The following is a 72089-nucleotide window of genomic DNA, read 5'->3' on the forward strand; positions in this document are numbered from 1 at the left end:
TGTCTCTTTGGTATGTGTCAAAGCCTATGGAGTTAGAATATAACTCAGGAAATATGGTAGGTATTTCTTCTGCTCAGAGGTCTCACAAACCTATTGAACAGTTAAGCCAGAATGCTAAAAGTTTCTTGTAGAATGAGGCCTCAGTTATGTTTCACCATTTGCAAAGTGATTATGTAATATTCTGGGGGAGAAAGAGCCAGAACTTGATATTCTCTTCCTGATCTCCTTTGGAAAAGTGAAAATAAGAACGTGCGAGTGGTGGAAAGATCATGTGTATGGCAGAAGACATCCTGCTGGTGCTCAAAACACTTCTCAGGTTTTCCTCTGTTTTAGTCAAGAACTCTGATCAGACATATCCTCCCACAGATAACTATAAATCCTGGGCAAAAAAATAAAAATAAATGAAAGTACTGAAGAAAAATCAAACCAAGGCAGGTATGAAGGAAAAAGTTAATAATTCGGATTTTAAAAATGGTACAGGACAAGTGTTTTCTTTATTATGGCTTTGAGCTTGAAGGTATGTTCCGTTTTATACTATTCCAGGCAGTAGATACTACAGTAGAAAAACCTACCATCTTTATTTCTGGTTTTAAAAAATCAGAACACAAAGTTCAGACAACCATGTCCGGCTGGAAAGTGAGACAGAAAATCCTGGAAAACAGAAAATGGGGAGCCTTACATTTTGTGTACAAACTCTACCAACATCTGCAGATGGTCACTTCTGAACCACACAAGCATAGGGCAGACTCCAAAACAACCATCAAAAACTAAAAGAACTAAGCTAAGATTAGAGTTGCTTCCAATCACAGAGAAAACAGAGGTTGCAGTATGAATTCATCCATATTAACGGTCTGCTGTGATAGAGTGGAGGGGAGAGAAATAAAAGACATCAGCAAAATGATACAGCAGACAGCTCCAAGATCCTGCCACTCCAAAAAAAAAAAAAAAAGAGGGCCGGGCGCAGTGGCTCATGCCTGTAATCCCAGCACTTTGGAAGACTGAGGCGGGTGGATCACGAGGTCAAAAGATCGAGACCATCCTGGTCAACATGGTGAAACCCCATCTCTACTCAAAATACAAAAAAAAAAAATTAGCTGGGCATGGTGGCGCGTGCCTGTAATCCCAGTTACTCGGGAGGCTGAGGCAGGAGAATTGCCTGAAACCAGGAGGCAGAGGTTGCAGCGAGCCGAGATCGTGCCATTACACTCCAGCCTGGATAACAAGAGCAAAACTCCGTCTCAAAAAAAAAAAAAAAGAAGAAGCAGAAACAGAACAAACTGCCAGACCTCTATAAACAAAGGTTTATAGCAAACAGGTGGATGTTGTATCAAGACAAAGTAACTTTGATTTGTTCATAACTCCACTTTTTATTTTCTATAGGATTTAAAAGACGAAGGCATAAAAATGATTACATATCCATGTTATAATATTTAAAATGTAACTTATGACAATTATAGTACATGTGGCAGGGAAATAAATATATTGGAAAAGAGTCTTTGTGTTATTAAAGCTAAGTTTTATCAATTTGAGTTAGACCAAGCTTGTCCAACCTTCCTTACTTTGTTGTTGTTTTGTTCTGGGCTTTTAACAGCCTAAAGCCATGATTTTTACTTTCTGTCTCTAGTGGTAAGCAGATAAGAGAAATAAGAAAGGGGCTTTACTGATCCAACCAGAAATAGAAACTAAGAGCCCATGACTGTATTATATATGTTATTCCTTAATACATGAATTTTGGGGGAAACAAAATTCAGACCATAATAAAAGGAGATAAAGACACACAGACATGCGCACACACACACACACACAAGAAAAGAAGAAAGTAACATAGGAAATAAGGTATAAAAAAGGTTATAAGATCTACAGAAAACAAATAGCAAAATGTCCAAAATAAATCCTTTTTTATAAAAGATTACTTTAAAGGTAATTGGATTAGACTATCCAGAAAAAGGCAGAGATTGCCAGAATAAATTTTTAAAAAATTATTTCTCTGTCTTCTGTGTACAAGAGACTCCCTTCAGAACCAAGATAGATGAATAAAGCAGATATTTAATGCAAAAAGTACAAAAAGTAAATGAGATGACGAGTGAATAAACAGACTGCAATATACACATACAATGAACTGTTATTTTGCAGTAAAATGAACCACTGACGCATGCTACAGTAGAGATAACCCCAAAACATTGTGCCATGTGAAAGAAGCCAGACATAAAATATCACAGTTTGTTTGAGTCCATTAATCTGTAATAGTCAAAGTAAATAAATCTATAGAGACAGAATGCAAATTGGTTTTGCCAGGTGCTGAAAAAAGTGAGGGAGTGAGGTAAAAATGCTCAGTGAGGAACAGCTTTTACTTTGGAGTGTTTTTGAATCAGATGCAGGTGGTGGTGGCACAACACTGTGAATGCATTAAATACCCCTGAATTGTTCACTTTAAAATGCTTAAAATTATGTTATGTAAACTTTACCTCAATAAACCACTTTTAAAAATAAGACCAGTCTGGTATGTTGGTAAGAATAAAATGGTAAATAAAGCAAAAATATTTAGAAAAATACCCTGGGATCCAAAATTTATGATTCATATTATCCAGGATGCAAGCTAAATCACTCTACATGGAAGGAACAGAAAAAAATATGACCAATTCCCAATAGAAAAGATCATAATAAGGACAAACCCTAGATGGTACAGATGTTGCCATAAGCAAACAAGGCACTTATTTTAACTATGCTTTGACTGCATAAAGAAAATATGTCATACTGAATGAAGTGATAGGAAATTCCACACAAATAACAATTTCAAAGGAATGAGTAGAAAAATCAGAACAAAAATATAAAACATCAATTTTAAAAAGGATTGGATGGGATAACAGCATAATGGAGATCACAATAAAGGGTCACTGGATTTAAAGATATATCAATAAAAATTACCCAACCAACATTCGTGTACATGTGTCCTTATAGTAGAACGATTTATAGTCTTTTGGATATATACCCAGTAATGGGATTGCTGGGTCAAAGATGAATCTGGAAAACATCATCCTCAGCAAACTGACACAAGAACAGAAAATGAAACACCGCATATTCTCACTCATAGGTGGGTGATGAAAAATGAGAACACATGGACACAGAAAGGGGAGTACTAAACACTGGGGTCTATTGGGGGGGAAAGGGGAGGGCCAGTGGGAGGGGGAGGTGGGGAGGGATAGCCTGGGGAGAAATGCCAAATGTGGGTGAAGGGGAGAAGAAAAGCAAAGCACACTGCCATGTGTGTACCTACGCAACTGTCTTGCATGCTCTGCTCATGTACCCCAAAACCTATAATCCAATAAAAAATTAAAAAAAAAAAAAAATTACCCAACCAGAAAAACACTTTTAAAAGATTAAATAAAATATCCCTAAGAATCTGTGGGTAAATTCAAAGAGTCTTATATGTATATGTTCAAAGACATAGAAGAGGAGGAGAAAGAGAATGCGACAGAAAATATTTGAAAAAAGGATGGTGTAATATTTCTTTTACCATGCACAAATATTAATTTGAGATCAATCATAGAACAAAATTTTATGTTTTTAAAAGAAAACATTAAAAAATTTTTGATGAGATAAGCCAAGGGTTACAGAGAGGACACCAAAACTAAGGAAAATAATTAGATTTATTCAAAATTGAAGCCTTCTGATCCTCATTTTAAAAATGGACAGGCAAGCAACAGACTAGAAGAAAATATTCACAAAACATATGTAGGATGCAGATATTCATGATATATAAATGATGTATGCAATTCAATAATAAAGAGACAAGCAAATCATCACACATGTGGAAAATTTTGAATATACTCCTCACAAAAGAAGGCTTAGAATTAATCGTTAAACACATAAAAAGTGCTTAACATTATTAGCCATCAGAAAAATGTAAATTAAGTTCACAATGTCATATCTCCACATAACCACCAGAATGACCGAAATTAAAAGAAAATACATAAAAATGTTTTAAAACAAGACTGATAACACCAAATGCTGTCAAGGAAATGAAGATATAAAAACCTGTGCTCACAGAAATAATTGTTCAAAGCAGCTTTATATACCACCATGTAAAATTGGACACTCCACAGGTGCCTATTAATTAGAACATAGATAACCAACTGTGGTGTGTTTCCACAATAGAATATGACAGGAAATAATAAAGAAACAGTTTTCCACTCAACACTATAAATGAACCTCAAAAACATGTGAAGTGCAAATATGCATTGGATAATTCACTTTATGAAAAGTTCTAAAATAGGCAAAATTAATCTATAGTGGAAGAAAAACCATAAATTATTTGTCTCTTAGGTGCAATGTCAGGGACTCAGAAAGTGTATAAGAGAATTTCTGGGGCAAAAATAATGCTTTATATCTCAATCAGGGTTTGATTTACAATGATACTTGCATTTATCAAAACTTATTTAATATAGCAAAACTAATTTCATACCCTCAAGAGTCCTGTACTTCATTACATATAAATTTTACAACACCAACGATTTATATATATATATAAATGTATTATATATATATATAAAAATGTATTAATGTGTAGTTAATAATACATTTGTTGAAGTATTTAGGGGAATTATACCTATTGCATTTGCTTTGAAATTCATCAAATAAATGAGATGAATTAATGAATGGTTAAAAATACAGAAAAACTGATAAAGAAATGTTAATGGGCTTGGGGACTCAAGATGGCGCTGTGAGAACAACCCAGGCTTGGAGCTCTTCTCGTTGAATCTGCAAACGGTGAGTCAGTGCTGCATTTCCAGACTGATCTTTGTTGCCCACAGAACGGGGAAACTCCCAAGTATAAAAAAGACACAGGACGCCAGGCAGTAGGTCTGCCTGGCGAAGCCGGCAGCCGGGGCGGCGGCGGCCGGCCCTACCCAGCAATCCCCACAGGGCACGCTTGTCCGGGTGCCCTGTTGAACCGGCAACCTGAGACTTGAGAGGGCTGGACTTGAGACTGAATGAGACTTGGACAGTAGCCCAGCCCAGGGGATTGCAGGAATTGGGATACCCAGTGGGACGAACAAAACCGCGATTTCAAACTATCCCGGGCAGACGGTCCGAGACGCTCTGTAGGGGAGGGGCGTCCACCACTACCGAGGCAACCCGCCCCAACTGAGATACACGCCCACTGCTGACGCAGCCAGCCATTGCCGAGGCAACCCGCCCCAACGGAGATACACGCCCACTGCTGACGCAGCCTGCCGTTGCTGAGGCAACACGCTACAACAAAGAGACTCCGCCGCAGGGCGTGGCGGAGACCACAGCAGAGCCGGCAGGAACAGCAGGAATCACACAACAGCAGGGCCGAGCCTCGGCAGCCAACCAGTGGCTAGTCTGCCTTCTAGCTGGGCAGGACACCTGATCAGACATCCAAAAATAAAGCCCAAACCCCTCAACACAGAGCATTTGAGAAAAAAAAAAAGGGGGGGGGGTTTTAATGAGCTCAGTTGCAGCAGAATCAAACATAGCAGCCTAACAGCCCTGAATGAACAACAGAGTGCACAGCTCAGCAATTAAACCCCTATAAAGTACAAACTGTCTCCTCAAGCAGCTCCCTGACCCCTCTATATCCAAAAGACTGACATTAGGCAGGCATCATCCTGGGACAAAGAGAGCAGAAAAAAAAACTGATAGCATCCCTCGCTGTGCCACAGCTACTAGAGGTGCACCCCAGACAAGCAGGGTCTGGAGCGGACCACAGCAGTCGTACAGCGAAGGGGCTAGACTGGTAGAAGGAAAACAAAGCAACAGAAATACTTCATCATCAACATTCTGGGTGTCCACTCAGAGACCCAAACAAAAAGTCAGCAAATACGCAGACGACCAGCGGACAAATCCACAAAGATGGGAAGAAACCAGTGCAAAAAGGAGGAAAACACCCGAAACCAGAACACCTCGCCTCCTAGAAAGGACCAAAACTCCTCACCAGCAAGGGAGCAAAGCTGGACGGAGAATGACTGTGACGAAATGACGGAATTAGACTTCAGAAGATGGATAATGAGAAACTTTTGTGAGCTAAAAGATCATGTATTAAATCATTGCAAAGAAACTAAGAACCTTGAAAAAAGATTTGAAAAAAAATTCGAGGAAATGATAACAAGAATGGATACCTTAGAGAGGAATATGAATGAATTAAAGGAGCTGAAAAACACAATACGAGAACTTCGCGAAGCAAACACAAGTTTCAATAGCCGAATTGACCAAGCAGAAGAAAGAATATCTGAAGTCGAAGACCAACTCAATGAAATAAAACGAGAAACCAAGATCAGAGAAAAAAGCGCAAAAAGGAATGAACAAAGTCTCCAAGAAATGTGGGACTATGTGAAAAGACCTAACCTACGTTTGATAGGTGTACCAGAAGGGGATGAAGAGAATGAATCCAAGCTGGAAAATACTTTTCAGGACATCATCCAGGAAAATTTCCCCCACCTAGCAAGACAAGCCAACACTCAATTGCAGGAAATACAGAGAACACCACAAAGATTTTCCGCAAGAAGAGCAACCCCAAGGCACATAATCGTCAGATTCAACAGGGTTGAAATAAGGGAGAGAATACTAAGGGCAGCCAGAGAGAAAGGTCAGGTCACCCACAAAGGGAAGCCCATCAGACTCACAGCAGATCTCTCGGCAGAAACACTACAAGCCAGAAGAGAGTGGGGGCCAATATTCAACATTCTTAAAGAAAAGAACTTTCAACCCAGAATTTCATATCCAGCCAAACTGAGCTTCAGAAGTGAAGGAAGAATAAAATCCTTTGCGAACAAGCAAGTACTCAGAGATTTTGTCACCACCAGGCCTGCTTTACAAGAGCTCCTAAAAGAGGCACTACACATAGAAAGGATCAACCAGTACCAGCCATTCCAAAATCACACTGAATGCTAAAGAGCTTCAACATCATCCTCAGCAAACTGACACAAGAACAGAAAATGAAACACCGCATATTCTCACTCATAGGGGGGTGATGAAAAATGAGAACACATGGACACAGAAAGGGGAGTACTAAACACTGGGGTCTATTGGGGGGAAAAGGGGAGGGCCAGTGGGAGGGGAAGGTGGGGAGGGATAGCCTGGGGAGAAATGCCAAATGTGGGTGAAGGGGAGAAGAAAAGCAAAGCACACTGCCATGTGTGTACCTACGCAACTGTCTTGCATGCTCTGCTCATGTACCCCAAAACCTATAATCCAATAAAAAATTAAAAAAAAAAAAAAAAAAAAAAAAAAAAAAAAAAACCTCTTAGTGTAGGCAATGATGCTTTATGCTATTGAGACCTCAAGACAAAGGTTAAAGTAACTCACTCAATTGTTTGATGAACTAGATGTGTTCCCATATGACTTGTAGGTTTCTTCTTACAAAACATGTTTACAACACCGTCTGTCACACTGCAGTTCTTCTAATAGAAAAGGTAAGTACTGGGCTCTATACCTGGGTGATGAAATAATGCAAACAACAAACCCCCATGACACTAGTTCACCTATCTAGCAAACCTTCACCTGTACCCCCGAACCTAAAATAAAGGTAAAAACAAAAAAGATAAAAAAAAAAAAAAACATAATGAAGAATCTACAACAACTAACAGGCAAAACAGCCACTTAGCATCAAAATGGCAGTATCAAATTCACACATAACAATATTAACCCAAAATGTAAATGGACTAAATGCACCAATCAAAAGACACAGACTGGCAAATTGGATAAAAATCCAAAACCCATCAGCGTGCTGTATACAGGAAACCCATCTCACATTCAAGGATACACAAAGGCTCAAAATAAAGGGATGGAGGAAGATTTACCAAGCTAATGGAAAGCAAAAAAAAAGCAGGAGTTGCAATTCTCATCTCTGATAAAATAGACTTTAAAGTAACAAAGATCAAAAGAGACAAAGAAGGCCATTACATAATGGTAAAAGGATCGATACAACAAGAAGAGCTAACGATCCTAAACATATATGGACCCAACACAGGAGCACCCAGATACATAAGGCAAGTTCTTAATGACTTACAAAAGGACTTAGACTCCCACACAATAATAGTGGGAGACTTTAACACTCCACTGTCAATACTAGACAGATCAACCAGACAGAAAATCAACAAGGATACCCAGGGCTTGAACTCAGACCTGGAGCAAGCAAACCTGGTGGACATTTACAGAACTCTCCACCCCAAATCCACAGAATACACATTCTTCTCAGCACCACATCACACCTACTCTAAAATTGATCACATAATTGGAAGTAAAGCACTGCTCAACAAATGCAAAACAACAGAAATCATAACAAACAGCCTCTCAGACCATAGTGCAATCAAGTTAGAACTCAGAATTCAGAAACCGACCCAGAAACACACAGCTTCATGGAAACTGAACAACTGGCTCTTGAATGTTGACTGGGTAAACAACGAAATGAAAGCAGAAATAAAGAAGTTTTTTGAAACCAATGAGAACGAAGACACAACGTGCCAGAACCTCTGGGACACATTTAAAGCAGTCTCTAGAGGAAAGTATATAGCAATAAGTGCCCATATGAGGAGAATGGAGAGATCCAAAATTGACACCCTATCATCAAAATTGAAAGAGCTAGAGGAGCAAGATCAAAAAAACTCAAAACCCAGCAGAAGACAAGAAATTACTAAGATCAGAGCTGAGCTGAAGGAGATTGAGACACGAAAAACCCTTCAAAAAATCAATAAATCCAAGAGCTGGTTTTTTGAAAAGATCAACAAAATAGACAGACCACTAGCCAGATTGATTAAAAAGAAAAGAGAGAACAACCAAATAGATGCAATAAAAAATGATAAAGGGGAAATCACCACAGATTCCACAGAAATTCAAACCATCATCAGAGAATATTACAAACAACTCTATGCACATAAACTAGTAAACCTGGAAGAAATGGATAAATTCCTGGACTCCTGTGTCCTCCCAAGCCTAAACCAGGAGGAAGCTGAAACTATGAATAGACCAATAACAAGGTCTGAAGTTGAGGCAGCAATTAAGAGCCTACCACACAAAAAACGCCCAGGTCCAGACGGGTTCACAGCCGAATTCTACCAGACACACAGAGAGGAGCTGGTACCATTCCTTCTAAAACTATTTCAAACAATCCAAAAAGAGGGAATCCTTCCCAAATCATTTTATGAGACCAACATCATCCTGATACCAAAACCCGGCAGAGACCCAATGAGAAAAGAAAAATTCAGGCCAATATCCATGATGAACATAGATGCAAAAATCTTCAATAAAATATTGGCAAGCCGATTGCAACAGCAAATCAAAAAACTTACTCATCATGATCAAGTAGGATTCATCCCGGGAATGCAAGGCTGGTTCAACATACGCAAGTCTATCAACGTAATACACCACATAAACAGAACCAAAACCAAAAACCACATGATTATCTCAATTGACGCAGAGAAGGCATTTGACAAAATTTAACAGCCCTTTATGCTAAAAACCCTCAATAAACTCGGTATCGATGGAACGTATCTCAAAGTAATAAAAGCTATTTATGACAAACCAACAGCCAATATCATACTGAATGGGCAAAAACTGGAAGCATTCCCGTTGAAATCTGGCACTAGACAAGGATGCCCTCTCTCACCACTTCTATTCAATATAGTACTGGAAGTTCTAGCCAGAGCAATCAGGCAAGAAAAAGAAATAAAGGGTATTCAAATAGGAAAGGTGGAAGCCAAATTGTCTCTATTTGCAGACGACATGATAGTATACCTAGAAGACCCCATCGCCTCAGCCCAAAAACTCCTGAAACTGATAAACAACTTCAGCAAAGTCTCAGGATATAAAATCAATGTGCAAAAATCACAAGCATTCGTCTACACCAATAACAGACTTAAAGAAAGCCAAATCAAGAGCGAACTGCCATTCGCAATTGCTACAAAAAGAATAAAATACCTTGGAATACAACTCACAAGGAACGTAAGGGACCTCTTCAAGGAGAACTACAAACCACTGCTCAACGAAATCAGAGAGGACACAAACAGATGGAGAAACATTCCATGTTCATGGTTAGGAAGAATTAATAATATAGTGAAAATGGCTATACTGCCCAAAGTAATTTACAGAATCAACGCTATCCCCATCAAGCTACCATTGACTTTCTTCACAGAACTGGAAAAAACCACCATGAACTTCATATGGAACCAAAAGAGAGCCCGCATAGCCAAGTCAATTCTAAGCAAAAAGAACACAGCGGGGGGCATCACACTACCGGATTTCAAACTATACTACAAGGCTACAGTAATCAAAACAGCATGGTACTGGTACCGAAACAGAGATATAGACCAATGGAACAAAACAGAGGCACCAGAGGCAACACAACATACATACAACTATACAATCTTTGATAAACCTGACAAAAACAAGCAATGGGGCAAGGATTCCATGTTTAACAAATGGTGTTGGGAAAACTGGCTAGCCATGTGCAGAAAGCAGGAACTGGACCCCTTCCTGACACCTTACACTAAAATTAACTCCAGATGGATTAAAGACTTAAACATAAGACCTGGCACCATAAAAACCCTAGAAGGAAATCTAGGCAAAACTATCCAGGACATAGGAGTAGGCAAGGACTTCATGACCAAAACACCAAAAGCATTGGCAACAAAAGCCAAAATAGACAAATGGGACCTAATCAAACTCCACAGCTTCTGCACGGCAAAAGAAACAGTCACTAGAGTGGATCGGCAACCAACAGAATGGGAAAAAATTTTCGCAGTCTACCCATCTGACAAAGGGCTGATATCCAGAATTTACAAAGAACTCAAACAGATTTACAGGAAAAAAACAAACAAGCCCATTCAAAAGTGGGCAAAGGATATGAACAGATACTTTACGAAAGAAGACATATATGAGGCCAACAGTCATATGAAAAAATGCTCATCGTCACTGGTCATCAGAGAGATGCAAATCAAAACCACATTGAGATACCATCTCACGCCAGTTAGAATGGCGATCATTAAAAAATCTGGAGACAACAGATGCCGGAGAGGATGTGGAGAAAAAGGAACACTTTTACACTGTTGGTGGGAGTGTAAATTAGTTCAACCATTGTGGAAGACAGTGTGGCGATTCCTCAAGGCCTTAGAAATAGAAATTCCATTTGACCCAGCAATCCCATTACTGGGTATATATCCAAAAGACTATAAATCGTTCTACTATAAGGACACATGTACACGAATGTTCATTGCAGCACTGTTTACAATAGCAAAGACCTGGAATCAACCCAAATGCCCATTGATAATAGACTGGATTGGAAAAATGTGGCACATATACACCATGGAATATTATGCAGCAATCAGAAATGATGAGTTCGTGTCGTTTGTAGGGACATGGATGAATCTAGAGAACATCATCCTCAGCAAACTGACACAAGAACAGAAAATGAAACACTGCATATTCTCACTCATAGGTGGGTGATGAAAAATGAGAACACATGGACACAGAAAGGGGAGTACTAAACACTGGGGTCTATTGGGGGGAAAAGGGGAGGGCCAGTGGGAGGGGGAGGTGGGGAGGGATAGCCTGGGGAGAAATGCCAAATGTGGGTGAAGAGGAGAAGAAAAGCAAAGCACACTGCCATGTGTGTACCTACGCAACTGTCTTGCATGCTCTGCTCATGTACCCCAAAACCTATAATCCAATAAAAAATTAAAAAAAAAAAAAAAAAAGAAATGTTAATGGTAGAATTTAGGTGGCGACTATATGGATGTTAACTTTGGTATATGTTTTAACCTTGATATTTGTTTGAATATTTTTATAGTAATATACTAGAATAATAACCAAAAGGAAAAATATCTTATGCTGATATGAAGAACTATAGCAATGTTGCACAGAATGACTCTAATACTACCAATGGAGAGAAATCATTGATTCTAAAATACACTTTATCACTGTCTCATACTCTTACAACGATGAAATTATACAACTGTATAATTTGTATATAACTGCTTGCTTTAAAAGTATGACACTTTCGTCATCATATGTCGTTTATCATAAGGACACAAGAAAATTACTTGGCATTTGTTAGGGAATTGCATTTCAATCAAAATTGATGTGCACTCAAGTGATTAATTCTAGTGTTATTGTCATTGTCAGAACATAAAGGTCTGTTCTAACATGCTCAGATTAGTGTAATAAAATTTTTACCAAAAATGTTAGTTTTCCCCCTACTAGCTCTAATTCCTAAGCTATTTCTTCTCCATCCTTCTTATGACTACATTTTTAAGTTACACTCATTGCAAAAATGAATATAAATATAGATTTTAAATAAATACTATGTACAATTTTGGGCTAGAGTAGTATCAAATTGAGTGTAAAAGCACTGTTTACTCAAGGCTAAAAATAATTTATTCAGGAGGCAAGAGAACTGTTTTATATCTGCCACTAACTGGTTGTCTGACTTTATACAAATCAATGCAATTTAAACCCATGATGACATACACATACTTAATAGCCACAATGGTCACTTTGCTTCTTCCAAATCTCAATTTTTTACTTTAGATTTTGATTAAATGATTTCTCAGATATTTGCTCATTTTGAGTCTTATTATTTTCCTTCTGTAAAACAAATACAGTTTGACTAAGTTTTTATCTAGTTGTATTCTAGGCACAGTGCTAAGTGTTCAGTGGGTAAAGGTAAATAGCATGGGATAGTCCCCTTTACAGAGTTCACAGACTAATCAATAAACAGGCATGTGATCTGTAGTCCACTGTTATATAGCCGTAAGTATCAGGGTGAACAGCCTAGAAAAGGAATACATGACCCAGTCTGGTTATAGACAGAAGTCATGGAAGTTTCTGTTTGCTCCATATCTGAGTTGAGTCTATAAGAATAAGAAAGGGTTAGCCTCCTATGAGGTGGAAAAAAAGTCTGTTGAAAAACACTGGGAACTGTTGCTAAGGACTGAGTGGGAAGCTGAGGGAGAAAAGGCTGAGAAAGAAGCAGTGAGAGGATTCTTCCACCTGTATCTCTGAAAGTGGATGACTGACACTACTCCTGTCCTGATCTACAAAGGCATAAATTGGACTATGTTAAATTTTTGTTAAAAAGTAGAGTCTAGACCTTAGTTTATGGTGTGGTTCATCCAATATAGGAACCCCTGAAGCACCCCTGAGGTTATTAGCAAAATATTTCTTTACCATTAGGTAAAGAAAGGTCAGATGCATTTATCCACAGCACCAGCAATGTATTAATAACTGACTGCCGCCAGAGGCCAGAACATCAGCAAGCTTCAATAATGAATCAAAACAACAGTAACAGAAACTGCAGCAGCTTCAATTACTCACCATATATTGAGTACCAAAGGGAAAATATGAATTGCACTAATGTTTCAAAATACAGTCATTCCTCCATACCTAGGATCACCTCAAATTCCAAAATCTGCAGATGCTCATTCTCTGATATAAAATGGCATAGTATTTGCATATAACCTATGTATATTCTTCCATATACTTTAAATCACCTTTAGAATACTTATAATACTTAATACAATGTAAATGCTATGTAAATAGTTGTTACATTATATTGTTTGGAAATTGATGAGGAAAAAAGTCTGTATGAGTTTAGTACAGACATATTTTTGTTCCAAATATTTTCAATCCCCAATTGGTTGAATTCATGGATGCAGAACCCATGGGTGAAAAGGCCTGACTATATGCTATTTAGATGAATTCTCACACTCCTATGAGATTGAAACTACATTTTTTAATATTTTCACATTACAGATAAGGACATTAAAACACAGTAAAGATAATATAACTTTTCAAAGATTTCATAATTAGTAAATGTGAGCTAAAGTTGTCTGTTTTGACTTTCAAAGTTTTTTCCACTCTGAAACTCAACATAGTCTTCCAAGCCCAGCTTGTCATCAAGATCACTGGAGAAGGGTGGAAAGAAAACCAAGTTCCCGAACCCTTGCCCAAGATTTACAAAATCAGAATTTGTGCTGTGGGTCCTTAGTATCCGAAATTTTTAAACAACTCTATAATTCTGATGATCACCCTGATTCAGAAATGACTGGTCAGTTTTAATTTAAGCTAAATGTAATCCATTAAAAAGTATGAAAGTTTTGAGTTAACATTGTATGGGGAGACTAGAGCATTTTGAAGGATGATAACTTAAGCAAAATGGCCTCCTACAATCTCAGTATGCATTTGAATCATATTTGAAGCATGCTCAAAATTTGTAGACCAAGTGATGACATTCTCAAATTATCAAAGCTTTTTTTTTTTAATGTAATGCTGATGCTGTTGTTCCATGAAGCATACTTCGAATGGCAAGGTCATAGACTCTTAACTTATTAAAGACAGGGATCTTTTCATTTCAATGACTTGAGTACATACCTAGCACAAAGCAGCAGGTGTTTTTATATATTTATTGAATAAATGACTCTCCCCCCTCCTTCAAGAAGAATTCCCTCATCTGACTAAGACCTTTTGTTTGTACTTACCCTAAAATCTCTGTGTACAGATATGCTACATCCTTTTCAGCACTTAAATAGTATATTGAAGAGGAGATTTTTTTTTTTTTTTTTTTTTTTTGAGACGGAGTTTTGCTCTTGTTACCCAGGCTGGAGTGCAATGGCGCGATCTCGGCTCACCGCAACCTCCGCCCCCTGGGTTCAGGCAATTCTCCTGCCTCAACCTCCTGAGTAGCTGGGATTACAGGCACACGCCACTGTGCCCAGCTAATTTTTTGTAATTTTAAGTAGAGACGGGGTTTCACCATGTTGACCAGGTTGGTCTCGATCTGCCGACCTCGTGATCCACCCGCCTCGGCCTCCCAAAGTGCTGGGATTACAGGCTTGAGCCACCGCGCCCGGCCGAAGTGGAGATTTTGTTTGTTTGTTCCTTCTTTCTTTTCATGGATAAGTTGCTTGAGAACAAGGTTTGTATCATTTTCTATATGTACTCTTAGTATCGAAGACAGCGTTCAGAACATAAAAGGCACTTAGGGAACATGTGTTTTTTTAAAAAAAATAAATAATTAGTAAATTGAAAACCTGCTTTTTCTCCCCCAAAGTGGCAATTGATCTCCCACTGACATGTAGTTCTCTAAATCCAAGTATGATCACAAATTCTCCGGAGAGTAGAGGAAGAGGTAAAGTGCCAATATCAAAGAAAAAAGAGAAATGGGTGTCTGCGAAGGTACACCCTGACACAGAAATTCACACACAGCTTCATCCTTAGCTCAGCCACAGGAGTGCAAAGAAGTCAGCAAATGAGGAAATGTCTCCCCAGGACCAGACTCAATACATCAGCAGTTGTCATTTTCAACTGGTGTGTTTTGTCATGGAGGGCAGCCGCTCTGCCAAGCCAGAATTTGTTTGGCCACTGTCAAGGTCAAGGTCCATTCTCAGATCTGGCACTGAGTCTAGATCCTGGCTTCTCAAAGTGGATTAGGTGGGCTCTTGGAGGTGTGCTTTGGCTGCACTCCCAATTCTCATACCTAAAGGCTGGTGTTGTCCTCTGAGGACAACTGCCTCTCAGTCCCTCTTTGGATCTGAGTCAAGCTCCCTGACCTTAGGCCTGTGCACTATTTCAGAAATTGCAATTGCCCATGTCTGCCCTGCTACAGCAATAAGCTGTGTGTCATCATCATCATAAGTATATTCTGGCAGGAAGTACATAAGTTAACCTGAGATCAACTCCCAGAATCAGAAAATGAGTTACAGCGGACAAAAACAAAAACAATGAATGAATGAATGAATGAACCTCTTTTAAAATATATGGGTAATTATATGAAATCCCATCTCTGCTTCCCTCTGTCAGTTCCTTAAAATTGCTTCAATTAATAACATTTTTATGTAAAAGAGGGGTTATATTGAAAGACAAGCTAAGTCTTTTCCAGAAAATCAACGAACTAGTCACACAACCAAGGGAAAATAACTACCTTTGCAGGCCTTCTGGCCTGTCTTAATTTCTGTTTGAACTCCCTAGACTTTCTCACCTCAAAGGAGGCATTTGAATGCAGTCATTGTTTATACAGAGAAGAAAGAAAAGGGATAGTAATATAAATTCGAAAGTTAATTTCAAAATCCAGTGTAAGAAAAGAAGAGATGGTCTGATTGGCCTGGAGAGGGGGACAGTAGTTCAGAGGTATTGTAACTTATTCTATCCCTTACTAGATTTGTGTATTTCACTGTTAAAATACACTGTCATAGTGGAATGTAGAACGACATGAGAAAGTGACCAGAGTGCTTGTGCCTTTGTGGCTTGTGGCTCTTCTATCTTGTTCTCTCCCACCCTTCTCTCTTCCTTCACTCACATGCACACATATATCTGCATCTATCCATATACACCTAGAAGTAGAAATACATCTATAGATACCTATTTATATGTGTAATATATAAATAATCTAGGTATAAAAATAGGTAGACATACAGATATAAATATACTGTAAACTAACATGGCAAATTTCTGTAAGCTGGAATAGGAGGTTCAGCAGGTGAGCAGCCCAGAGGGCTCTATCAGAAAAGCCATCTTGTCTGGCTTCTGTGATAATCTCCGTGTTAAACTGGACCGTTCCTAGTGTCTTTTATGGTAGCCCTACTTTTAAGCGGAAGGGGTAGGAATGTAAAAAGGACTCTCTAAACCTTCTTGAAATGTCTCCCTCAGGGAGCCCATCACTAGGGACGCCAGGAGCAGCTTCCAACAGGGCCCAGGAGAGGCCGCGGGAGAGGACCCCTTCCCTCTCAGAGAGACGCGTCAGGAAACAATTCCAGGCTCTGACCTGGGAAGACAAGAACAGGACACTTCTCTCTACTAGACTTCCAGCCGCTGCTTCAGAAAATAGAATACTCTGAGACCCTCCCCATTCCCCGCTTCCAACCAGAGTGATGAGAAGTTAGATGGAGAATGACCCTAAGGGATCGATGCCCAGTTTTCTGGAGGAGAAGGGAGTGGTAGGGACTTGCCTCGGGATGGGGATACCATGGCAGGCAGCGCGGACCAGAACCCAGCCTGCCCCCACTCCCCCGGCTCCTCCGGCCCCTTTTCCTTCGCATCCCGCACCCTGCTCGCGAGGGCAGCGTCCCCAGCACACGCCCCAGCACCACTTTCCTCTGACGTCCGCCTCCCAAGCTCTGACGATCGCCCCCGCCGGCCGCCCTTATAAAGGGGACTTTTCCCAATACTCGATCGATTGCCACCTCGCCCCGCGCCGTGCGCCCTCCGCCGGCGCCCACGCCTGTCAACTCTGCGCTTTCCCAGGTTCTTGGAGACGCCGAGTGAGGAGCCGCCCTGACCGACCGGACCCCCTCCGCACTGCACCTCTGACCCACCCCGCACCCTCCCTTTCTGCACCCTCGCACCCACACCCCTCAGTTCCAGGGGGCGGCGGCCCCGGGTGGAGCGCTTTCCCTTGCAGCTACCACTCCAGGTAGGAGGGGAGCGGGCATTCCTGCGCCTAGGGGGCCGCGCCCTCGGAAAGGCTGTGGGCACCGAGCCCGGGCGGTTTTGGAGGGGAGGGACGCGGCATTTTTGCCTCTCGGTGGGATGCAAGGGCGGGTTTGCTGTCTGGCGCCTTTGCTGTCAGGGTGCAAGAGGCTACAAAGTCTGGGCGCAGGAGATGGGTAGAAGGCGGCGAGGAAGGGCCGCGGGGGGCCGGGAAAGCACCTGGCTGCTGCGGAGAGGAACTTGCTTGCTCGGTTGCTCACAAAGGCAGAGAAGACCCAGCCCGCGGGCGCTTCCCTTGCCTCCTCTAAATCCCAGAGAGGCTGATTCCTTCCCCAAAAATCTCTTCACCCATCTTCCTGCATGGACAAATATCAGAGTTTTCCCCAGAAACTTGTGTTTGAGAGTTGGGGTTCATGGAACAGCCGTGGTTACGAAAGCAAAAAAATAAATAAAAGAGAACAAGAATTTCAGAAGGTGAATGCTTTTCGAACTTGACATCTGTCTTCTAAGAGTCTTGCGTTTAATAGCTTTGATCCTTCTGTTGTGTTTTTAGGCAATCATTTTTTATGCTTTTCTTGTATGTATCATTAATGGGGGGTGATGAATTGAATGAAAGATATTGGGCGAAGAATAAGATCAAGAGAGTGGATCCTTTAAACAACAAAAACCTATTTAGTTGCTACAGTAACTTGAACTACAGAAACTTGTTGAAAATGTGGAGTTTGATGTGTTTTTGAAATGGATTTTTCTAACCATTTTTTTCAGATATTTTCATTTCAGATTACTATTGAAGCCATTCTCTGAAGTTTTTTGAAAGGATAGATAAAAGAATGAATAAAAATTGATAAGTAAAAGTTCTCAGAATAGTCCTTTATGAAACAACGTGAATAGTAATTCTAGAAGAGTAACTTAGTTCCAAACCGCAAAGACAGCCCTACTCTTTGTAAATGACAATTACTGAGTTAAGATTTGCACAATGAGGTTAATTTTAAATTTAAAGCATGTATGAAACACAAAAGGATTATGATTTCATTTGTTAAACTACATTTCCACTTTTTTTTCTGTTTCTTGAAAACTCTAATGTTAACTTGTTAAATGAAGCAGGATAACATAGTGGACCCTTATTGGTAACTGTCCATTTCACATGTGGTTTCAGTGTTGTACTCTTTCTGTGAGAGTCACAGGATCTCCCATGAGCCAGCTGGTTTATTCCTGGCTGCCTACATGTGCATAGTGCTTGACTGATTTATAATACATTCCTGTATTTTCTTCAGAAGTCTTAATGAAGTAGCCAGCTGCAGAAGAATCAGGATCATTAGATAAAAATGGCTTTCCATGTGGAAGGACTGATAGCTATCATCGTGTTCTACCTTCTAATATTGCTGGTTGGAATATGGGCTGCCTGGAGGACCAAAAACAGTGGCAGTGCAGAAGAGCGCAGCGAAGCCATCATAGTTGGTGGCCGAGATATTGGTTTGTTGGTTGGTGGATTTACCATGACAGGTATGTTCAGAGGCCACCTGCTCCATGCCGTCCTTCCTTCCCTGACATCTGTGAGTGTGCAGCGTGTGGCTTCAGAATGACAAAGCAAACGTTGCTCTTTGCCCTTTGGAGATTCTTTATGTTCACTAGTTATATAATTTTAAAATAATTTTCTATTCATGTAAAACTTAAAAATAAATTGGTTTCAACTCAGTAATACTTGAACAAAAATGATTTTATTATAAATCACTGGACTGAATAGCCATGAAATAAATCTTGGCTCTCTGGGTGGCTGAGTGGGTGGAAACAGTAAAAACAAAGAGGTGGGGGAATGAGAAGCTATCCTAGTATTACAATTTATGTATCTGCAAATTAATAGGCAGCATCTCAGCATGTCCATTAATACATGCATAAAGTTGTGACTTCAAGTTTTAAATAAGTGTTAATGAATACTAACTAGTGATGTTTTTTAATCTGCATAAATTTGGGGGTGATAATATTCCCAATTGAGTGCTGCCCTGTTTTAAAACCTAATTCTTTCATTTAATAACTAATTCCTCACAGGAAGACAATCATATGTTATACTCCACAGCACTAATAAAGAGATTTCACCAACCTCGTTATAAAAGAGAAAAGCGAGGGCGTGTCCTCCTAGGAATCCCCAGGCCACCATCTGTAGCTATCTCTCATTCAAACCTTCTTTGTGTTAGCAGAAGCTAATATTCTTTCCTACTTTGCACTAAGGTGGTTCTGTTTAAAGGGTGATTTCTTTCTTTTTTATATTCTTCTTTGTCTTTGAAAATAATTTGAAAAACATCAACTTAAAATTACATGTTTAATATTTAATACAGTTGCACTAACAGCACATATTTCATTACAGAGTCTTAGTAGAGTTTTTAAACATTTGCAACATAACAGGAACTCTGAGTGTTCATTGGAAAAATATCCCATGGGAAATTATATCCAGTGATGCCCAATTTCAGTCCCAAAGTGCAATTTTAAAATGATTCACCCTGTACGTCAGATAGTTTACCAAACCAGTCTGGAAAGAGGCCATCCATGTTCTGAACACCTTGACTTTGGCCATCTGAAACCTACAGTGTTTTGGGTGAACCATCAGTTTTATCTTTCAGACATTCACATTTTATCTTTGTTTAGCTCTTTACCCACTGTACGTGGATTCATTTGATCTTTTTAACAGCACTATGATGAGGCTCTGGGGTTAAGTGAAGATCCAGGGTTACAAGGTTAACAAGGACCAGGGCTGGAGTCAGAACCACACACAGTTCTCCGGTTGGCCATGCTGGGGGCCATCCCATGCTGTGCCACATGCAGCCCTGTAACTAGTTTCACTTTCTTTCTCTTTTTTTTTTTTTTTTTTTTTGAGATGGAGTTTCGCTCTTGTTACCCAGACTGGAGTGCAATGGCAAGATCTCGGCTCACCGCAACCTCTGCCTCCTGGGTTCAAGCAATTCTCCTGCCTCAGCCACCCAAGTAGCTGGGACTACAGGCGCGCACCACCATGCCCAGCTAATTTTTGTATTTTTAGTAGAGACGGGGTTTCTCACCCTGTTGACCAGGATGGTCTCGATCTCTTGACCTCGTGATCCACCCGCCTCGGCCTCCCAAAGTGCTGGGACTATAGGCGTGAGTCACTGTGCCCGGCCTTTATTTCTTTCAAAAGGTGTACAGTTGTGTATCAAAATATGTTGTTTATGGCAAATGATTATAACCCTCTATTGCTCTTATTTAATATTCTGTTTAACATGGCCATAAAAATGATATTTTTTAATTTGTTTTTACCATTTAGAAGGGTTTTTTTTAACCTAAAACGCTATTAAAATGTATAGAAAATATTTGAATGATGCTATATTTTATAAAGGGCCATGGTCTTTCTCAGTTTACAAAGCTTTTTTTTTGTTTCTCAGAACTCAAAATAACCTTGGTCAATATCATAATTCATTTAAAATCTGAACCATACTACCTAATCTTGTTGGACTTATTGACCTGGATATATATTATAAAAAATCAAGATCAAAATATTGATTCTTTTAAAAATGAATATAGTTTAAGTGTTTGTGTTCTCACTCATGAATCTGACACAAAATATACAAACATGGAGAGCAAATGCTGTCATAGAAGAGACTAAATTCATTTAAAAAGGGGGACTTTTAAATCATAGTAAGTAACCAAGTCCTCACTTCTATATCACCATACTTGCAATAATTCAGGCACCAATTTTCTCTTTGGATAAGGGACAGTAGGCTTACACAATGAAAAATGATCACTAATGAGCTTCGTGCTTATAAGACCATCAGACCATTTACTTCATGCAGTGAAACACTGAAGTGTTAGCAATTCCAGTTACCTAGTAGAAAGGTAAAGTTTCAAGTTCTCCGCCTGTGAGAATTCATTTCTTCAGGTCATGGTGGCACACAGAATAAATTTTTTAAAAAGCCATTTTTCAAATTTCAGCAGGGCTTAGAATAAGAAAAGCAAATTATGGCATTTGTTATTAACACTGGGCATAAAAGCTACTGCAAAGGTTGGAGTGATTGCTAAATATGTATTTGTCTTCAGAATTTTGTATATAAACTTTTCATTTAAATGTACTTAAAATTCCTATGTAGGAAAATCTTTTTATGTCAACCCTAAGACTCCCTCTTCTTTGCTTTGTATTACATTAAAAGCCAGATAAATTTTGGCATAAACACAACAGAAACATAGCCTAGGTAGTTTTGTATAGATATTATTTTATTTACTTACATCATAACTGCAAGATTTTAGAAAATTTATCAGAGTTAAATTTTATTTCTAACAGGATAATGTAACCTAGGATTCAGCCTCATACCTGATAAATGACCTGCGACCCTCATAACTTTACACAAATTCTATATAAGAATTGTTTTGAATATTTTGGCCACACTGTAACCTCAAAAGGGCATACAGTGCAAAGATTATTGTTCTCTTCAACATTAGTTTTTAAGCAAGGATTTCTCTGTTTCCTCAGAGAAAATGGTACTAGCATTATATTGCCTATTTGGAGAAAATATTAATCTGTAGATCATTCTTGGCTCAAACCTGTTAAATCAAAACTTATTTTTTTTATTCTTTAACTGCCTTCCCTCAGGTATTATGCTATTAAAATTGTATTTATCTGAATAAGACATCTATAATTATTTCCTGTCAAATAGTAAATACCTTACTAAAAGATCCATATTAGAATATAGAATTGCAAGTGTGTGTGTAGTTCATGTTTTACATTCTTCTGAGTGCTAGGTAGTCTAGGCCTTAAGGTAACATTTAAACTCACTTTGGACACCTTGTAGTAGAAGTGTCATCTTGATTCTGTCTTCACTCTTAGCAGTAAATACAACTTAGTTGTGACGGAGATAAGAGTTGCAAGCTCCAATATCCCCAGAGTGTTTAAGAAAAGACTGTATTAGTGAAAAGCACATTTCCACATACATACACCCACCTACATACATGCATGTACAAACACACCACTCCTGGAGGACAGTATAAAAACATTAATACAATTAAAATGGAAGGGCCTTGATTTAAAGAAATTTTACCCGTGACCTCAGACTATATAATATATAATATCATGAAAATGTTGCATTTAGAAAACATCTAGGACAGCACTATCCAATAGAAATATAATGTGAGCCACAAGCATAATGCTAAATTTTCTACAAACCTCTAAAAACAGAAAGAAATAGGTAAAAGAACATTAATAATGTTCACTTACGTAACTCAATACGTTCAACATGTTTTCATCAATGTATGATCAATGAGAGAAAAAACACTTGAAATCTGGTGTATATTTTACACTCCTAAAACAACTCAATCCAGACTATTCACATTTCAGGTGCTCAATAACCGCTAGTAGCCACTGGGTTTGGCAGGCGGATGCAGGTATAACAGGCAAAGCAGTATCGCTCCCTCACTTTTCATTCTGTTTCAGCTACCTGGGTCGGAGGAGGGTATATCAATGGCACAGCTGAAGCAGTTTATGTACCAGATTATGGCCTAGCTTGGGCTCAAGCACCAATTGGATATTCTCTTAGTCTGATTTTAGGTAAGTGAAAGTGCAAATCTCAGTGACTCACTCTGTAAAGCATAAAGAACAAGAGTATAAACAACAAGTGGAATAACTAGTCAAACGCTGTAAATAACCATTGTAAAAAAAAAAAAAAGAAATGTCCCCAGAGATCTCTAAGGACCTGTTACCAGAAATTGGTAAGTAGCAGAACACTAACGCTTAGATTATTTGATGTCTTGATTATGGAATATATTTTTAAAATCTTTGGTTCTGTGGCTATCAGCACAGTGAATTTCTTAACAAAATCATGTATTATTTCTTTCAAAACAAGTATGAATATATCATTAATAATGAATCAACCTGACATGTACCTGTATGTCTTTTAGCAAGTCAAATGGCCAAGAGGTCAAAATTATTATATAACAGAAGGTACCTCATTTTTTGGCACTCAAAGGCTTTTATTGAATCTGCACTTATTCAAAACACCTAAATGCCATGTTGGGTGATAGAAATGCATTAGACATTTAAGTGAGCAATGTGCTGTTCATGTTTTTTAATTCACATACCTCAATATGGTCTCCTTGTCCTTTGGACACATACAATGGTAAGTGTGCTAAATAATTTATATTAGGTTGCTAGACCTCATATTTATTGTAGGTTGGTACTGTGTGCACATTATATTTCAGACTGGTTCCTTAATCCATACAGGTGTTCTGAAAAATGCATTTCCCTTGAGAAATGTCAGCATAGTAAAAGACTATTATATTAAATTTTTTTTTGTATTTTTAGTATAGATGGGTTTACTAAAAATATAAAAATTAGCCGGGCTTGGTGGCAGGTACCTGGAATCCCAGCTACTTAGAAGGCTAAGGCAGAAGAATTGCTTGAACCCAGGAAGCAGAAGTTGCAATGAACTGACATTGAGCCACTGCACTCCAGCCTGGGCAACAGAGCCAGACCCTGCCTGAAGAAGGAAAGAATTCCTTTCTCATGATGTTGCTTAACGTTGTGCATCCATCACCTACAACCCCTACCCTGACTCTTCAGCAGCCACTGATTAAGAGCAGCCTGACTCAGAAGGGAGATGTGCCAGGCCAGGCTCGCACATTCAGAGTCAGGACCAGTATTCACTGCACCGTGACCTGGATCAGAACAAATCCTGCCCTCAAGACAAGTTCTCACCCTGTCATCCAGGCTGGAGTGCAGAGGCATGATCACAGCTCACTGCAGCCTTGACCTCCCAGGCTCAGGCCATCCTCCCACCTCAGCCTCAGCCTCCCAAGTAGCTGAGACTACAGATACACGCCACCATGTCTGGATAATTTAAAAAAAATTGTGGCACTAAATTCTCACTCTATTGCCCAAGCTGGTCTTGAACTCCTGGACTCAAGCAATCCTCTTGCCTCAGACTCCTAAAGTGCTGGGATTATGGGTGTGTGCTACCACACCTGGCCAACATGGTACTTCTTAAAAGACTGGACACATTTCAAGAAACTTGAACATTTAACAGTTAATTTTCAGCCTCTCCATAAATAAATAAATAATTAATTAATTAATTAAAAAAAATTTCTCTGAAACACTTGTTTAATTTTTTAGGTGGTCTGTTCTTTGCAAAACCTATGCGTTCAAAGGGGTATGTGACCATGTTAGACCCGTTTCAGCAAATCTATGGAAAACGCATGGGTGGACTCCTGTTTATTCCTGCTCTGATGGGAGAAATGTTCTGGGCTGCAGCAATTTTCTCTGCATTGGGTAAGGACCAACTAAGTTGTTCTAGCTTCATCTCTGTAGTTAACCAAACATCAGATATACAACTTTACTTTCTTCACCCTTGGCTCCTTTTATTAAAACCATATACTGAGTTGTATTTACATGCATCAAAGCTTAATGGAAATTCTGCATTTCCATTAAGGTGGCAGAGATTAAATAAAACCTCAACTATACTTTTTATACTTAAATTGGCTCATTAGAGCAATAACCATGAATTATAATGATCAATTTGCTTTTATGAGTCATATATGATTTAGAGCAAAGCCTAATGAATTAAGCATAGCTAAAAAGAGCAATTTACTTTAAAGAAATGTTTAAAACAAGAGTTCATGAGCCAGGGGTTAGTGAGAATGCTAATATATATTTTTGGTGTTGAAGAAATTTAAATAAATGATTTATATCTTAATTTCTTCCAGTAAGTGTTCTTTCTGCAAACTGAGAACTTCTTACTTCCCATTGTTTTCCCTGTGATAACTGCCATGTTAATTGGTATAAACACAAATATAAAACTAAACTCCCAAAACAACAGTGCTGCATGCTATTCTAAAAGCACTAATATTTTTAGAAATGTTGACTCTTTAAATAAAATGTCTAATTATAAATATATATAAAACAGAGTCAGTTCCAGCAGTAAATAACATTCCCGGAGAAGGGAGATATCACCAACCCTCTACTGACAGAATAAGTAAATAACTTAAGTCTTGCAGCAAAATTACAAACTTGAAACATTTCAATAAACTGATACAAAGCTCAATGTTATGGTTTAGTAGTAGAAAAATTAAGTATGGCAAAATGTAACAAGAATTTCCCCTTCTGTTTAAATGTTTTCTTAATAACTTATATGAGAAGGCTTGCCCATGCCTGAGCATCTCCTCACCTCCAATCTAATCTTAGAGACACAGGCTTAGAGATACCACATGGGGCCAGTTGAGAACTTTGGACCTGACTGAGGCTGTTGAGGCAGCTGGGAGATGGAAGCTCCCCATAAAGGTATGCACTGCCCCCCATTCAGAACACCTAATTTCATCCTGCAGCTTATTCGGGTTTTTCTTGATTCCCAAATGTAAAACACAGTGACTATTGTGGAAAGAAGAGTATTTGATAGTTATAAAATACAGTAAGAACTCAGTGGAAAATGCTTCATGTCCCTGGTGCCAGATAATAATATTCCGCACCCTCTGCCGCTCTTATATTCTAATGAAATTATGTGTAAAACTACACCTCCCTTTCCACCTGACTCCCATTAGCTGAGTAGCAATGGGGGTTTGTTTGCCATTGTTTGTAACTCTAAAAATTTTTAATTTTAAGAACAAACTACCTGCTGAGGTATCAAAAAAAGGAGTGGGCTGAGTATGTAACAAAATATAAAACATTCACTCATTGAATAAAGATCAACTTGTATAATAGAGCCCTGAAGAAAGAGTAGAATTAATAAGCTAATGCTTTTAAAGTATTTTGGAAATATGAAATACAGTAATGAAACTGTGAACTTTGTTATAATTAGTTTTGTATATATGTGTGTCTATGTCTATGCCGGTATTACAATATACAGTCAGTTTAAGAATGGAGATGCATTCTGAGAGATGCGTCGGTAGCCAGTTTTAATGTATGAACCTCATACAGTGCACTTACATAAGCCGAGTTAGTAGCACCCACTGTACACACGGGCCACATGGTATAACCAATTGCTCTTAGGCTACAAACCTGTGCAACTTGTTACTGCACTGAATGCTATAGGCAATTGTAATGCAATAGCTATGACGTCATTAAGCAGTAAGAATTTTTCAGCATCATGATGATTTTATGAGAGTATATGCATTTGTGGTCCAGCATTGACAGTAACATTATTATGTAATGCATGACTACATATATGAAATACAGTATTTTCTGTATCCTTCTACATACTCCCATGTATACATGTATCAAACAACATAGTGTGTGTGAGTGAGTGTGTGTGTGTGTGTGTGTGAAGTAACTTACTGGGTACTATGTACATTATTTGGGTAGTGAATGCAAAGTCTAAACTACCACTATGCAGTATACCCAGGTAACATAATTGTACCTGTACTCTTTAAATTTACACAAATCAAAAGTAAAAGGTGGACTTAATTAAAATTTAGTGTTCATTACAAATAATTTTATATATTCAATAATATATAAGTTCTGTTATCACCTTACTATGAGTGTGCATAGTTCACCATTGAAACATAGGAGAATCTTAAACTGTCTTCTTGGTAGAAATTGCCATCTTACAACTTTTTTATTTTTATTTTTTATTATTATTTTTTAATTGTACTTTAGGATTTTGTATATACAACCACATTGCCATGTATATACCTATGCAGGATTGTTGCATAGTTACATACATGGCAATGTGGTTTGCTGTTTCCATCCCCCGGTGACCTACATCTGGCATTTCTCCCCATGTTATCCCTCCCCAACCTTCCCACCCCCCCACCTGTCCCTCCCTCGACCCCCCAACAAACCCCAGTGTGTGATGCTCCCATCCCTGTGTCCATGCGTTATCATTGTTCAACACTCACCTATGAGTGATAACATGTGGTGTTTGATTTTCTGTTCTTGTGTCGGTTTGCTGAGAATGATGGTTTCCAGGTTCATCCATATTCCTATGAAGAACACGAACTCGTTTTTATGGATGCATAGTATTCCGGGGCGTATATGTGCCACATTTTCCTTGTCTAGTCTATCGACGATGGGCATTTGGGTTGGTTCCAGGTCTTTGCTATTGTAAACAGTGCTGCTATGAACATACGTGTGCATGTGTCTTTACAATAGAATGATTTGTAATCCTTTGTATATATACCCAGTAATGGAATTGCTGGATCAAATGGAATTTCTATTTCTAGGTCCTTGAGGAAGCACCACACTGTCTTCCACAATGGCTGAAATAGGTTACACTCCCACCAACAGTGTAAAAGTGTTCCTATTTCTCCACATCCTCTCCAGCATCTGTTGTCTCCAGATTTTTAATGATTGCCATTTTAACTGGTGTGAGGTGGTATCTCAATGTGATTTTAATTTGCATTTCTCTAATAATCAGTGATGATGAGCAGTTTTTCATATGTTTGTTGACCTTATACATGTCTTTTTTTGAAAAGTTTCTGTTCATATCCTTCTCCCACTTTTGGATGGGTTTGTTTGTTTGTTTTTGTAAATCTGTTTTTGTTTTTTGTAGGTTCTGGATATTAGCCCTTTGTCAGATGGGTAGATTGCAAAAACTTTTTCCCATTATGTTGGTTGCCAGTTCACTCTAATGATTGTTTCTTTTGCTGTACAAAAGCTCTGGAGTTTAATTAGGTCCCATTTTGGCTTTTAATTAGGTCTATTTTGGCTTTTGTTGCCAATGCTTTTGTTGTTTTAGTCATGAAGTCCTTGCCTATGCATATGCCCTGAGTGGTTTTGCCTAGGTTTTCTTCTAGGGACATCTTACAACTTTTTAAAGAAATGTATATTTATACTTCTAACATCTCAAGTTCAGTGAATATTCATAACTTTACAGTGTTTTTATTTTATAGCTTCGTAATTAGACTAATATTTCCCAGAAATCCTCAAAGTATTACTTTGTTTTACTTACAATTGATTTAATTATTTAGAAAATATTTTAGGGAAAATTTTATCTCAATTTTAATAGTGATGATGGAGAGGTGATTGACTTATCTAGTATCTCTGAGTTACAGTTAAGCGACAGCATCTACTAGGGTCCCAAATCTTTGAGATCATAGTCAAGTAATCTTTATTTTATAATTGAACTTTGCATAATTCATTATATATATAGCTTTAAAGTGTTATTAAAGTAGAGAGAACTGCACCAAACGAAGAATTACAAAGAATTTCAAGTAAAGTTTCAATTTGAAGTAAATGATCTCAGGAAAAAAAAATAACATTTCATATATCTATTAAACAATAATTTAGTCAGTTACCTGAAGTCACTCATAAGTAATTGGTCTCTCTTCTTTGTTGTCATTTTTCAACTTCTTACTAGATTTTTCTTTTTAATAGATTTTTACTCCAGAAAATAATTTTATTTTATCACCATAGCAAAAGCACTGAAAAAGGTTTCTTGAAAAATGTTTCTTATTGATATTTTAGATCAACTATCTTATATTGATATAGTTCTTCTCCAAGGGGTTGTGTACACGATTAGCATGCTGACTGATGAAGGAGGGTAGTGTGTAAGACAGCTCAGCTAGCTGCAACTGATGATACACAAAATCACAGTATCCATTACATGTATGGATGTATGTACTTAATCATGTGACGTGTAAACTGTATAGTTTTGAGAACAATAGAGAAAGGGCTAGCAAAGCAACAAGTGAATTACAAACTGTCAGTCCAAGAATCAAAGCGGTCCAAACTGGTCATACCTCAATATGTTCAGTGGAAGTATATGGACCAAAAATCATAATAAACAATATTGTAAAGAGAAACATAAATTTTATTTCTAAGAGAAGTTTAAAATTTGATGATGAAAATTACTTAAAAATATGATATTCAAATCTAAGGCTGTTCAGTGTATTGGCATCCTAGGAGCAAGACTGGTTTGTTCTACCAATTAAATAAAGTAAGAGTGAACTTTCACAAATTCAAGAGGGAGAGATTGATTAACAACATTTATCAATTTGATAATTTGTTCCTACAAATTTTTCTCCATTCTTTGGTGCCTTTACCATTTTTGAGCTATCAAAGGCTAGGAGGGGGCAGAGTAAATACAAAATAGCAAATGAGTATTAATTGTAAAATGTGGAAATGGGTAATCATGTTTCCCAGAAAGACTTGTGTTTTTCATAGATGTGACTAGTATATTACATATACACTTATGTGCCATGTAATGATGTCTTGAACTGCATATATGACAGTGGTTCCATAAGATTATAATACCATATTTTACTGTTACCTTTTCTATATTTGGATATGATGTTTAGATATTCAAACAGTTACCATCATGTTACAGTTGCCTACAGTGTTCAGTACAGTAACAAGCTGTATGAGTTTGTAGCCTAAGAGCAATACATCATACCATGTAGGCGAGGTGTGTAGTAGGTTGTGCCATCAAGATTTGTGTGTGAGTACACACTGTCAAGTTGCACAACAATAAAATCACCTAACGACACATCTCTCAGAGCACATCCCTACTGTTAAGCAACACATGGCTGTATTTGATTAAGTCAGAGTTCCAGAGAGTGAAATTATTTTGAGTTCTTATAATGTAATTAAATTTCTCAGTAATTCAGGGCCTTCCATAACCATACCATGGATCTGTGTGTCTGCCACATAAGTAAGTTAGTAAAGCAGTAATTTCAGAAAGCAAAAGTATGACTCACTGAATTTATTGATATACAAATTTGAATATAAAAATTAACTTTAGTTGTTATCATCCACTGCCTTTCATATGACACAGAGGAAGATGTGGGTTATCATTGAACTTTCACTATGTTCTTGTACAGACAGCAGAATCTGTTTGGGCACCTTGACCACAGCACTTCCTTGTTTGTTTCAGGAGCCACCATCAGCGTGATCATCGACGTGGATGTGCACGCTTCTGTCATTGTCTCTGCACTGATTGCCACTCTGTACACCCTGGTGGGTGGGCTCTACTCTGTGGCCTACACCGATGTCGTTCAGCTCTTTTGCATTTTTGTAGGGCTGGTAAGTGGAAGCACCCACAGATTCTCCACCTTTTTTTCTGTAAGAGATAATGTATTTTATACTAACTCATTAAAAATTAGTAGAAATGTTATTTTCCCTGATGAGTAATACATACTTACATGCTATATGAAAGTTTGAATTTCTCCATAAATTAATTAGATGAAAAACTGGTCTTTTTGATAAAATTTGATAGAAAAGTGTGCTCTCCATTGAAGTGTTTGAAAGGTCTAGGTTTTCCTTTCCTTAATGCCTATATTTGATGGAAACTTATACATGATCTCCTTCAGGTATTTAAGGCAATCCATTTTCCTCTGCAAAGGTAAGAAAATTCAAACTCTAGTGGCAACCTGTAAAAGTCTCCCTTTATGTTAGTTGGTTAACCCTAAGAATGCTCATAGGACATAGACATGATCCCTTTGGAAAACTGTGGATTTCAAATATTAGTTATCACTATTTGAGTTTTTTAAAAAAAGAAAATTCTTAATTATATAAGGCACCAAAGAGATTTGCTATTATTGCCTTTATTATAGCTATGAAACATGAGTAGTATTAGCACTATACTAAAAGCACTTCTGTGTGTCTGAACACACATTAGTCAATGTTGAAGAAATGTGAAGAGTACAGTTATGTATGTAATACTCAATACCTAAGATGTATCAAAAGAAATATAAAAACTGGTGTGTCCATGCTGTGCTAGGGTTATCATAGGTTCACATACATTACATCATCATACACATATATTATCTCAGTTTTAGATTTTATAGGGGCAATGCCCTTCTGCGAATGCCTTTGCCATGGACAGAGCAAGCTAACACTAGAGTTCATGATTCATTTTCCCAAGGATGGTTAAGTACTCTTGATTCTTCTCATCTCTATTTATTTATCTTATAATGTAAAGCATTTCGCTACATTTTACTTTAGACACGAGACACTTAGAAATGAAAAATGAAGAAGTAATCTCATGCCCTTCTCTCCTTTTTATAAACTTTCTAGTATCTCTAATAATATCCTAGAGGAAATTTTTAAGAAATTGACTATAATTAGATACACAGTTTAACTATAAATTTACATACACTAGCAAAGATTATAATATTTCCTCTCTTTTTCTTAGACATTTTATTTGCATTTCATGGAATTCCATCCATTCATATTGTAACTAAATATGAGAATATTTAATTTCCTTAAGGATTCCCACTATTTTGTATTTAAATTATCAAAATTAAGTGAACCGTGCCGAAATTCTGATTTTTCCTTAGCAACAACATAAGCTTCCGGAAACAAAACAGGGAACACAGAAATAAATCCCTCTTCAGAACACCAGGAGCCAGGTTGGTTTGGCAGTGACAGCTCTCATAACTGATGCACTAGGTATTCTAAGAAACACAACCCCAGGAATGAGCCTATTATTGATGATATATGCGATTTCTCATTGCTTTGTATGAGACTAAAACTTAAAACCCACGGGTGCATAAATCAAGTATACAAGTGTAAAGATGACAGTGCAAATATATTAGAATTTTTTTTTCTGCCACAAAATGTAAATTGATAAGGAATGAAGTTCCATTGTTTACTAGTTAAGGCCCTATTGAACTGGCTGAATAAAAGACTAAATAACGTTGTTTTCCAAACTTTAATTACTGTATGAGCATACATAAATAATCAACTTACCCTTTAAACCGTCTTCTTTTTTCAAATTCTCTCACATTATTGATTTTATCATCACTCTTGGAGCTCCAAAGCTGTAAACTTGAGGTTTTTCTTTTCGTTTTCCCTCTCTCTGGCCTCTCTCCTTCTTGTAATGTAAGGGTTGTTGATTCGCTCTTCATACTCCTTTTTAATACCGATATTCTTTCATTGCCAGTGTCACTGCTGTACTTCAGGCCTTCAAATAGGTGGAATTGAAATCTCCTACCACTGTCTCTGACTCCTCCTTTTTGCTAAACTCACTGTTGATATCTATGTTATTAAATTTCAGAAGAAATTCCACAGAAATCTTATTAAGACTCAGAGGAAATTTTCTAGCTTCCAGTTTCCTGCAAAACAAAATACAAATCCTTTAACTTGCAATTCTTCTCCACACCTCCATCTTCATCTCTTCAATTTCCCCAAGCTACTCCCACACCAGCTAAACCTGTCACCAACAGAAGTGAGTGCGAGTGTATACACACACACACACACACACACACACACCCATCCTTGAAGGCTTATATTTCATCCAAATATTTCTCAATCAAATATTTTTTTGTTTTATAATGAATGGATATATTTCCCTTCTTGAATGGATATCTTTGCCTAATTCATAGAAAACACAAAAGTGTATGTGTATGTGTGTATATATACACATATATACATGCACACACTTCAGAAGTGCATATATACATGCACACACTTCAGAAATTTATATGGATATATATTTCAAATATAATTTTTTAAACTTTTAATTTTATTATTATTATTTGTAGAGACCATGTCTCATTGTATTGCCCAGGCTGGTCTTGAACTCCAGGACTCAAGCAATCTTCCCACACTGGCCACCCAAAGTGCTAGGATTATCGGCATGAACCACTGTGACTGGCCTTTTTTTTTTTTTTTTTTTTTCTGAGACAGGGTCTGGCTATCACCCAGGCTGAAGTGCAGTAGCTCAATTACCGTTTACTCTATCTTCTGCTTCTCAGGCTCAAGCAATCCTCCCACCTCAGCCTCCCAAACAGCTGGGGCTACAGGTGTACACCATCATGTCTGGCTGATTTTTTTTCTTTTCTTTTTTCTTTTTCTTTTTTTTTTTTTTTTTTTTGAGACGGAGTTTCGCTCTTGTTACCCAGGCTGGATGGAATGCAATGGCGCGATCTCGGCTCACCACAACCTCCCGCCTCCTGGGTTCAGGCAACTCTCCTGCCTCAGCCTCCTGAGTAGCTGGGATTACAGGCACGAGCCATTGTGCCCAGCTAATTTTTTGTATTTTTAGTAGAGACGGGGTTTCACCATGTTGACCAGGATGGTCTCGATCTCTTGACCTCATGATCTACCCGCCTTGGCCTCCCAAAGTGCTGGGATTACAGGCGTGAGCCACAGCGCATGGCCTGGCTGATTTTTATATTTTTTGTAGAGATAGAATTTCACTAAGTTGCCAAGTCTGGTCTAGAACTTCTGAGCTCAAGCAATCCACCCACCATAGGCCTCCCAAAGTGCTGAAATTATAGGTGTGAGCCACTGTGATCAGCGCTTATTTATTTTTTTTGAAATACAATTTTTTTTTTTGAGACAGTCTTCCTCTGTCACCCAGGCTGGAGTGCAATGTCTAATCTTGGCTTACTGCAACCTCCACCTTGAGAATTCAAGCAATTCTCCTGCCTCAGCCTCCCAAGAAGCTGGAAAATACAATTCTTTATTAGAACTCAAGTTTGTATTATCCAACATTTAACAGAAGAGGAAAACAAAAACAATCCACACACCTGCCCTCTTCCCCAGCTTCTGGGGCTGAAGTAAGGAGCTTCCACTTTACACACACACACAAACACATACACAAGGGGATATACATATATATCTCTATATATCTTAACAGCTACCTATTTACCTATGTATGTGAGTGTGTGTGTGTGTATCAATAGATAGACACAGACAGACAGAGACAGATTGATTGGAGAGAGCATGCACGTGAGAGAGATTGACAGATATTTCAAATATAATATTTTCTTCCTAGAGATTTCTGGTGGTTGTGGCTATAGTTTTTATGACATAGTATAATCAAGCAGAGCAATAGTCAATGTGTTATTTTAATTGACCTAAATCAGTATTTTATAATGCCAAACAAAAAACAGAGAACATGATTTCCGGTCCTTCTCTGTCTGAACTAGAGGAACTACTGAGCTGCACAGTGTGTGAGATGCCTAAATCTTGCATATATCAGACAGTGAAAACCATGGCCTAGGTCTCCAGTGTCACTTTCTGTTGCAGTGGATCAGCGTCCCCTTTGCACTGTCACATCCTGCAGTCGCAGACATTGGGTTTACTGCTGTGCATGCCAAATACCAGAAGCCATGGCTGGGAACTGTTGACTCATCTGAAGTATACACTTGGCTTGATAGTTTCCTGTTGTTGGTAAGTAATGCTGTTACCTGAAGAATGTGATCTAATCATTCCTAAATCAAGTTTATTTTCAAGATTTTCATATTCATTGTAAAAAATGTGCTTGTGTGCTCATGGACGTTTCCAAATTGAGGACTCTCTGTCGGGAGGGTGGAGCCAGGGCCCGACTGTGGTAGCTGACAGTGTCAGGGTAGAGAACAAACGAGGCCCTAACACAACAGCATGAGGTGTTCTGTGTGGTGTGTCCTCATTTCTGTTGTGATGTAAGTCCAGGAATAACATGCCCTACCCCAGGACTTTCCCCAAGTGGAAGGCAAAACCATGTGAAAGCTTTATTATGTGTTTTATATTAAGGCATGAAACCCAACTTATGAAATAAGTCTCTCATTCACTCTTGAATTACAGAGTAAGTGAATTAGTAGTGTTAGAGGCCCCAAGTGAGGTGGGTTGGAAAGGGAGGTGTCACCCAGGAAAGATGCCAAGAGGAAGCCCTCAGGAGCCAGAGGAAGCTGGAAAACAGACAGAACCCTGGGGTAAAGGTGCAGGCACTTCTGAAAAGATAATAATAGCTGATCCCCTTGAGGCAAGAGGGAACAACCAGAAGAACAGACCAGATTTTATGGCTGTGCTAATTAGAGAAATTAGATCTGAAAAAACGCACTGTATTTGATTTCAACATAATAAATAGATTGTGGCAGAGTGTGATGGCTCACCCTGGTAATCTCATCACTTTGGGAGTCTAAGGTGGGAGGCTCACTTGATACCAGGAGTTTGAGAAAAGCCTGGACAACACAGCAAGACCCCATCTCTATAAAAATTCATCTCTTAGAAAAAGAAATAGATTACATTTCATAATAAACTTAAGGGGAAATTGGTTATTTTTGTTTTCTCTGTAGAAGATTGGCAATATTGTATGACTTTGTGATCATGGCACATGGCTGAATTTTGGCATTACCTCAACACCCAAAGTGACTGTGTCATTTCCAGTCAACGTTTTTCTAGGAAAAGGCAGGAAAATATATGTTTCCAGTAGTGGATTGGAGGGCTTCTTTGCCTAAGGATTGTTAAGAAATCCCTTGGCTCTCATTTTTCTGGAATGGCTTAAAATTATGAACTGAAGAAGTAAGAGTAAATATGTATATGTAACTATACCTGCATAGTATAGGTGCTCATGGTTACATCATAGAGATGATGAGACTTAGAACAATTAAGCAGTTTGTCAATCATCACACCATTGTCTGAGTTAGGGACTAAAACAGAATATTAAGACCTCACAGTCCTTTCCCCTATACCACACTTTGGTCTTCAGACTACTCATCTTTAAAATAAGACATTATATAACATGATTGCTAAATTTCTTCCAGTCTAAAAATTTATATGACTCAGTCATATTCATGATTCAAATTGTAAGACAAGTTAAAATGAAACAATAGATGTTGAATAAATGAATGTACTATAGAAATCAGACTTGAGATGATGCATCAGTGGTCTTGATCTTCCAGTTTTCTCTCCTACGTCCCCTACCTGAAGATGACTTGTCAAGTCCTGCTAATGATACTGTCCGTGTAACTCCTGGTCACACTTGCAACCTTCCCACAGTCGCCATATTAGCTCTCTATTAGGTAGACTGCATTTCTTACCTGGTCTGCTATGATAACCCCTACTAGTCTCCCTGATGGCAGCCTGCCCACCTCTTACTCCCCCATGCCCACTTTCCATATTGCCACCTGCCTTAGTCAGTTTGGGATGTTGTCACAATTTACCATAGACTGGGTAATGTATAAACAGCAGAATATCATTTTTATAATTCTGGAGGCTGGAAATCTGAGACCAGGAAGCCAGCATGGCGAGGTTCTAAAGACGGCAGTATTCCAAGTTGCAAATTGTCCACTTCTTTTTGTGCCCTCAGATGGTGGAAAGAGGGTGAGAGAGCTCTCTGGCCTCTTTTTAAAAGGGCACTAATCCCATAATAAGGGCTCTATCTTCCTGACCTGATTATCTCCCCCAAGACCTACCTCTGAATACCATCAAATTGGGATTAGAGTTTCAACATGTGAATTTTAGCAAGACAAATATTCAGTTCATTGCATCATGAGATCTTCTGTTTGCAGATGAAGTCAGACTTCACCTTCCTTAAAAATTTCTGATGACCTAAATGTCCCAGGTGATGAGTATGTGATTTATGATGTATCAATCAATATAAGTAACTGACGTGAAAGAGGTTAATGATATATTCATAAAACAGGTCATAAAATGAAAGAAAAATGTGGAAGAATATAGACGAGAAATGGGGTTATGAATTTTAGAAATTTTTCCTTACTTTTGAACATACATGGCTTTTATAAGAAGGAGATTGTTCTGGTATCTACGTATTAGACACTCTGCTTGGCCCAGGTGAGATCACGATAAGACAGATGTCTCCAGAACCTAGAACCCAGTAGGAGAGATAGGCAATTAATGAAACTTCAATACACTATGCTATGACAGGCTCATTCATCAATTCATTCATTCACGTAAGCAATATTTATTGAATACTGACTTTATGCCAGGAAAAGAAGTAACAGTAATCTAGCTAAAAGTATATTTCCAGCCTCTCCTCCTACCTCTCCCTCATACACTGACTTCTCATCAAACCAAATTCCCAGTGGTCTCAGCTGCCTGGTTGCTGTAGTTGTTTTCTTTTTTCCTATTAGTTTCTCTCTCAGGTACTCTCTTCTCCCTCCATCTCCACCTGGAAAATGCTCTCAAAGTTTATGGACAATCTGCATGTCATTTCTGCAGGTTTTCCTGTTAACATGCAGCTACCCTTTCTCTCTTCTTACCATCTCTCTCTCATCTCAAATAATTAGTGGTTTCTCATTTTAATTCCCATACGGACCTCTTTATATCATGCAACAAATTGCATTATAGTTTAAATATTTTTATTATATATGCTCAATAAGAAATTAAAGCACATTGCAATATAGGTATGTGTATCTATCAATTGCTTATATATTCTGTACTAATGTATGACATAAATCATTTAATAAAAGCAACCGTACAACATTTAGGTACAAAGTAAATGAGTATACATAGAAGTTCTAGTATTTTATTTAATGCCGGCTGTATTGCCTTGAGCACTCTGCAATGCTTACTTCGGAAAACACCACATACATTGACTCTCCCAGTAGAAGGCAAGTTCCAGGAAAAGAACCATGACTTATTCATCTATGTGCATTTACAGCCATTATATTGTCTGGCACATAATTGGAGTGTATAAATATTTTTGGATTGCGTTGATTCAGATTAAATGTCATACTTTCAAAATCTTAATTATTTTTTAGAACATTTTATGATGGTTAGGATCACCAGATTATAGCAAATTGAAGGCTTCTAGGGTAGTTTAAATGCTGTTCAAAATAGGTAAATTAATGAAAAGCAATAATTGCTCTATGAAATTACAGAGAAAAGGAACTCCAGGAATAATTGAAAGCTGATGATAACATTGTCTTAATTCAATTGGGTAACGAAGCATCATAAACTGAGTGGCTTATAAGCAACACAAATTTATTTTTCACATTTTTGACGGCTGGGAAGTCCAAGATCAAGATGCGGGCAAATTCAATGCCTGGTGAGGATTCACATCCTCATAGAAGGCACCTTCTCACTGCCTCCTCCCAGGGTGGAAGGAAAAAGAAAACTCCTTTGGTTCTCTTTTATAAGGAATCCACCCTTATGGGCTAATAATCTCCCAAAGTTGTCAACTTGATACCTAATACCATAACCTTGGGGATCAAAATTTCAATGTGTGAATTTGGGGGGAACATAAACATCAGACCATAGCAAACTAATTGATATTTGTGGTTACATGCCACATTTTTAAAATACTACCAAGTTGTACTTTTGACTATTGTAAATGTTATTGCAATAAACCTTTTAAAAAAAATGGAATAGATATTTGCCTCTAGTTCACTCTCCATCCTTGTGTTTCTCACACAGATGCTGGGTGGGATCCCATGGCAAGCATACTTCCAGAGGGTCCTCTCTTCATCTTCAGCTACCTATGCGCAAGTGCTGTCCTTCCTGGCAGCTTTTGGGTGCCTGGTGATGGCTCTCCCAGCCATACTCATTGGAGCCATTGGAGCATCAACAGGTAAATCTCCTGCAACTTCACCACATGTGCCAGTTAATTGACCAATCCCCACCCAGACACCCTTCCATCTCACTTCCCTCTCACCTCCACATAGCGAATTCCTTCTCATCACATTCATATATATATATAGTTTTCTTATAGCATTCAGCAAATTGTATTCTAGTTCAGCAGTCTCCAATTTTTTTTTTTTTTTTTGTAGAGATGGGGTTTTATCATCTTGGTCAGGCTGGTCTTGACCTCAGGTGATCCACCCACCTTGGCCTCCCAAGTGCTAGGATTACAGGTGAAAGCCACTGCGCCCACAGCCCCTAATTTTTTTGATTTCTCACTCCACTATGTAACGTTGGTGAGCACACTCTCCTCCCAGTTTTGGTCTATTTATCCATTGTTTATATGCACCCTTGTCAGCAGTGGATCTCAACCAAGGTGCATGCTGACATCAACTGGAGAATGGCGGGGGTTCTTTTAAAAACACCAATATCTAGCCTACTTCACAGGAATTTTATTTTAATAACCGAAGATAGAGACAGACACTAGTGTTCTTTTAAAATCCCTAGGTAAGTTGAAAGCTAGAGAGTCACAGGCTTAGAGTCCTCATGACCTCCATAAAGATTACTTTGAACTTGAGATTTCTGCTTTACATTTTTAGTAGTTTTTACTTAGGAGTTTTCTTTCTTCAAGAAATCAATGAATAAATGTTTAGTTCAAGACAAACTAAGAAACTAAGTCACTTACAGAATAACTTACCCAAAATTGGTTTTAAAGAAAGAGCATTACGAAATGTTTATCTCCCTGTTAGTCTCTATGTAGAACATGATCAAAAGCTAACCTTTAATTAATTAAATATATTAATTACTCCTGATCATTATGGTCCTGTGCTGTAACTTTTAAGAACACTCAGTGAAAATACATCATGTTAATCCAGATTCAAAGGCATCTGGTAGGTAGAGGTAACAAAATAGATTAAAGTTCATCTTTTGCCCTGTTGTATTTTGTAAAGGTAATCCAGGGTTATGTTCCTATGGCAACTTTGACTTTCAACTAGTTGAGTCATTTATTGGATTGTTTAACTTTTAGGAGAGCAATCCTGGTTCATAGTGTACACTCTCCATTCCAGTTGTTCATCCATGAGACAAACACTGCAAAAGATGTAAAGATGACTGACAAGGTGGTATGTAGTGTTTGTCTTTGAAAAAAAAAAATACGTATTTCTCTCCAAGCAAAAAACATATCTGTGTGTGTGTGTGAGTGTGTGTGTGTGTGTATGCGTGTGTGTGTTTGTTTATTGTAGGAACACAGGCTAATAGAAACAGCATTAAGCCTGTTTTTTATTAGATTAGACACACATTCTTGTTTGTTATTTCTGTTGTCATAACATACCAGTTAAAGCCATAAAGTTGCCTGCATGTAAGCATAGCTTTGGTACCAACTGTATAATAGAACATAAGGGAAGAAAAAGTGGTAAGATCCAAAGAAAACACTTCCTATTTGGTCCTATGATCATAATATTAAAGAAGTTCAGCAAATAAAAGGCCAACAATGCTAATGTACATTTAAGGATTCCATTGTTCTTCAACACATGCTACAACTAACCAGTAAAGAAGCTACGTACTCAAAGGTAAACCTGTTTCAAGTCTTCTTACCCTACCCACATCCAAAACTTCCTCATAATTTCAGCCACATGACTGTACTTTTTATTCAATAAAAAGGGACTGTTCTTAATCTAGTGAAATTCTATGCAATGTGAAAATAGTTGGGAGGAAATTAATGCTGAGGCAGCTTCGAAACCAAGTTTATATGCGGAAAGATGACAGCTGAGCATAGCCCCACTATTGTCTTTCTTCATTTACACATGGATAACTGAGCCTTAAAGAAGAAACAGTGAATATCCTACCACATTTCCAAGTGGTTGAAGGGATACTCTAGAATTCTGTTTATGAGCATTTGTTTTCTATGATTCTACACAATGCAATACCATCATTGCAGAAAAGAAATATATGTCTTACCACTAGTGTCTGTGCAGGCATTGTGAATAAGACTAATAAAACCATATCCTTTAGAAGCAAGGAGATATAAGACATTTCCACTTAACTAGCATGTGGACTTCACACCTAAGCAGACTAATGTTCATGATTCTGAGTTTATTTCAAAACAACCTAGTAAATAAGATGACCCCAGATAGATTAAGAACATTTGGCCCCTTGGTTGTTGTAATGGTTGTTGATTCTGTTCAACAGACTGGAACCAGACTGCATATGGGCCTCTAGATCCCAAGACTAACGAAGAGACAGACATGATTTTACCAATTGTTCTGCAGTATCTCTGCCCTGTGTATATTTCTTTCTTTGGTCTTGGTGCAGTGTCTGCTGCTGTTATGTCATCAGCAGATTCATCCATCTTGTCAGCAAGTTCAATGTTTGCACGGAACATCTACCAGCTTTCCTTCAGACAAAATGTAAGAACTTTCTTTCAACCTGTAATTGACCAGCATTGCTATTGCTGCTCCTGGTGTTGTATTTGTTGTATATACAGCATTATATATTAATTAATATTCTACATCAAATCTGACTGTACTTTGATTAAACATATGAGATTCAATAATAAATTATACTTATGCTGAAGGGATGCTATCAATACATGACATTACTCATGTCAATACTGAAGGAAAAATATTGATATAATTATTTCCCAAGAGGTACAATCATAGGGCTATCATTTAACCTTCTTGTCTTTCTGATGAAAGAGTAATGAAACCTAAACTATCCAGCAAAACTATTAGTATAAGTAAATTGTCTATGACGCTGGAGAAGCTTGGTAGAAGCAGGGCATAGCAAGTTGTTTGACACATATTTGTGTATTTGACACGTATTTCTGAACTGTTTTATATTTGCACTCCCAAGTCCACCTTTGCAGGAAAACATCCTCTCAATTAGATTTTCCTTATTGAATCAAAGTGGCTGCAAAACAGCAAGCTTCTTGTTTGATTAAAGTTTTGCCTCTCTGTAGGTTATGGTTGACAAAACAATGCCAGTGTTTTTGCTTTTGTTTTGTTTTGATTTGATTTGAATTTTTGTTTTGTTTTGTTTTTTTCAATTTAACCAAGGTACCCCTTGGATAAGGCATTTTTTTTTTAAATTTTACTTTAAGTTCCGTTACATAAGCATATGCGTGCCATGGTTGTTTGCTGCACCTATTGACACACCCTCCAAGTTTTCTCTCCCTGCACCCACCCCTGCCCCCCAACAGACCATGGGTGTGTTATTCTCTCCCTGTGTCCATGTGTTCTCATTGTTCAACTCCCACTTATGAATATGAACATTGGTGTTTGGTTTTCTGTTCTTGTGCTAATTTGCTGAGGATGATGGCCTCTAGCTTCATCCACGTCCCTGCAAAGAACATAATCTCATTCCTTTTTATGGCCACATAGTATCCCATGTTATATATGTGCCACATTTTCTTTATCCAGTTTATCATCAAGGGGCATTTGGGTTGGTTCCCTGACTTTGCTATTGTAAATAGTGCTGCAATAAACATACGTGTGCCTGTGTCTTTTCAAGAGCATGAGAAGGTAGTTAGCCTTAAGGATAATAGCACTTCTACAAAGAGATAAAGTAAGGATGGCCTATGCTCTGTCAATGCCACATAAGAACTGTTCCCTAATATGAATCCTCCCTTGCTTTATTATCCTTCTCTGACACCATGTTAGCTCATCCTACCTTTCACCCTATGCATTCAGGAAAATGTTCAGGTAGCCTAGGCATCATGCATCTGGTACACAGAAACCACTCCCAAAAGTCCACCCAGGAAGCCACCTTGATTGCTTTTGGTACTGTAGCTGATGTAAGGTTTTCCCATAGATTGAGCCATTTGAACCAGGGGAATTCTTTAAACCAGTTTTGAAGCACAAAATGTGTCTCATTTTTTGTCTAAATGAGCCAAGACACTGTGCAGAAAATTGACACTGTGGCAATTTCTTACAGGCTTCGGACAAAGAAATCATTTGGGTCATGCGAATCACAGTGTTTGTGTTTGGAGCATCTGCAACAGCCATGGCTCTGCTGACAAAGACTGTGTATGGGCTCTGGTACCTCAGTTCTGACCTTGTTTACATCATCATCTTCCCCCAGCTGCTCTGTGTACTCTTTGTTAAGGGAACCAACACCTATGGGGCCGTGGCAGGTTATGTTTCTGGCCTCTTCCTGAGAATAACTGGAGGGGAGCCATACCTGTATCTTCAGCCCTTGATCTTCTACCCTGGATATTACCTGGATAACAATGGCATATATAATCAGAAATTTCCATTTAAAACACTTTCCATGGTTACTTCATTCCTAGCCAACATTTGCATCTCTTATCTAGCCAAATACCTATTTGAAAGTGGAACCTTGCCACCTAAATTAGATGTATTTGATGCTGTTGTTGCAAGACACAGTGAAGAAAACATGGATAAGACAATTCTTGTCAAAAACGAAAATATTAAATTAGATGAACTTGCACCTGTGAAGCCACGACAGAGCATGACTCTCAGCTCAACTTTCACCAATAAAGAAGCCTTCCTTGATGTCGATTCCAGTCCAGAAGGGTCTGGGACTGAAGATAATTTACAATGACCTCATCTAAATAAAATACTGCTTTTACAAACAAAGCACTATAATAGGGTAGTTCTGGAGAGATGGTTTGCAGAATACAAAAATATACTATCAAATAATGTTCAGGAGGATAAAAATTCATATTAAGTGCAATTGCACAAATACAAGCCAAGCTAGCAGGAAGCTCCTATGAAAGCAACAACTTTCTTTCTCATCCATATAGAGTTGAGTTTGATGCTAGATAGTTTTGCTAGGTATAAAAAATAAACAAAGCCCCACTTCAAGAAAAAACAGCCAAGCCAGAGTATTTATATTTATTGCAAAAAGAGGGAAGTAGATAAGAAAGAGCCTAAGGAAAAGGAAATTGGATAGTTTTGATACAAACTTTGTTAATACACTGATGAATTCAGTTTAATTATAGTATTGAAGCTATGAGAATAATTTCAGTTACTCCCTTGAATGGTGTAATGAATTAACCAGCTGATTTTTCTTAGTGTGATGATTAATCCTTTCTTTCATGTTCTGAGCTATAATATTTGCTGAATATGAAGTTTGTTATTCTTTTAGTAATGGCATGTAACATTCTGAGCAAGGGCAAAGCAAACACAAAAAGTATTGCATCCTGGCACTTATTTATGTGCAATGTGGTAGGAAGATAGAATCCACCTTTGTAGAGGAGCACTGGGCAGATTTGTATGTTTCCATAGCTACTATATGCATAAACAAGAGTACCTGAAGGATTATTAGCTGACATTAAAGCAATAAGTTCATTAAGCAGAAAGTAATAGGAAGAACAGTACATTTTTATCTTCATCTGAAGCATATAAAGTTTTGTCCCATGATAAAATAAGTAATATCTAAACTAGTATATAAGTTAATATTGGAAGTGAAATTGAGCCTTACGTAAGGAGAGGTAGCTACACAGCATCAGTAATGTTTAATAAGAGGCACCTGATAAATTAACATATATTTTATTGAATACTAGTTATGGAAAGCCCCCACAACACCTCCTGATAGTAGTAAAAAGAGAAAAAACAAACTCTACTAAATTTTACATATTCATTGATAGGAAGGATTTAATGTTAAGGGATCTACTCTTTGGCATTTTTTCATATAAGCCAGTCCTAGAGACTAGACAAATAACTACTACAAAAAATACATAGTCAATTTTAAAATGCAGAAGAAAGCAGAAAATAAAATAAGTCCTAAAGGAAAGAAGCCATTAAGTATTTGATGACTATATAACATTCATGAGATTGGTCATTAAATAATGTTTTGCTCCTTTTCTGGTGTGCGTATAAGTGTGTGGGTGTAATGGTTTGTGTCCATTTCAAATGTTTTCACACCAGTCACACATTATAGAAATAATTGGAGCCATGTCTAAAACAGCAGACTGAAGCGATGAACTGAAAATTGATCAGGGAATCTGATGCCATAAAGTCAGTCTGAATTGTTGAAACTAAAGCAATTTTTTCAAAAATATTTCTTTTTTGCAAATCATGAACAAAATAAACTTAGTGTTCAGTATTAAGAATAAAAGTTGTATCTTGACCCTAGAATTTCTTTTATAAGATTTAACTGTAATTGTTTCAAAACATCAAGTAATACATCTTTATCATTAAACATGAATTTAATGTCTAAGATCATTTTTAAAAGATAATTTTTATTTTAAAATTATTTTAAAATTAAATAATTTTGCATGTTATATTTTCAGTGCCTTTTCAAAATCTGGTGGCAAATATTACACTGCATTCAAAATATTCACTGAATACCATATATATCTAAATGAAAAGAGAATTACTTTTACTAATCTATTTTCTCAAAATGTATTCAGTACACTATGTAGTACATGGAAGGAGTGTATTTTTGGAACCAGTAAGGATGGGAGTGCATGATTCTCAGATATTAATTGAGAAAAGAGAAATGGGAAGGAAATTTATTAAAGAAAAACTGCAGAGATTAAAACATTTAACACCTATAAGTAATTAATTGCTGGAGGGAGACCATGTATTCCAAATGCACCATGCTCCTCAGCATCCTACCTGAACACTGACTTTTATCCATCCTGTCACCCTGAGCATCTGTCTCAACCTGCTAAGTAAGGCACAGGCTTCCACCATGTGCATCAGGAAACACCTCACTCATACTGTCATAGAATGCAACAGGGAGGCATACTCTCTCTTCAGGTCTCTTTACATTGTACCATTCTGTTGGGCAACAATTGTCCAATCAGCCACACTTAAGTCCAGTGGGGAAAAAAAGATTAACAGTAAAAATGTTTTCCATTTAATTCAATTTCTAACAATAAACAGATACAGGGGGCAAATGTTTGCCCTGTTCAAAATATTGAAACTAGATAACTTAAATAATTTCAGCCTATGAATAATACTATATTGTTTTGAACCCATTATTCCTCACTTACTTTCAAAGTAGATATATAAAAAACTAGTTTTTTATTAATCCCCTAATGTACTAAATATTAGCAAGATGATTTTTAAGTATAAAAAAATTTAAAGAACACAAGAAAGGAAACAATGATCACAAGATCTTCACTTAACATATTTGTGCATAAATTTCCCCCCAATTTCCAAGACAGTTATATCACAAAGCTGTGAAATGTGGAAGAGTAAACTTTGTACCCATCATTTGCTCTGTTTTGACATAATGAGTAATGCAGACATTTATGTATTCTTCCAGCTTCAGTCAATAGACTTGATTTTCAAAATCTGCCCTCAAATGAAACTAAAATGAACAAAACATTTAGACACTAGCTATATTAACCTTGGAAGGCAATATATGTGGATAAAACATTAGAATAAAACATATATTTTATTTTCAAACTTTTGATATGATTGTTACATATTTCTTGGGTAATTTAAATACTTCTCTTTCCCACACATATTCAAAACAGCAAGCTTGTAGCTGGACTGCAACATCAACAACAAGTTGTTTCACGCAGTATCAAAGAACAAATTCATTGCTACACTTACAAGTAATGAATTTTATGTGAATATGAAATAAATATAAGCTTGAAATAAGTGAATCTAATATAATGGCCATTTCTCTTTTTATTTGGAAATAATGAATTAACATTATATTTTAAACATAAATTATGATTTTTTTCTGTTTAAGCCTTCACGTAAATTTACACTGGTATGATGTACAACTCATTGTAAATTTGCCACTTGATAGATGCATACAATAATTCTAGAACATATATTTTTGTCTGTCAAGGTATTATATAAAATTATGCTTAAAATAAGTAGATTTACAACTGTGTAAATGTTTTAAATGTAATGGTAATATATTAAATTGTACTGGTCAATTTAGGATATTGTTGTCTAAATTTGGCTTTTTGGGGTCCTCTCTTAAACTAAATATATATGGTGCTTCAGTGCTTCAAGACAATAATGGAATGAAATCAAAATAAGCCGCCTCATTACTGGAGGATATGCAAATGCTAAGTGGAAATGCTGCACCACATGTAAGTCTTGGGGCAATATATATCATATCTCAAAAACAAATTTAAATTGTTTTCTTGGAAAAGACATTCTACCATTGTACACAGGTCTTTTGTGAATCCAAGAAATCAATAGAATGATATCTATTAAGAGTCTCCTGCACTACTGACTGAGCTAGCCAGGTGACTCCAATTATATGCACTCCAATCCCATAAAGAATATCTCCATTTTTCAAACCAAACAGCTGCCTAACAGTTACATGAAGTCAATCAATAAGTGACAAACTGGCTGTCACTGTGCTCCAACTATGTGCTCTGTATCTCTCATCTTATTCTCTCAAGGTGTCTTTAAACATGTCGTTGTATGTACTCTCAGAAGAACTTTGGCCTTTCATGCCTTAATTATAATAACCAATAGTGCCTTTGGAAGTATACAGGACAGAAGGCCCTAGAATGAGTGTAGGGATGAATCAAGGAACGAATTAAGTAGGTATGTCATCGAGTTGTCTGAGTTGGGGACACACTTCTGAAGATTATACATTTTTGTTTTATCACAAATCTATCATGTGGGGGGAATTATTAAGAACCAGAAAAGAGACAGCATCAGAATATAATATTGGGCCTCTGGACGTTTTTTTCATTTTACTCATTGTAACTAGAGAGCTTAAATTTGATCCTTGGCGTTCTTCTAAGACAGGCATTCTTAAGAGAGATCCAGGGAGCTATGGGATAATGATAATTATTATTTCTACAATTTTTATGCTATCACCTAAAGAAAAGTTCCAAAACAGTAAAAACAGCCATTGTATCTTATTTGAATTCTCTAAAGGCAGAGAATTTGTGGTGATCCTACTTTTATTTTTGGTTGGAAAACTATAGTTATTTATTTGAAAGAGGTACTGCATTATGTATTTTGGAGCCAAACTGCTGTGTTGATTTATCAGTTTGTCATATAGAGGCAGTTAAAAAGCATAAACCAGAAGGCTAAAAATCTGATAGAATTTGGAGCAAGAGGTATTATTGAAAAAAGTAATTGAAAACAGCCTCTGATAGTGCAGTGCCACAGGTGAAGCTGAAGAGAACACTGTAGTTTCCATGTCGATAAAATGCACAATAGCTGAATGAGCAGTTGGTTAAAACCATGGCTAACACTATGAAATTCTAGAAAATAAAAATGAAAACCCCAGGTCATCGCAGAAGTTTCCCCTTCTTGAATTGAACTCTTCCCTCCCTTTTCCTCGGCATTGAAGGCATTTGGCAAGTGTTAGCACCTAAAAACAAAGAACAGGCATATGGTTTTCTCCTCTCCACTTTAAAGCTCAAAATTCTGAGGTCCTGAGTGGCTGGCTAAAGGGTCTCAGAATCATCTGGAGACATTGTGACTCACAAAGCCCTGAAGGATGTAGAAGGATGGTGCCAGGAATCACATTCTCTTTCCTTGGGGCCTGAAAATGGATAGAGCTGGGAGAATTATTAAAACACTTTGAATTTCTTTTATTTTTGTAAGGCTTCTTATTTAAATAATCTTTAACATCTTTTGTATCCCTAAATTTTCAACTATGCCCTTATTAGGAAACCTATTCAGAGATTGTAGCATAGCTTTGTAGGCAGTAATTGAGAGAGAGTGGGACCATAGAACAAGACACACATGGATTCTCACAGCAGCTCAGCAACAAATTGAGGGACACAAGAGTTGTATGGTCTTAGCCAAGTCACTTAATCTCTGTGAGCCTCAATTTCCCAGATGTAGATGGTATTTGCTTGTTACTGGTAAATTATATGATGCACACAAGCTTACCTGAAACCATAACTATCACTTTGCAACTGGAAAAACTGTGACAACATTTATCTAGCTTTTAGGAAATCATCTTGACTTTGAATCTTGTATTCAACTAGTTATCAGCATGGATTCTATGTTAAGGATGAAAAAAAAGGGATATGTTTTAAAATACATTGACTTATAGGTCATTTTTGCTTTACTTGGCTTTTCAGACCTCATTCAACAGAAATTTTATTCTGTGCTGCATGCACCCAAATGGTGCTTCATACATGACCACCGGTTTAACTAGGAGTAGCTAAGTCCATGGTAAAGTTTACCTCAGCATTTATATTGGAATTTTTGGGCAATACCACTTATTCAAGAGTACTTTGTGCCCAGAGTAAAGAACAGAAAGGGAAAAGCCTGTGGCAGTTTTGCAGGCTGGGGACGTCAGTGAAAAATTTCTTTAGCTTAGTTACCATGTGTATTTCTGATCATTTCATTAGAAGATATCACATGATTCAAATGATTTTTAAAGAGGTAATAACAATGACAGGATATTAAAAATTATTTCTAATGAGTAAATCAGCCAAAATTGGCCTTCAAAGCTCATAAATGTGTATGTTGAGAGTGGGTTGGGGGTCGGAAATATGTGCTAATGGGTTCCAATAAAGATTAACATGAAATATGAAAACATCAAGGCCAAGCAAGTATTGCAAACCACATGACTCTATGTAGGTTAAAATGTCCCAGGCATAGCTGATGGCCATGGGCACAAAATGTAAGCCAGGACTTAAGTGCAAGGAACAATTTGGGTTGAACCCATGCAGAGAAATTGCTGTCTCAAACACATTTGTTTGTGTTCAGAGAGCTTGAACATACACAATGAATGCCACATGCTCTGGTTTCTGTTAATCAACATTAAGTCCAAATTTATCCTTAAGAAAAAATCTAACCTACATAGTGTTCTATTTTATAATAACTTCCTTTTTACATTTTCATTTGTTCAGCAACATTTCCATTAAATAACAACATATGTAGTAAATGTTTCCCACAGTTTATTTTCCAAGAGAACTACAAAGTCCCAGAAAAATCTTTTTAAAACTAGAGATTTGTAAACATAATATAAAATAAAAAGACTTGTTTATGACTTTGTGCACATTTGGTACAGTCTCCTACTCTTTTCACATCTATTATAGCAGTTATTTAGAGGGACTAAAAAAAAAAAAAAAACCTTACAAGTAATTTTAGTTCACTCCATCTCCTAATCAAAAAAAGACTTTTTAAACAATAAAATCTGAAGTAGAAGCAAGTTTTCAACATTCATATTGGTGGCCTGTTAGAGTCTGCTTTGAAGATTCTTCTTTATTACTTTCATCATGTCCTGACCCTAGGTGTTAGGAGATGTTGCCTTCAGTCCTGGCTTTCCTCCTGTGTGCTCTTGGATGAGTTCATTGATCTTCCCTCATCTCAAATCATGCTCTATAAATGACATAAATTTCTATAAAGGCTCTTTAAGGCCTCTCCCTCTGACTTGAAATTTAACCCTATGTTGGTCTACACCTCCCCTCCATGTCAGATCAGACGTAATTCATCACTTATACTAAAGCTATTTGAATTATTCCAAGATCTCATTTCCTATTCTCTCCCTCATTGCCACTGACAGCTAGTGATACCATGATACCATCTCAGCCAGTGAATTATCCATTTTCTCCTGCTAAGAGATAGAAAGGGAGGAGTGGGAACAATACTTTTTTAACAAGAAAAGTAACACTCATTTGCCTCCTCCAAGTCCTATTTTCTTACCATCAGAAATGTCTATTAGTGAATCCAGCCCATCTTGTAATGTTAACAACATACAATTGAGTGTCACTGTAAATATACCCTTCACTTTGTCCTGATCATTGGCAAAAGTCTAAGGTATTGAACAACTCCAAGTTACCCAGCAGGCACCCCCTTGGAACCACAGGCCTACCCTAGCAGCCTCTGAAATATCTGCCTCCTAGTCTATGTTGAGCCTTCTAAGACCCATAATACCCTACTCCCTCAAAACTGGGTTATTTTTATGTGCGTTTCATCCACTTACTTGAGTGTTATTCAACAAATGTTTATTGAACACCTATCATGTGCTGTTCTAGGAACTGAAGATACACATATAAATAAGAAAATTAAGATCTTTTTTCTCATGGAATTTACATACCAGTTAGGAGAAGAAATGGAAGGAAGAGGGAGAAAGACAATAAAAACATAGCTGCAGAAAGTATTACTGATGAGGAAAACAAATAGGGTGTCATGGCGTTTGGGTGGGTACTGAAGGGTCATTTTAAATTAGGTGAGCATGGAAGGCCACTAGGAAGAACTGAGTTTGATATGGAAACTTGGATGACAGAACAGAGACCGGTGTGCAAAATGGGGGAGGGGAGGGGGGAAGAATGGGGAAACTACTACTTCCATCATTTCAAAACTGTTTTTCATGCAGCCAGTTCATTGCTATTTTAGTTAGTTATCCTGGATTCTGAGTAAATGTATCTTCTGACAAGCACTCTTACAATACTTCAAGTCACCATACTGCATCTCAGTATTGCAGAATTGAACTTGTGGTTATAATCAACATATCACCATCCTCCCAAGTTATTCATCTTCTTTCTTTTCTTCAGTCACAATATGGCCTTACTTTAAATGTCTGGCATCAATTCAAATGCCAGTTGGGGAAACTTGAGAAAATGCATCATTAAATTATAGGACTCAAGACAGGGGAAAGAAAATGAAGGCAAGATACTGGTTGGGAAACAAATGTAAAATGGAATAAGAGACAGAGAACAAGGCAAGAACTAGGGCAATGATGAGGTGCATGTAAAGATTAGAATGGTGGGAAACCAAGGCAGGATGATTACTTGAGAACAGGAATTCAAGACCAGCCTGGGCAACATGGCAAGACCTCATCTCTACAAAAAAAAAATTAAAAGATTGACAAGCATGGTGTTGTGAATCTGTAGTTTCATCTACTCAGGAGGCTGAGACAGAAGAATGGTGTGAGCCCAATGAGCTATGATCTTGCCACTGCACTCCAGCCTGGGCAATAAAGTCCCTGTCTCTAGGAAATCAGCCCAAAAACCAGAATGGACCAGAGCGATTACCAAAAGCTGCTTCTCCAGTAGATTTAGGAGGTTGCATCAAAGGATTTGAACCTATTACACTGTGAGCCCACTCATAGGCATGAGAGAGCCAGGGGGAGCTGACTTGAGGAGAAGTTATTAACTTGGTCATCTATAGACTCAGTTGAGTTTTTACACAGTTTCCAGGTGGAATACTATAGTACACATTAGAAAATGTCTTTCACAGGCTTGAAGTTATTCTAGATTAAGTCTTTATTCATAGAATGAATATTTAAACTAGATCATTGGTTCTCAGATCCGGATATACACTAGAAACAACTGAGAAGCTTTTGAAAAGCATTGGGTCCCTTTTAGACCAATTGACTCGGAACCTCTGGAATTAGGTACTAGCATCAGTATTTTTCAAAATGTTTCTCAAATTGCTCTAATATGTAGCCAAGAAGAACTGATCTAGAATCTGTATCTCTGGAACATAAAGAACTGATTCATATAATCACTAATCTGACGCCTAAACTGGAAATGAGAGCATAGCTTCCTCTTTCTTTACTTGTCTGACGACTTCTGAGCATTACATATTTCATCTAACAAGAAGAATAAACATTGAACAATGAAGCCTAAGGGTTAAAAGTCTTGTGAAAGGGTGTACGGGGCATGTATGAGTGCCTGAAAAGGGGAGCAAATCTAATCTGTGCATTTGGGCAAGTACATCTGGAGTTGTTTAATACATGGACATGATGAAGTACCATTCATATAAGTGAACATTAAATCTCTGTTCAGATTGTTTCTAAATACCATTTACTTTAAAAATAAATCAGGACTCCTTATAAGGAATGGCTGATTCCAGTCTGTGGCAAGGAATGTTAAGAGGAACCTGGAATATCCTTGCATAACAGATAGCAAAGAAACTACCAGCTACCACTGAGATCATGTAAAAAGGCAGCGGAGTCAGACAGCAGGCTATCTGCCCAATGAGAGTCTCTCCCATCCTCCTAGCACTGCTCTTTTCCATAAGCAATGAGGGAAATGCAACTGTACCCATGGGCCACATTCACGGGGCAGCTGGGGTAAAGCTTTCCACCTCCACCTAGCAGCACCAGGTGTGGAACACACGCTTACGGCCCGCAGGTGGCACTTAGAGTGATGAAGCTGGAGGCCCAGCTGCACCAATTATTACCGACCAGAATAGTGCTGCAGCAACTAAAAACTGAATTGCCATTGGCTCCACAACCCATAGAAGTAGGCCAGGACCTAAACTCTAAATCCAAACAAGGTGACTACCTGCTAAAACAGAAAATAAAAATAAAACCCAGAGACTGCAAACATACTATTCAAAAAATATCCGGAATACCATAAAAAATGTCAGTCATACCAACAGCCAGGGAAATCACAACTTGAATGAGAAAAGGTAAATTAACAAAGGCCAACAGGCTGATGAGTAAGACGTAGAAATTATGTGACAAGGATTTTAAAGCAGTCATCCTAAAATGGCTCCAGTGAGCAAATCCAAATGTTCTGGAAACAAAAGCGTAAGAACATGAAATGCCTGCAAGGCAATACGAGGTGCTAAAAGGACCAAATGGGCATCATATAACTAAATTAAAATAAGCAAAACAAAAACTCACTGGTTGAACTCAATAGCGGAATGAAAATGACAGAGAAAAGAATCAGCAAACTTGAAGATAAAATGATATAAATTACTGACACTGCATAACAGAAAAATGGACAGAAAAGGGATTGAACAGAGTATCAGAGACTCATTTGATGATAATGACAGAACTGGCACTTACATCACTAGAGCCTAGATGGAGAGAAGAAATAGAGTGAGTGGAAAAAGTATTCACATAAATATTAGGTTGGTGCAAAAGTAATTGCGGTTTCTGACATTACTTTTAACCTAACAATTACTAAAATTTTCCTAAATGTGACAAAAGATATAAACCTAAAATTTCAATGAGCTGAACAAATTCCCAACAGATAAACTATTCCCTACCTAAAAAGAAACTCCACTCAAATAGCAGTTGATTTCTCACCTGGAGGCACAGAGGCCAGAAGAAAATGACACTACATGTTTCAAGTGCTGGGAAAGGAAGCAGCTGTCAACCTTGAGCTATACATCTGGAGAATATTCTTTACTAATGATGAGGAAACCAAAACATTCTCAGATGAAGGATTGTTTCTTTTATCATTAAAGCAAAAATTTTAAATCATCTAATAAAGTGCCCACCATGTATAGAGGGAATAGTTAAGAAAATTACATATTTTAAATGGGGAGTGTAAGGGAACTTAAATAGAGGTAAGTTTTCTACCTATTTCACACTAAAATATCAACACCTGAGTACTGAAGAAATGCCTGTGTACATTTTTGGGGTTTATTTTTTTGAGACAGGGTCTCACTCTCTTGCCCAGGCTAGAGTGCTGTGGTTTGATCGCTATTCACTGCAGCCTCAACCTTCCGGGCTCAAGCGATTCTCCTACCATAGCCTCCTGAGTATTTGTGACCACAGGTTGTGCCACCGCACCTGGATAACCATTTCTTCTTTTTTTTGTAGAGATGAGTTTTCACTGTGTTGCACAGTCCTGTCTCAAACTCCTGAGCTCAAGCCCTCCACCTGCCTTGGCCTCCCACAGCTCTGGAATCACAGGCATGAGGCTGTGATTGAGTACAAATTGATGTACTCAAAAACACCATAAGCAAGTCAAAAAATAATTCTAAAAACGTTTAATCAACCCACAAGAGAACACAGGCACTTAAATAGTTAAAACAGTCTTGACAAAGAAAAACATGGAGGGAATCGCTGAGGAGAAACTTCTGATGAATCTGTTCTGCATCTTGACTGTTAATGCTGGTTATGGGAACTTATACATATGATCTAATTGCATAGAACTCTGGGAAAACAGCTTCCCTGGAGAAAGTTCCTACAAGAGATCTAGTGTTCTAAGATGCCACATACCATGATAATTAGCTCTGTAACCATGTTTCCAGTTATTTGATCTGATCTGAGAGTATAATAAAACTTCTTTTATTCCCCTGAGAATGCCAGCTGACCCCAGCCCAGCAAGGGCTCTAGTTTACACTCAAGCATGTCGGGGAGACTGGAGTGTTACCTTCCTACACACTTAAATTTAAAGAGATAAAGTTCCAGAAATCTGAGGCACCTCTAGGTCATAAAAGCCAAGGTACACCAGTATGTCTGAATTTTAGTGAGATTTTATTTAAATACTAAAGGGTTGAAATTAGGACCTATAGCCATTACCTTTCCAAGGAGACTATGGAGGTGAGGAGCACAGCTTTCTCCTTCTCCTCTCTAAGCAAAGCAAGATCATTTTTTTTTCATCCATTATCCATGGAGCATCCAGCATACAGAAACACTGTGTTCCAGAAACCATTGCCATGCCTTTCTGCAAGTGATATACCCATTGACTGCCACCTGACCTAGCTGCTTATTGCAATAGTTGTGTCTCCTGCCTTCTGATAGCTGAGCATCTCCACCTGGAATCTACTGTTTTGGTGTCCTGTCATGCTTACTGCATATTCGTGGGCTCCTGCTACCATCCTTTTTGTCCAACAAAGGAAATCTTCACTAAATTTCTTAATGGTGCTGGTGACTCTCTCACCAGCACACTCTTTATAGTTGTAATCCTCTGAAACTTCTGTGAAACACCATATGGTGCTTTTCCAGCACTATTTGGCATGTCCACTCCAGCAAGCCTGCTTCTCCGAGTGTTTTGGGACCTTCCTTCATTGTCTGATATGACAATTCTGGTGTCTTAAATGAACTTCATTGAGCTGGGCCAAAACATTTTCATGTTTCTAGGAGATGACTTAGCAGTGAGTATACATCATCTTCAGGAGTCCTTGCCAGGGTGATACATCCTGTATCCCAGGAGAGTGCTTCCACCACTGGAAAGGCTGCTGCCATACTGTACCATGAGGATGGAGTGGACAAGATGCCAGCCAGTTCCATCATCAGCCTCTCCAGTGCTGACATGATATCAGGCTACTAATTTTTAAATTTTTTTCACTCTGCTTCCCAAGAGTTCCATCTAACTAATAGCCACAGCTGCCACTTGGACACTTAGAGCTCCCATTATCAAGTCATCCCAGGCAGGAAGAGGAGTCACCATCCTAACTGGGGTTTCTGACCTCGATCATCAGAAGGAGGTGGGTAAACTGCTGTTACTCAGTGAAAGCAGAGATAAATACATCTGGCACCAAAGTGATTCCTTTAATGTCTTTGGTAGGGGCTTGCTTACTTGTGAAAACACATGGGCAGGTGTAACACACCAGCCTGAAAAGGCTGCAGCAGCCCATCCTTAGACCCCCACAGGGATGACAGCCTGGGTACATCACAAAGTTTTCCACTAAAGCCTGCAGAGTTGCTAGCTGAGGATGAAGGGAATTCATAATGGACAGCAGAGAAGAAAAACAATGAGTATTAGTTTTGGCCCTGAAACTGAGTTCAGTGATGCGGACTGTAGTTTTCCCAATTAATTTCTTCTTCTAAGTTTTCCCCCAGGAAGAAGTCCACTGGGCCCCTAAAAGAAGTCACTTAAAACAATGACCATTTAGACCCCTAAGTAATTCTTGCCTAGTCCCTCTTTCCAGGTGTCCTCCAGTTCACGTTGGAGCATACCAGTCAAGGGTACACACCATCTTGAGTCAGCTTACTCAAATATTAAACAGTTCCTACTATTCAACATAGTTCCTGAATATTGACTTTATTGAATAAAATCTGCATTTCCCATAAACTTTAAATGAAAATTGTATTTATATACAGCGTGCAAATTATACCTTCCTTTCCCATAATTCTGGTTGAAAAAAATAATGGAAGTTCCAGCAATTGCACTTTTAGTATTGGTCCAAAGGGAAAATTATATTCCACTCCACATAAAGGCAAACTTTATCCACTTTACTCTGCAATATCCCACAGAGCCTGTACCTACCCTCTCTCCCTTTTCTGTCTCTTTCTTTCTACATATATCACCAGCTTCTCTTTGCAAACCTGTCTTGCCTATTTTCCCTCAGGTCAAAAGGATTCAATAATCTCAAGTCTGCCTCAGTTCTGTATCTTCATCTAGGACCCCTAGATCAGTAGAATGAAAGTGGCAAACCTACAAAAAAGCCCAATTCCAACTGTGTCAAAACGTACTTCCCCAATACCTGGGCATGCCAACTCTGTGAATATTCTAGAGCACAACTTTCTCACATTTTCTAAAATCATATTTTAGAAATGGCTACAAAATCCAAATAATTAACGAAATAAACTAGAATGATGGAAGCAAATGAGAGTAATGCTTTTAACTTTCCAAGCAAAAGACATTGTTTATCCAAGACTGACTACTATTCTCACCCACATAGTTATAGAATTCCATATTCTGTGCATTAATCCTCCCTCCTCGCCAAGGGAGCAGTCTCAATGAGCACATGAACTCATCCATCATTTATGTGGAAGCTACTTAACTTGTCTGGCCTCTTGCCCACAGTAAAAGGCTGTTGATTTCAGATACATTGTACAGAAACCTTCAAATAATTCCAGGGAAGTGTCCTAATTTGTGATCCTTATAAATATGTCAAAAATTTAACAGGAAGGTAGAAGCAAAGCATAGGATTCCCTGTTTTTATCTTTATAGTTGCTTACTAGAGATATTTCAGACAATTAGAAGTAAGAAGAAATGAAATTGAGCATGTCTTCTCCTCTGGTTCTTGATCATAGAGAGACAAATGTGAACAGAAGCCAGCCCCTGTACCTTTGCTCATGTTAATGCACTCATTAGAAAACGTCAAGATGTGTAGAGATTCAAGGATCTCAGATAAGTTTCCTCAACGAGATGTTAGTAAGTTCACAGGCTGGAAGCATATGTCCAGGTACTATCCAGCAAGTGCAGGTATCCAGCACTTGGATGCTCATTACAGTGACTGCTAAAATTTCTGAACTCTTGCTGAATATGAAGATTATAAACAATTACTGTGTTTATAAATATAGCACATAATACCATTCAAGAGGATGTGAGTTGGAAGTTTTTAAAATGTCCTTTCATAAAAATTTTTTGTTTGGTTGGTTTTTTTCTTTTTCTTTTTTTAGACAGTCTTGCTCTATCACCAGGCTGGAGTACAGTGGCAAGATCCTGGCTCACTGCAACTTCCATTTTTCGATTTAAAGCAATTCTCCTGCCTCAGCCTCCTGAGTAGCTTGGACAACAGGCACGCACCACCACGCCCAGCTAATTTTTTGCACTTTTAGTTGAGATGGGGTTTCACCATGTTGGCCAGGATGGTCTCGATGTCTTGACCTCGTGATCCGCCTGCCTCGGCCTCCCAAAAAAAATTTTTTTTTAATCTGCTACTCATTCAGATAATTTATTGTTACCATTTTAAAATTATTTTTCTTGCTGTAATAATTTCAAAAATTCCCTTAATTGTACAATTCAGTGACTGTTAGGATATCTACATACTTGCACATCATCATAACGTGAATTTAGAACATTTTTATCACCTCAAAAAGACACTGGTCCTCAGCTACGGTAGGCCCTCACTACCATCCCCAAGCCCAGACAATCACCAATATGCTTTCGAATGTACATTGCCTTTCTGCACAATTCTTAAAAATAGAAGTACACAGTGCTTTATTTTTTAATATGGATGATAGGTTATTATTTATTGTGGATGTATATTGCATGTTTTTATATGTGATACAGCTGTTAGCAAATAAAAAAACATAAAAATAAACAGTCACATGTTTATGAGTTGACATTTTTAATTGTTAATTATTTTTAATAATTTTTTCAAATTTGCTTCAATAATTCCTGTGGGTAATGAATGCACTATGCACAAAGCAACTCACAACTTCTTAGTTTTATCTGTAAATGAGAAGGTGTGAAGAGTAATAAAAACAGTGCTACATGCAAAAAACGTTGTAAACAGTAAAGAATCATTATGACAATGCTATTTTATTGCTTCTATTTTTTTTCTTCAAAAAGGTCAATTTTCAAACTAGAAAGTTGGAACAACATGATTAAGAGAGATTTGGAAAGCAGGAACTAATCGCAAAAGAGTATCCATCTCTTTTAAAAGAATTATAACTCAGGAGGCGAAAAAACAAACGTGATCAAAGACTGGTCAGGCTCTACCCTATAATACACTGTTACTCCACATTTGAATGGAGAGACATAGGAGGTATTTTACCTAATTAACTTGAGCTCTGAAACCGACATTACATTTCAGAGTCATGCTTTTATTTTTCCATGTGTGAATCTAATTAACAGACAATAATCACTCATTTGCTGTGTAAAACTGTTCAAACCTTGCTCATGGAAACTTAGGAATATGGGTATGTAACAAACATGTTTAGCAATTCTGGTTGTTAGAGACATTTGGAACATGATGCCTAAGTCATATTTGTAAGGTGAATTTGCTGACTGGAAAAAAATAGCATTCTAATAATTTCATTCCAATAGTCAAAGCATTATCATGCAGTAAAAAGGGAACACAGGTATTTGTAAAATATTTCAAAGAAAATGCTGAGTCTGCTATTTAAAACTTCTGTGTGGGTGGGGATGGTATTAAAATCCTACTCCCTCAGCTATGTAACAAAGGTGGATAGTATTAACTCTCTCTGCCAGCCTCCTCAAAGTTATAAAGGTAGATATTTGGCAGAGACACAGTGAGATCTGCACTTATTTGATTATTAAAATGACAGTTTGCTTGTGGTGTATACATGATTGGATTGTATGTACAGCAGAAAGGTCACAAACCAGAGAACATAACTGTGTTAAGTTGAGCCAGATTTGGTAGTGCCTTTTGAGGTGACAATTATTCCTTGCCAGAAGAACAGAAATCTAAGCTTGTTTCTGTTGCAAATGTTCTGTAGTTTTTGAGGCATCTCCAATCCTTTCCACATTGATGGGGCTCAAGGCATCCTCTCAGTTGAGGAGACAGCCTCCACTTGAGAGTCACTGGAGAGTCTGTGGCCTGGATCTCTTGAAAAGGACTGATCATAGTTTTGCAGAGGTGCTGGGGATGGCAGCTCACAGCTGTTGCATCCTCCAGGGAAGTTGGTGCTTTGAAACCATCTCCTGGGTAGTCACCCCTTTTTAGTATTAAGTTCCCTCAATTCACTATCGTAAGTAAATGAACTTAAATAAATACCAGTGGAGAAATAACCTTAAGATTAAATACAGCCATCCTTTGGTATCCATGGCAGATCAGCTCTAGGACCCCCACAATACTAAAATCCAAGTCTCTATCTAAAATAATGTAGTATCTATATATAACTTATGTAATAATCTCTAAATAGCCCATAATATTTAATACAACATAGATACTATGTAAATGGTTGTAATACTTTATTGTTTTCTAATCTGTGTTTCTTTTTTCTTGTATTGTTATTATTTTTTATTGTTTTCATTGGTATCTGGAATCCAAAGATATGGAACAGGAGGATGCAGTACTGAAGATACAGAGGGCTGACTGTATCCACATAATTTAATTCAGTAATAGTTAAATATATTTTTAGGTGATTCAAAATGAAAATTATTTTTTTTGTCCTGTAAGACAAACCTCCCCAAGTCCTTCCCCCAGCCTCCTGCTGCTGGTTCCATTCACCAACAGGTTATGAAACTCCCTTTTAAACAAGCCTATCAGTCAGGCTTGCTCACTTCCAGTTAAAGCAAGATAGGCCTATAGCTTATAATTTGATGCTGAATTTAAAAAAAAAAAAGCTTGACTTTCAGTTAAATCTTCAGAAAATTTATAGCTTCCTGCTGGCTGGCTCTTCAAATTTAATAATCTACTCTACTGAAATAAAACCCTGAAGTAGATACCAGTCCTTTGGGCTTATAAACACCCTTTAATTCAGATGTTATTTCTTGCTAGAACACTTTTGTTCCATTTACAGAGAGGATGACATTGCAAGGCCAATGATCTTTGACAAATAGAAGTTGCGAGTTTCATTTTAATTCTATCAGCCACTTTGGTTCCTACTAATATTAATTTTTATCCTCTATTAAGTTTCTACTGTATTATAGTCTCACTCTCTTGTTAAGTAGTACTCATTATAAAAATTGCACAAATAAGCTTCTGCTAGTATAATTGCAACCCAAACAGAATATAATTTATATAAATATAAAATTGTGGTTATATCAATATATGTGTATATAAACCTCATATAGTTTCAGATTTTTCTCAGTAACAAAAAAGGATAAAGATACAGAGATTCACCTGTAATTATTTATATATCTCGGGCCGTTATCGTATTGACAATGAATAAAAATAGAGCCACTGACTATGTATTTTTTCCACAAGGATAATTTATTGCAAAACTGAAACAGCTTAATGGAGAAAACATTAAGGATCTAACTTCTTCTGTGGCCAATTTTGCATTAATTTAATAGGGTATGTATTTTTTGACATGACATATTTCAGAAAATCTGAAGTAATACTCTTGCTGAAACTTATAGCATATGGCTTTCTGGGGTTTCAACAGCAATGTACCTCCTATAACTCCTGGAAATCTGCCACAGCGTTGAACACCAAAATGGTAAGGAGGCAGGAGATATTAACACCAAATTAAAATCCATAAATAGCCTTAGGCCCTAATTTGAGACTTTTGAGTTGATGTCTTCCACCACCAAGTATTTTCTGAACTAGAGGACTTTGCAGTTTCTTGAATATATATTTTTTTTGGTTCACCCTGAAACAAGCCAGCCCAAGGACCTGAATGCCTATGTGAATCACTCACTAAATCAACAGGCTCCAATAATACACTGATGACTCTACTTACTAAAGTTCACCTTCACCAATCTGAGCTGGTGTGTAGACTTAAAGAAAAATTAAAGGATACCACTGAACACACAACTAAAGGGTTGGCTAAATATCAACTGTTTAACCCTTATATTCTTAGCAGAGAATGGCAAAGAGATAGAAAAATGAGTTTCTGAGGGAATGTTGAAAGAGCAGATTCTTAATAGGCTCATCTCTTACAGAGGCTGAACACCAGCCTAGGGACAGACAAATAAATGGGAGAGATGTCACATGGACATATTTCTTTTCTTATATAACCTCCCAGGATGAAGGCCAAACTCTCGGCTGACTGCTGCCCAGGAAGTAGGGGTAGCAGAGCAGGCTGAGTGAAGCTAAGGCTGCATTTGCCCGAAACAGCATCAAATACAAGGGAGCTTAGGGTAGAGTTGGCAAATGGCTCAAGGGAAGAAGTCAGCCTTCTTTATCTGGATAAATTTTGAACCCCAATCCTTCAGGACAATGAAAAGAATGATTCTCTACAAAATGTAATTTTTTCTGCAAAATGTATTTTTTATGAGTCTACACACAAGCACACACACATGTACTCCAGAGGAAATCTACAGTTAGGCATGAAGATGTATGCCTGTGCAAACACATTCAAATTGCTCTCACAATTTGCAGGTGCCAAGTGTTATCTTTCAGCATGCTTATTAATCCCAAATGTAAGAGGCAGAAAGAAAGAAAGAAAAAACAGATGTGTTGTTATTTTTGTTGCTTTACTTTCTACACTACAAACTATAATATCAGTATATAAATTAGAAAGCAAAATTATGATACAGAAATGCTGGCAGTAAGCCTTAAAGTATGAGTTTTTGGAAGCGAGCTGTAAAAATAAGCCCACTTTGTTTATGAAAAAATATTACTTGTAACTTCAAATATAACATTGAGGCTAATTGTATATTGGAGATGTTATTTTAGTTTATGTAACTTTGCACAATGATTGTAGACTAGTAGTTCCCAGACATCTGGCTGAAAATGTTGACATTTAGAAAAAACAATACAGTCATGCAACATTTCAATGTAAAGCCTAGGCTAAAAGGTTGTGCCAAAGTTCTGGGCCCTTATAAATCCAGAATGTGCCATGAAAACAGGAAGCTAAAATTGAGCAAAGTTAAAATGAAATTACACATTGGTGCACTGGAGAAAGATTGAAAGCCTTTTGCTAAAGTCCTTATGAATGAGGGGAAGTCAAAGGAAATTTTGTCAATTTTAGCAACAAGAATAATGATAAGAGGAAGGCTTTAAATTTCAAAGAAAGAGAATGCTTTGAAGAAGAAGAAGAATGTTTCAAAGTGGCAATGAAGAGTGGAATAATCCTAATGGATTCTCTAGGCACTATACATCAGGTGTGGGTGAACAGGGAGCTTCCAATCTAGAAAACCAAAAAGAATACAGGGTCTTTAAAGAACATTTTCTGGAAATGTAAAGGATTACAACAGATTACAAAATATATGAAATATCATTAAATGGCATAGAATAGAAGAAGGAACTTGGTGGAGGAAGCACAAATCCCAGGGATCTACCTTCTTCTGTGGCCAATTTTGCATTAAGTTAATAGGGTATGTATTTTTTGACACTTGACATATTTCAGAAAATCCCAGGGGGAATGATGTTTTAGGTATAAGAAGCCTAAGGACCTCAAGGATCCCCTGATTCCAGTTCCAAGAGGACTGTTAGGCTTTATGTCAGCACCCCTGGAGGAAGGAAATGGAAAATACTCCATGTCTGTGAAGAGGGCAGGCCCCCAATTCTCCTAGGAAAGTCTAAGAGGAGGTATGTGTTCACAAGAAGTCTAGAAAACATAATGTAATTTTTGGATTATGTATTGTAGATTGGATTTCCGTCGGGTGAGGTGGAGAGATTGTCAAATGGACAGGCAATTTGCAAAAGATGTGGGGCAGCCACGAAGGTCTGATGTTCTCTCCATTACCCACTTCCTCATATAACGCCTAGCACAAGGTAGATAATCTCTAACTACTGAATTGTGTATTAACACACACAGCTTCAACAAGAAACCCCTTCATGCCAATGTCTGCCACCCAGGGAACCTGAGCTGCCACCCACACAGCTGTGTCACAACTGAGGGGCTGGGAGGAAAGTGACTTTGGACAATACCATAAACCCAGATGAAAATGGTACATATTTTTGGAATAATAAATTCAATTCTCATCACTAGAGTCTGAACTTGTAAATGTCAATAAAAAATATACATGATAACCATATTTTGTCAGTGAATAGTTAAGCAAATTAAATAAAGTCATTTGGCTCCTGTGATGAAACACCTTGATTACCGTGTATACATGATTCTGATTGTGAAGCCACTGTGCCTTTGCTGTGGTGCTCTGACACCATTATTTTGGGGTGCACAGTAGAATGCTCTCATTATGTTTTAGTAGAGGTCACTTGTATGAAAAATCGCTTAGAATAAAAAGGAATTTTTTTTTTTTTTTTTTTTTTTTTTTTTTTTGGAGACGGAGTTTCGCTCTTGTTACCCAGGCTGGAGTGCAATGTGCGATCTCGGCTCACCACAACCTCCGCCTCCTGGGTTGAAGCAATTCTCCTGCCTCAGCCTCCCGAGTAGCTGGGACTACAGGTGCGTGCCACCATGCCCAGCTAATTTTTTTGTATTTTTAGTAGAGACGGGGTTTCACCTTGTTGACCAGGATGGTCTTGATCTCTTGACCTTGTGATCCACCTGCCTCGGCCTCCCAAAGTGCTGGGATTATAGAAGAGAAGGCTGTAGGTGGGTGGAGTGCTTCCTAGAGATATCTTGGAGGGGACTTTTGGGAGATGAACAATCAAGAGGGCATCGAAGGCAGGGCAGTGATAAAAAAAGTTGCTACAAAGTTTTTTCTGAGACCTCACTCAAAATGGTAGAGACCTCACTCAAAATGGAGAACCATAAATTTCAGGGAGAAAATTATACTTTTAACATATTTGGGGTTTTCTTCATTCTTGATCTATTTCCCCTTTATTATCCCATAGGTGAAGTTTCATAGGTTCTATGGTCTCTGCTGGAAGATCAGGGAATTTATGTATCCACTCTTGGCTCAGAGGTAGATGGTACAGGAAATGTCCCTATACTACACCTGCCTGGGGCAGTGATGGAAAAGGTGAGCTCAGGAGGAAGAGACCTTGGGGACAGTTCTATCTATCGTTCAACTGCCTCTTCCTGCCAGGAGATAATCCTTCCACTAGTACACTCGGAAGTATGGGATTTTATCTTATGATGCAAGATAATAATTCACTAACTATTATAGCCAATAATAGCTATTATTTATCTTTCATAAAGGAAAACAACCCACAGTAATAAAAACAAGTAGTATCAATTAAGCAGTCACACTCTGCTGGACACTGCTCCATCCTTCTTCATATCCCTAACTTCTTAAACCTTTCCCTGTATCCACTGTTCCAAATGAGAAGCTGGAGGGCAGTGAGCTTAAAGGACCTCCCAAGACCACACATCTGGGAAATGAGGGCGCCAGGATGGGGCCTCAGGAGTAGGCACCTGGTGCATAGTGATGTCACTGTACAAATGGGCCATGGACAGCAGCACCTAAGATTTCTGTAAGTTCCAAGCTATGACCTTTGCAGACCCCTGCACTTTCACGAGGTGCATCCCCACTTTCTTCCATGACCCCAAGAAATCCCCCCCAGTGCTTCTGTAGGGTCATGCCCCAACTCATTTTTCTTGGATCCACCCTGGCACTTGGATAAGCTCTCCGAGATTTCATACTTGGGGTGTTCAGTGCTGCACTTGGCCAAATCTCAGAAAGACTTCTGATCCCTTTTTCTCTTTAGCACACAGACCAGGACCACCTCTGGCTGTTCCCACCCATGGCTGTGACTCCAAGAACATCCACAGCCACATTGCTGATTTCCTGGTGACATTACTTAGAGTCCTCTCTGAGATTTTAAGTGCCTTCTCACTACCTTAATGGCACAAATAGACACAGGTGGTGACTATAAAAATTCCTATCTGAGTCAAAATCTCACCATCCTAATACATTCAAACTTGGCTAAAACCCATCTCACCCAGTACACAGGTAATCAATAATACAGTTTGTTTCCCTTACTCTTGGTTAACAATCAATAGCATGAACTGGGGCCCTGGGGGTCTATGAGGCAGGTTACATGGATTTTCCCTCTCCTGCCTGGAGGTGCCAAACTGCATCCATTCCAGCCCATGCAGAGCCAATCCTCGGGAAGCCCAGTTCTCAAGGGGCACATGTGCTATGTATGCACTGCATGACCAAACGGTCTCAGTGAGCCTGATACTACATTTTCTAGGAACAAACACAGGAAAATTAAAACTTACAGGCTTCCAGAGTCTTTGATTTGGACTCCAGAAGCACAGGACAACAGCTTCTCTGCCCTGAGTATCATGTATGTCAAAGTTTAAGGGCAGACTCTCTGCAACAAAGTGGAAAGCATGAAGTTTGCTGCTCTTAGCTCCTTGAGGCAGGCCCTGGCCAATGTGTGCCTATACCCTGACTTAACCCATGGACAGCTAGTGGGAAAGATGTTTTTGGCTTTTTTTTCTGGGTTTTGTTTTGTTTCTAAACAGTACCATAGATAGAGGTGGGGGAATGTCAGATGAAGAGAGGTCTTGGATCCAGTTAGATGTGCTTACTGTACAAGGATGCCCCCTGGCAGCAGGGCTCAATTCTGCATTTTGTCCAAGGCAGAGAGAAAACTCATTTTTGGTTACTGTCTAGAACCAGAGGAAAGACCAAAGTAGCTTTACCTGCCGAAGAAAATTCTATGATGACCTTCATGCCTATGGCACTTAAGGGAAAAAAACAAGTAATGGGGAAGAAACTCAACCATAGCAAAAATAAGAAACATTCCAGAACTTTTGCTCCCATGGGGTTCTCAGGAATAAGTTCATCTGCTTGGGCAGTGTTTCTGAGAATCAGAGAAGCCTGACGCCAGGCTAGAGACCAAATGAGGATAGCATATTGGGGTGGGGCATGATTTTGTCTTGAGCCCACGTCAGGAGAAGCTAGGTCCTGGTGACCACTCACACCCGCCTACTGGGACAGGTACCAGGGAAGAAACTCTTTAAGCAGATAAAATACCACACCCTAAGGGTACAGGGAAGACATTATATGATTGTCTACTAAACTCTTGTGTTTCAAAATGTGGCCCTTGAACCAAGGGTTTTGCAAAACTTGATCCAAGTGAAGAATCTTGAACCTTTCCTAGACCTAATGAAACACAACCAGCATTTTATGCAGATCCCAGGGTTGTTCTCACAAACACCAAAGTTTGAGCTTTACCAGTTTAGTCTTCCTAATCACAAGATTTTGTCATTGGCCCTTTTCCTCATAAATATCCTCACTGTGATTCCATCCACATTTTGGGGGAGTTTACAATGATCTACACTAACATATTCTTCAAATCCATTTTTAAATATTTATTTTAAGTTCACAGGTACATGAGCAGGATGTGCAGGTTTGTTACATAGGTAAACATGTGTCATGAGGATTTGTTGTACAGATTATCTCATCACCCAAGTATTAAGTCTAGTATCCATTAATTACTTCCTGATTCTCTTCCTCCTCCCACTCTCCATGCTCTGGTAGGGCCAGTGTGTGTTGTTCCACCCAAAGTATCCATGTGTTATCATCATTCAGGTCTCACTTATAAGTGAGACCATGCAGTAGTTAGTTTTGTGTTCCTGTGTTAGTCTGTTAAAGATAATGGTGTCCAGCTCCATTCATGTTCCTGCAAAGGACATGATTTCATTCTTTTTTATAACTGCATAGTATTCTGTGGTGTTTATGTACCACATTTTCTTTATTCAGTCTATCATTGATGGGCATTCAGGTTGATTCCATGTCTTTGCTATTGCAAATAGTGCTGCAGTGAATATAAACATGCATGTGGTTTTATAATAGAATTATTTATATTCCTTTGGGTATATACCCAGTAATGTGATTGCTGGGTTGAATAGTATTTCTGTCTTTAGGTCTCTGAGAAATCAGCACACTGTCTTCTACAATGGTTGAAATAATTTACACTCCCATCAACAGTATAAAAGTGTTTCTTTTTCTCCACAGCCTCACCAGCATCTGTTATGTTTACTTTAATAATTGCCATTCTGACTGGTGTGATATTGTATTTCACTGTGGTTTTTATTTGCATTACTCTAATGATCAGTGATATTGCTTTTTTTTCATATGTTTGTTGGCCACATGTATGTCTTTGTTTGAGAAGTGTCTCAAAAGATACAAAGTTTTGTATCTTTGTTCTTAATAATTTCAAAGAACTTCTTGATTTCTGTCTTCATATCATTATTTACCCAAAAGCCATTTGGGAGCAGGTTATTCAATTTCCATGTAATTGTATGGTTATGAGTGAATTTCATAGCCATGATTCCTAATTTGATTGCACTATGGTCCAAGTGACTATTTGTAGTTGGCTCAACACATGTAAATCAATAAATGTGATTCATCACATAAACAGAACCAAAGACAAAAAACACATGATTATCTCAATAGACACAGAAAAGACCTTTGACAAAACTCAACATATTTTCATGTTAAAAACTCTCAATAAATTAGATATTGAAAGAACAAAACTCAAAATAGTAAGAGTCATATATGACAAACCTATGGCTGCATGGGCTAAAGCTAGAAGCATTCCCTTGAAAACCAACACAAGACAAGGATGCCCTCTCTCACCACTTTTATTCAAAATAGTATTAGAAGTTCTGGCCATGGCAATCAAGCAAGAGAAAGAAATAAAGTTATTCAAATAGGAAAAAAAAATGTCCTTTGCCCACTTTTTAACAGGGTTGTTTGTTTTTTCTTGTAAATTTGTTTAAGTTTCTTAAAGATGCTGGATATAAGACTTCTGTCATATGCATAGTTTACAAAAATTTTCTCCCATTTTGTAGGTTGTTTGCTTACCCTGCTGATAGTTTCTTTTGCTGTGTAGCAGCTCTTTAATTTAATTAGACGCCATTTGTCAGTTTTTGCTTTCATTGCAATTGCTTTTGGCATCTTCATCATGAAATCTTTGCCTGTGCCTATGTCCTGAATAGTATTGTCTAGGATGTCTTCCAGGATTTTTATAGTCTTGAGTTTTACATTTAAGTCTTCAGTTCATTTTGAGTTGATTTTTTTCTATGGTATAAGGAAGTGGTCCAGTTGCAATTTTCTGCATATGACTAGCCAGTTATCCCAGCACCATGTATTAAATGGAGAATTCTTTCCCTGTTGCTTATTTTTGTCAGGTTTGTAAAAGATCTGATAGTTGTAGGTGTGTAACCTTATGTCTGGGTTCTCTATTCTGTTCCATTGGTCTATGTTTCTGTTCTTATACCAGTGCCACATTATTTTGGTTACTGTCGTTTTGTAATATAGTTTAAAGTCAGGTAGCATGATGCCTCTAGCTTTGTTCTTTCTACTTAGGATTGCCTTGGCTATTGGGCTCTTGCTTGGTTCCATATCAATTTTAAAATAGTTTTGTCTAATTCTGTGAAGAATGTCAATGATAGTTTAATGGAAATAGAATTGAATCTATAAATTCCTTTGGTCAATATGGTCATTTTCACAATATCAATTTTTACTATTTGTGAGCATGGAATGTTTTTCCATTGGTTTGTGTAATCATTTATTTCTTTGAGCAGTGGTTTGTAGTTGCCCTTGCAGAATTTCTTCACTTTTGTTTTTAGTTGTATTCCTAGGTATTTTATGCTTTTTGTGGCAATTGTGAATGTGAGTTTATTTGTGATATGGCCCTCAGCTTGACTGCTTTTGGTGTGCAGGCATGCTAGCATGTTTTGCACATTTATTTTGTATCCCTAGACTTTCCTGAAGTTTCTTATCAGCTTAAGAAGCTTTTGGGCTGAGATAATGGGGTTTTCCAGATATAGGATCATGTCTTCTGCAAATGAAAATAATTTGACTTCCTCTTTTCCTATTTGAATACACTTTATTTCTTTCTCTTGCTTGATTGCCATGGCCAGAACTTCTAATACTATTTTGAATAAAAGTGGTGAGAGAGGGCATCCTTGTCTTGTGTTGGTTTTCAAGGGAATGCTTCTAGCTTTAGCCCATGCAGCCATAGGTTTGTCATATATGACTCTTACTATTTTGAGTTTTGTTCTTTCAATATCTAATTTATTGAGAGTTTTTAACATGAAAATATGTTGAGTTTTGTCAAAGGTCTTTTCTGTGTCTATTGAGATAATCATGTGTTTTTTGTCTTTGGTTCTGTTTATGTGATGAATCACATTTATTGATTTACATGTGTTGAGCCAACTACAAATAGTCACTTGGACCATAGTGCAATCAAATTAGGAATCATGGCTATGAAATTCACTCATAACCATACAATTACATGGAAATTGAATAACCTGCTCCCAAATGGCTTTTGGGTAAATAATGATATGAAGACAGAAATCAAGAAGTTCTTTGAAATTATTAAGAACAAAGATACAATATATCAGAATCTCTGGGACACAGCTCAGGCAGCGTTAAGAGGGAAATGTATAGCACCAAATGCCATCATCAAAAAGCTAGAAAGATCTCAAGGTAACAAGCTAACATCAAAACTAAGGAACTAGAGAACCAAGAGCAACCAAACCCCAAAGATAACAGAAGAAATAAGTAACCAAGCTCATAGCTCAACCGAAGGAGATAGAGACACAAGAAGCCATTCAAAAGATCAATAAATCCAGGAGCTGTTAAAAAAATTAATAAAATAGATTTACCTCTCGCTAGACTAATAAAGAAGAAAAAATGTTCAAATAAATACAATCAGAAATGATAAAGGAGATCTTACCACTGACTCTATAGAAATACAAACAACCATCAAAGAAGGTAATGGACACCTCTATGCACATAAACTAGAAAAGCTAGAATAAATTATATAAATTCCTAGACACCCTTCCAAGACTGACCCAGGAAGACACTGAATCCCTGAACAGACAAAAATGAGTTCTGAAATTGAGGCAGTAATAAATAGCCTAACCAACCAAAAAAAAAATCTCAGGGCCAGATGGATTCACAGCTGAATTCTACCAAGTGTACAAAGAACATTATTCCTACTAAAACTATTCCCAAAAAAATGAAAAGAAGGCACTCCTTAACTCATTCTATGAGGTCTGCATCATCTGATACCAATACCTGGCAGAAAATACACCAAAAAAGAAAACTTCGGGCCAATATTTTTGATGAACATCAATGCAACTATTCTCAAGAAAATACTGGCAAGCTGAATCCAACAGCACATCAAAAAGCTTATCCATCATGACAAGTAGTCTTTATCCCCAGGATGCAAGGTTGGTTCAAATCCTTATTTTTAACACAGATTTCTCATTGATTATTCCAGCTTTGGCACAGTATTTTAATACTGCCCATTTGAAACTCATGTGTTACTTCTCTTATTCAAGCATACATTTCTTCCCGGATATTCTTTCCTAATTTGTAGCATCAATGTCCCTTCAGGCACACAAACTGTCTCACACATGCACAGTCACCAGGCCCTTCTGTTATTTCTGTCCTCTCTCCTCATCTGCTCTTTCTTCTCCATTCCCACTGCCATTGACTTAATTTTACAACTCATCATTATACACCTGGACTATTTGCTTAAGTTCTTAACTTTTCAGATCTATTCAGTAGACTCTTATCAAAGAGAGCTTTCCTAAATTTAGATCCAATGATGTCACTCATCTGCTTCAAACTACCTGAAAGCTCCAAGTCTCCTGAGAATTAACACCCAAATATTTTTTATATTTTAGAAAACCACCATTTTCTGGCCCCAGACAACATCCCTCATCATCACTCATGACCTCAAACTTCACCAGGCAGCAGTCCTAAAGCTTGGCAGATCCCTAAACACAGCCTGCTGTTTCAGGCTTCTGTGCATGTCATATGCTATCCCCATTTCCAGGGATGGCTTGTCTCTTTCCTTGACATCAAACATATCCATACTTTAAATATTGCTAAAACATTACCCCGAACTTCCCTTGCAGAATCAGTTCCTCAGTTGTATGTTTTATTTATTTATATATTTTTATTATTTATTTATTTATTTATTTTGGTGTCTTTTGTGGTTTGAATCACACTTCACCTGTTTAGCTGTCTACATCCTATACTGGTCTGTAAGTTTCTCGTGAACAAGGTCAATGTCATGTGCAAGTTCCAGACCTCTTTCCTGGAGATCCATTTACCATTTTTCCCTGGTAGAAGGAATACTTACTCTTTCTTTCTGCCTTTAGTAGAATCTTCAGTCACACCTGTGCTTTCTCCATGGCTCCTTTTCTCCTGAGCAGACTGTCAAGTTCCATTGATGATCCTACCTCAAAGGTCTGAAGACATTATCTCCTACCTATAGGTTTCAGTGGCTTCTGGCATTTGCTAATCTCTGTTCAATTCACTATCTTCTGTTTGAATATTGAGTTCTTCTATCATCTCTTTAATCAACTCCTGCATGAAAGTCCCTTAATTTTTAATACACAGGGTAGCTCTGCTTTCCCATTTGGATTTTGCCTTATGTAATACCATACTCAACCTTGCAGCATTAATACCTAACTAAATGCCAGGCACATTATGATAGCTCAAAAATGTTCATGTACTTATAGAATGAATAGGTGAAAGGGATTTAATTGACAGAAATTGTGATGAAAATATAGGCAGGGATGAGAAAAGAACTAAATAAGAATGGGAGAAAGAGAAAGACATCAGAAATGATACTCACATGTCCAGCCTACTGCATAGTAAATTGTG

The 72089-nt window shown here is 37.8% G+C and overlaps 1 protein-coding gene across 1 annotated transcript; it reads left to right on the forward strand.

The window, feature by feature from the left end:
- The first annotated feature begins 17186 nt into the window (after window positions 1–17186).
- Window positions 17187–46545, forward strand: SLC5A7 (solute carrier family 5 member 7). The gene is made up of 9 exons (XM_008980227.4): window positions 17187–17425; window positions 18717–18945; window positions 22892–23005; window positions 24566–24721; window positions 30258–30406; window positions 34361–34504; window positions 38471–38624; window positions 40862–41079; window positions 42605–46545. The coding sequence occupies exons 2-9, from the start codon at window positions 18768–18770 to the stop codon at window positions 43232–43234; spliced, it is 1743 nt and encodes a 580-aa protein (XP_008978475.1). The 5' UTR covers window positions 17187–17425; window positions 18717–18767; the 3' UTR covers window positions 43235–46545.
- Window positions 46546–72089: the final 25544 nt, after the last annotated feature.

Source organism: Callithrix jacchus, chromosome 14, assembly GCF_049354715.1.
Source record: "Callithrix jacchus isolate 240 chromosome 14, calJac240_pri, whole genome shotgun sequence".
Classification (NCBI taxonomy): Eukaryota; Metazoa; Chordata; class Mammalia; order Primates; family Cebidae; genus Callithrix; species Callithrix jacchus.

Bases quoted from the DNA above. Each gene is read 5' to 3' on its own strand.
- SLC5A7 (XM_008980227.4), top strand. From the start codon at position 18,768: ATGGCTTTCCATGTGGAAGGACTGATAGCTATCATCGTGTTCTACCTT. The intron at 18,946-22,891 runs GTATGTTCAGAG...ATTCTGTTTCAG, and splicing joins TGGTGGATTTACCATGACAG to CTACCTGGGTCGGAGGAGGG. The intron at 24,722-30,257 runs GTAAGGACCAAC...TGTTTGTTTCAG, and splicing joins AGCAATTTTCTCTGCATTGG to GAGCCACCATCAGCGTGATC.